The following is a 72,089-nucleotide window of genomic DNA, read 5'->3' as shown; positions in this document are numbered from 1 at the left end:
AATGTCCAGTATATGTGCCCATATCTGTTGCCTGCCCCCCTGTCCCCCTGGTAAGTCTGTGGGATGATCCCAGATGTGTAGCCAGCAAACAGGGAATACAAGGGATTGTCAACTATCATGAGAACACACCTATCACTGTAGCAACCCCTGAAACTGTTAGGAGAGTAATATTTCAAGTATGGCCTAGCTACACTCTCATGTTGTCAAGCTGTGACCAGGCTGTGTACAGTAACAGAGTGAGATGTATGTGCATAATACTAATGTGCAATCTGGAACTTTGTGTGGCAACAGTCAGGAAGTGCTAACAAACATTGCTCCCACAGGTACGTTGGATACAAACACTGTGCTATGAAATACAGACCGATATAACCTGTACTGGTACTGTCCACCCTGGTATTGTAGGGGATTGTGAGTGTTGCAGTTTCTCTGAATAATAAAGTATCACTGGTCACTGTCACCCACACTGTGCTACATAATATAACTGTGTAGGAAAGCATGTATATGTGTGTGTCAGGTCACTAAAGGTGGAAGAGGGCAATATTCTAGATATGTCCAGGCACACCAGCATGTGGTCAACACATGGCCAGAGTCTGTGCAGAAAGAGTTGGATAGCACAGGGCAAAAAACAACCTGGAATCCAGGCGTATATGTACAAATAGTTAGTGTTAACAAACATTCCCTCCACAGGTATACCAGGTAAGAGGTGTATACTGCAGGTAAAACCAGTTCATGTGTAATGATGACAACAGCCATATCACTGACCAAAATAAGGTCATAGGGTAGTGTAGTAAGACTTGTAAGGTACAGATAACAGCACTGACTAGGAAAGTAATGTGGAATACAGGAATAAACTACTTGTTAATTGACATCTTTCTCCCCCCACCACCTTATCTCCAAAAATAATCAACATACCCACCCCAACTGGTATGTACTGATTCTGATAATGTCCACTTGTTTGATAAATATTTGAATGGTTCCCATGCATGTGCCATATTGAATTATTCCAACATTGTTGGCATGGCACCATCAATGTACCTGCATGCTGTTCTTATTACCACTGTGGTCCCATATATGCATGTGTTTTGTTTGCTATGCAACTGTTCTGTATCTGGTGTCTGGGTTAATGGGAATATCTATGCATGTTGTTATACCTAACTCTGGAATGTGTTGACTATTACTAACCCATATATGATGATGAAATCTAAACACTATAGCATGCTTGGGAAGGCCGGTCCCAGCGGACCCACCTGTCCCACCTCAGCTGGCCGAGGCACCGGGCACCAGCATGTCTGTGGCCCAACCCTGGACCTCCCTGCCCGCTGGTCCTGCACCACATTTGAGTGGAACCACCTCAGGGGATGGGGGTCACACCCCCCTGGGAGTGGGCACAGAAAGGCACTTGTCACCCATCGCCAGGTCAGGGTCGAGGTGCATAGAGCGATCAACGAGCAGTTTGGTGATCTTCTATGCCAGCTCGAGGGCCACGTGTCATGATTAGAGAGTCAGCCTGGCTCTGCAGCTCAGCCCCCAGCACAGCCACCTTCATGGCTGTGAAGATGCAGTGGTGACTGCCCATGGGTGGGGACCTCAGTCCCATTGTTACCACTAGGGAGCTTTTGGGCTTTCGATATCCCAACACCCCTCCCCATCAAGGTGTTTACCTCCTACATGTGTCATATACCGCCCCTGTATGCATCTTGTGTGTCTTGTCTGTTAACCTACCCAACCTACCTCCCCACATATACCTACTACCCCTCCCCAACATCCCACTCTCACCTGAAAAAAAAGGGCAATCTGCTCCCACAAAATGATCTTGCCCCATACATAGCTGTCCATTTCACACACATGTCCACTGGACAAATGTAATCCAGTCTAATTGGCATTACAACTTATTATTGTTGTCCTCACCCCTCTCCCAGGGGTTTCAGTGTCCAAACTACCTCCCAAATTCAGTATATATGCACAGCTGTTGCTGTAGAAGCAATGGGCAGCTATGGACCTTCCCTACACCATTCCTGCACATCCCTAGCCATTTTCCCTACTGTCTTTCCCTCTTTGTGCCACTTTTTCTCCACTTTCCTATCAACCCTTTTTTCTTTTCTTTTAAAGAAATTAGCATGGGATAAGCGGGAGTAAGCACTTTTAAGCATCAATAAGTGGGTCTAAGCATGTTTGCACTGGAGTAAGCACTGCCTACACAGATTAAACAATTTAGAAGCTGAGTATAAGAAACTGTAACTGGAAGCTAGCAGTGCTTATCTCCGCGCAAACACACAAACCTGCTTACAGCTGCGTTAAAGTGCCTTAATCACTCTGTATCCAATGGCCAGTGTTCTGCCCAGCAACAAAAAAACAGCCTCTGCAAGGCTTGAACTCAGGACCCTGCACACCATAGACAAAGTGAATTACCACTAAGCTATGCCAGATATATCTAAACATGACGTTTTCAGAAACATATCATCCAGCCCAGTCATGCAACAGTACAGAGAATGTATACCAACATCTAAATATATGTGTGTGTGTGTAAATATATTAATATCTACACAGATACAACATATCTATATATGTAGATATATATATATATATATATATATATATATATATATATATATATATATACACATATATATATATATATATATATATATATATATATATATATATATATATATATATGTATATATATTTAGAAATATATACATATATATAAATATATATGAACATATATACATGCAAATGCCTACATCGACACATATATATGTCTACACCTATATGTCTACATATACACAGCAAGCTACATTATGTAAGCAGATATATATCTATGTAGGTATATACGGACATAGTTATATATATGTAAGCATATATATATATCCATATAGGTATATATGGACATACATGTGTAGATATCAATGGGAGATTAACTAAATCATAAATGTCCACATGCACCATTAATGTGTTGAGAGGCCCCAAACAATATCTGTCTTGTACGAATAGGTATACCCACCCCCCCACAGCCAAACACGTTCACCCTTCAATACACTATCAAGTGTTGCAGATCCCATAACCAGCTCCTGACATGACATGGGCACAAGATGTTAACAGTACTACATCCAATCTGCATGATGTCAGGATGGTAGTGGGAACATATCATGCAGTACCGTCTGGCTCCCATAGGAAATGTAAAATGTGGAAGCGATCAACATCCCCGGGATACATATACACAGACACATATATGCAGCTACAGATATATATATATATATATATATATATATATATATATATATATATATATATATATAGATATAGATATACATGTGACTACACATACACACGCAGAGATATGTATAGTAAGATACTCATGTAGTAGGTACACACAATATGGAACAGCCACTATGCCTACAGTTAACACCCTAACAACTGGACACTGGATGAGCCACCCATACAAATGACATATGTTGCCTGCAACATATAGCCGCAGAGAGGTCATAGGATAAAACACCACACGCAGGTTTGCAGAAATGGAATATCTTTATTTGTGTACTATTACAGATGTATATGCCATGTCATATAGCTGTTCAGACACTGACATCCATATAAACAGAGTAATGTAACTGTAAAACAGTTATACTAATACAGTAGTCTGGAAAGGTCCACAACTGTTGCTGTCCAGGCCAAGCCCTTCAAATTATACAATAGTAATGACAGACTGGGCCACAGGATACCACACAATCAGCAGTAAGTGATGCAGGTGTATAGTCCAGCAGTCCCTATCTACACTCTGTACACAATCACTAGGTGGTATACACTTCAGTTGGCCAAATGGGATGTAACTGATACAGAACAAGGCATAACTGACACCATCACAGGCACACTGGCAAACAGAACAGTCTGTATGGCAGGAGGCAGTAGGCCTGCAGTAACCCACTTTATGTAAGTAATGTCAAGATAGGTGAAATGTATGGTACTGTACATCCAGATACCTTACTTAACTAGCTCCAGCTCACAAGCTCCCATCTCTCTGTCCCTTCCTGTCCTTCCTGTCCTCCGCTCCACCTGCAAATCAGGGCTTTATTAGTTTAAAACACAAAAACCTATTAACAAATATACAACCAACTTCGGTCCACCTAGCAAAAACCTTACTACCCTTTCCCCTAGCTCGCCTCACTACTCCACCCCTCCCACCATCGCAAGACCTCTCTCTCTCTCCATGTTAAAAAAAAAAATCCTTCATATGTATCTAAGGTCCCAGTGGGAATGCTCTTGCCCACCCCTCAAAAAAGGCCAAGGGAATGCTCCTCTCCCACCTCCCAAATAAAATATGATATTCATCTTCCTTCACTCATGTTTACCTGATTGATTGTATAAGCTTGTTCCTTACAAATCAAACCACTCTGATTGTGTAAAGCAACATTACTTCTCTCTAAATAGTATTGTTCGAACTGCTAAAGTTCAAGTTTATATTTTTTAAATATTTTGAGTATTGTTGTTGTTTTCTAAAGACTCAACTCATATATGTTTATATCTTGTACTTACTGTATTTATCATGACATGTTTTATGCGTTTGTTTTGTTTTTGGGCTTTTTTTTTTCCTCTCCCCAGGAAAAAATTGGTTCTCTCTCCAATGGACTAATGGACTAAACCAACTGCAAATAAATAAATTATGGCAGCTCACCCCTGATACTCCCACATTTTGTAACAGCCTATTTTATGTATAGTGCATCCCCCCTCCCTGACTCAATAATACAGGGACATATACACTGTTACATACACTGGCCTCTGGAGTGCATATGGGCACACATGTATTGTGCAGGTGAAGCCCTCACATATAAGGCCCCAGCCCCACCAGATGTGTGCGGGATATAACAGCAGTGAACTGCAGGCAGGAATAGCAGCGTGGTATACGTATATGTGCGTATGTATCACTATCTGTATATGTGTAGACATATAGTGCTTTGTATATGTATATATCTGGGTGTGTATATGCATATCTATGTACACATACACACCCATCTATATATGCCGATATGTACATGTGTAATTATCTATATAGATATCTGGATAATCATATGTACATATATATTCACCATATGTCCTGAACATGGGGTGTAGCCCTACCTCAGTCCCTACAGTCCCAACTCCGTAGTACAAGGGGATGTTGGTATGTATAGCAGGTATATTAGTAGACTACTGCTACTGTAATAGGGATTGTCTTCACAGACATGGTGTGTGTGGGATGTCACATCTGCTTTTCACATGTGCGCCATTGGCTACTGACAGACACCCTAAGGACATCATAATACAGTACCGCTGCAAACACGTAATGCTCCTGTGGAATACATCAGAGATATTGGCCAATAGATGTGGACATTCTGACATGCCTTGTACAGTCAGAGGTATACACAGAACCCCTTAGTGCAGAACATGTGGACCAAGCCTGACAATATGGGTGTTAACAGCCATGTAGATGGGTATAACACACAATGACTGGTATGCGTTCACCCCCATAGGTTATGCATTCACACACCTCTGTCTGTCCCGACACATAATAACTGCTGGTACAGAGGTGCCATGGCCACATACTACCCACTAGATATTGACATACATCTGTACAGCATCTCACCACTCTGTCTGACATACATGACTGATAAGGGAGGCCCGGCAGCAGTACATCTGCAAGTATCTGCACATGACATCTCACTGGGTAAGTACACTAAGCTGCTAGGCATGTAACAAAGCACTGTGCAGGCTACAGGCAGACTGGCTCAACACTGGCCTACATCTCCTATGGGGGAATGCACGTGTACCTGCATATATAGCAGGCTCTACAGGCATGTCACAGCACAGGGTAAGATACACCTGTGTGGAAGTGCATAAACACAACCAATGTGAGCATAGCCATAGCCACATATGGTAAGCTAGCATAATATTACAATATATGGACTATCTGTTCAACACCATCCTCATATGTGCCACTCAGACACTAACCCTACATATACTGTGCCACTACACAGTGTGGTCTGATGCCTGTTTGTGGTATGGTACATGTGTGTGTATGGCCCTACAAGCATGTAAGCCAATACGGTAACATACAGTGGAGCAGCATGTAACATCAGATAGGACGGGACCAAGAACGATGGCATCTACCACAGTCTGTACACAGGCCAAGGTACGTATTGACAATACACACACTGTCGACATCCACCATAAGTACACAGACATCAGTACTGTACAAACTACCACAGAATGTCCAGGTTATGTCATCAAATATAACCCCTACTGCACATAACATGTGTAGCAGTCTGATATCTCACTGGCTTATCAGATATGATGACACTAATTATGGTGTACAGCACATATGCACCTCTTAATGCATGACATATGTACAAAGGTTGACAGAGTTGTGGCTGGAAGCACATACACAGGGCCAATATTGACATGTTGCTGTGATAACATCTTACTTTTACTGTTGTAACAGGGTTTGTTGCAAAATATGTCCTATGAGGGATATGAAGTCAGTAACTGTCCCGAATTTCAAAATTTACAGACTGCAATCCTCACACTACCTTCTGCAGTTCATAGATACATGCACTGTGGGTAACACATGAAACCAAAGACACCACACACTGCCCAGTCTGCAGATGACCCTACAGATGGGGAGTCCTCATAAACATAGAACTGACATGACATGTATTAATACATGTAGGACAGCCATATCCGCACACACCCTTTTAAACCAACATTACTCCAAATGCAGTATAGCAGCAGGTCAGGCACATCCCCCTCCTGTGTGTTGGCCTGTTTCCACAGTGTATGTTGTCAGAGGTAAATCCCCAATCCATCTAAGATGCTGTTTGTCAAACAACAGATCGAGTTCTTGCTCACAGTGAATGGAAAGGCCCAACACCAACATGATGTTCCTAGATATTGGAGTGTGTTTCCATGCAGTTGGCTATGGGAATGTTACCATAGCTATTCCACATGCAATCAGCTAGGGGAGGGCTACAATTCGTGCAGAGGACATCAGCTGATCATGAGCATCACTTAATATGCACATTCTGCTGCCTAAGCAAAGTAGGTGTAGGTCTCCACATCCACCAGTGAGGGAGTGAGAGAGGCAGGCAGTGGCAATGACAAGTCAGGGAGGGGTGAGAGAGTAAAACTTAAGCATGTTTGTGTCACACACCTACCAGCACAGGGTATCAAACCCCTGATGACTATGTAGTGCTATCACAGTCCTATGCAGTTATTGGATGCACCACATAGGTTACCTGTTGTGGAGTCCTCAGAACATATATGTGATGGTGAGTGACATCTGCAACAGGGATATGGTAGCTATATGGTAGGTGAAGTACAAGTGCCTGTCCACATGAACAGGTGCCAGCGTCAACACAGCCACACTCTCACAGGGACGCACACACATTGACACACTTGGCAGGGCCAGGGATACAGCTCATCACTAGTGAGATTGCCACAACACATTACTGTGCAGGTATCACATGTACCACATGGGTCATATGGAGGTTATATGGGCAAAGGGTATGGGGAGGTGTCTGACATCAGACAGCCTACTTCGGAATGCCACTGGGGGTTGTAGTGAGTGTGGATGTGATCATATGCATCATACAACACACACAAACACACAGGGTTCCAGTACTGACATGCATGGGTGCATTTCTGCATGGGTATGTGGTGGTCGACTGTGCCAGATGGCTATACATGGCTAGGTGATGGGTATACCTTGGCATCATGCCACATGACAATGGTCTGCATTGTGGCTCAGGGCTGTAGTTTCTGCATTTTCCCACACAGGTGGATACTGTATCCACCATCCTGTCACCTGGGTGACTACTGCATGTAGCCAAAGCTGTGCATCACTTGCCATGTATCTGTTCCTTAGTCCATGACATGATGGTGTCTGGGATGTGCACACCTCCCACATGCATGTACAGTGACATGTGGAACCATACCTGGGGTGTTGGGCCCATGTTGTGTACACAGATTATCAACAGATGTGCCAGTCTTGGCCATCTGTGGCAGGAACTGGTAATGGAGAGCAGATTAACCCTGCACCTACATAGATAGCATGTTAATGGCATTCCCTGGTGTCAGTGGCATCTGTACATTGCAGGGCATGTTTTCAGGCTTGGTATGTCCTTTGTGGGTCACATGTGATGGCACCACAGGTGTTGAAGGTGTCTAGTGGGGTCATGGGGAAGGTGCACTGTCTGCATGTATGTGCCTACTGGACAGATGGACAGGGTGCCATGCCCGCTGTAGGCCACTGAAATCACTCCATAGTTACTATCAGTGGCCAATATGCAGTGTACTACACACATATTGGCTGTTGCCTCGGCATGTGTGTGTGTGTGTGTGTGTGTGTGTGTGTGTGTGTGTGTGTGTGTGTGTGTGTGTGTGTGTGTGTGTGTATGAGACATGGGTTGAGATTGTGCTCTGGGTAATACTGGGGTTGCTAACTGTGATTGCCTGGCCTTGATGTCACATGTATGGGTATGGATTTGCACCCTAGCCTCATGGCTATTCCACATCCATTATCCCTGTGCAGTGGACTTTGTGATATATACTAGGGCCACCATATAAGAAATTTGCAAAACCCACTCCACATTGGGCCCAGGTGTCACACACTCACACCCACCTCCACACAGGATAAAAGTTACACACACAACACACATGTCATATCTGGGAGTAGAATCCCTACCTAACTAGTTTATTACAGTACAGCACTATGCAGTTATAAGACACACCACAGAGATTACTGGAGTACTCCTTCCTCAAAGTTGTATATCACATTGGATGACATCTGCAGGTTTGCCAAAGTAGGACATTTGAATTGTAGTGAGTGTGGCTAGGCTAAAATGCATTGCTCTATACACAGACAGTGACACACACACACACACACACACACACACACACACACACACACACACACACACACACACACACACACACACACACACAAGTCATCCACAACTGACATGTGTGGGTATAGAACCCGTAACAGAGGTCTACATCATACTACAGCATGGAGCTGTTATAGGACACACCATGGGGATTACTGAAGAGTTTCTTCCCCAAAGGTGTATTTCACAATGAATGACATCAGCAGGATTGCCAAAGTAGGGCATTTGACATGTACTGAGTGTGACTAGCCTAAAATGCATTGCTCCCTACACAGACATTGAAACACACACACAACATCCACAACTGACATGTGCATGTATAGAACCCCTAACAAAGGTCTATATCACACTACAGCAGTACATAGTTATGGCATGCACTACAGAGATTACTGGGATACAACCTTCCCAGAGATGTATTTCTAAATGGATGACATCAGCAGCCTTGCCAACGTAGAGCATTTAAATTGTAGGGGGGTGTGACTTTCCTAAAAATCATTGCTTTCTACACAGACAGAGTCAAACAGACACACACACTGTTGCCAAGGCTGGGGTTAGAACTCCTACCTAGCTAGTTTTTCACACTACAGGAGTACACAGTTATGGGACACGCTATGGAGATTACTGGGACACAGCCTTCCCAGAGATGTATTTCTAGGTGGATGACATCAGCAGCCTTACCAAAGAAGAGCATTTAAATTGTTGGGGTGTGACTACCCTAAAATGCATTGCTTTTTACACAGACACACACAGTTGCCAAGGATGGGATTAGAACTTCTACCTAACTACTTTATCACACTACAGCAGTACACAGTTATGGGGCACACCACAGAGATTACTGGGGCAAAACCTTCCCAGAGGTGTATTTCTAGGTGGAAGACATCAGCAGCCTTACCAAAATAGAGCATTTGAATTGTAGGGGGTGTGACTACCCTAAAAAAGCATTGCTTTCTACACAGACAGACACACACACAAACACACACATAGTTGCCAAAGTTGGGGTTAGAACTCCTACCTAACTAGTTTATCACACTACAGCAGTATGCAGTTAAGGGACATACAATGGAGAACACTGGGCTAAATCTCTCCCAAAGGTGTATTTCACAGTGGATGACCTCAACATGCTTGTCATAGTGGGGCAATTGAGAGGGCAGTGTGTGCATGGGCCATAACCCATTCATATAGGGGTTGACATGCTACATGCGGGCACAACCTGGGTCATATTTCACAGGTACATGTATACAACTGCTAGATGACTACTTCCTTGAACAGTCATGTTGCATAGCTGGCATGTGCACCACATACTCTGTAATGCTGACAGATACTGGTGGCTAGTATCTGCAGTGACTGACATCTGACCCTCATGTGGTTGTGGCCCTTTGGCTGTGTGCTGGGTGGGACAGGCCTGGATGGCTCCTTGTCACAGTCACCCTTTTCCACACATCCATGTACATCTACCTTTGGCTTATTATAGTGTGTTGTCATTCCATATATGCCTGTATCCCTATCCACTGTGTATGCAAAGCATGAATGCCACTGTGTGTGCAAAGCATGAATGATGCATACTGAGGAGTGTTTACACTAACATCTGCGGCTGCCAGATATGACTGGTCCACTGGTGCTTGCAGACATGACCTTCATGTGTTTAAGTGTGTGTGGGCATGCCCAGTATGACTTTTCAGTATGTTGTTGACTGACATTGCTTTCATTCTCTAAGTGTGTGGGGAAGCCCAGTATGACCGTCTGTATTGAATGTGTGCATCAAGTCCAGGTAGTTTGTACTGCAGTGCTGACCTTCATGTTGTACACCTACAGGTAGCGTGCTGTCTCTGCAGGGTACCTGTTGATCATTTGGTATTGACTGTTACTACATTTCTGCATAGGATGGGGGGGCACATCTGACTATTTCTACATTTCTACACAGGACTGGGTGGGGCACACCTGACTTATTATATTTCTACATAGGATGGGGGGGCACACCTGACTATTTCTACATTTCCAAACAGGATTGTGGGGGGCACCTAACTGTGACTACATTTCTACGTAGGATGGGGGGGCACACCTGACACTTGTACACATTTGCTAGGACTGTACTGGTATGTCAGGTACTCCATTTCAGTCTGTAGTCTTACTTATCGTGCTGACTAGAGGCATACCTGTGTACTACAGATCTTAGCTTTTAATTACCTACATATTTGTTTCGGACTTCCTTTCCTTCAGAACTGACATCCCACTGTCTGACCTGCTGTAGTCTGTCTGTGTAGGCCTGGGGGGGAGTTACCCATAGGCCTCATTCAGAGGCCATAGCATAACCTTCATTTGTGTTTGTCTACACCTGTCCTGCTGGCTGTGACTGTTGTTGGGTATGTAAACCCTCCTGACTGGCATGTGTGAGTCACTTACCTTGTGGGTGTCCTAGTATTGAGGGTGGTGCTGCAGGGCTGCCTATGATGGATGCACTTAGTAAACTCCCTACACATGGTTAAGCACAGGTAGCATAATGTTTGGCATCCCTTTTACTGTATGTGAGAGTCAGAGAGAGGTGTTATTCCCTGGGTCCCTCCTGTGCCAGTGTATGTGCTCTGCGTTGCCTCTTTGCCAAGGCCAGGGCATACTAGGCATGCCTCCTTCTGCCTACTGGGGCAGGCTCAGGTTGTTCCTCCTCTGAGTCACTCTGTGCCTGTGCAGGCCTTGGCAATGATGGTGGGCTGTGTGGCCCTGCCCCATGCTGTTCCTGCTGCAGCTGTTTCTGCAGGATCATATTGTGTAGCATGAGTACTGCAGGGCTCCACCGGATGTGCCCAGGCACCGGAACCATGACTTGAGCATCCCAAAGACTAGCTCTACTATAATTCTGGTCTGTGCGTGTGCCTCATTATGGCATTCTTGTTCAGGTGTGTGTGCATTTCTGATGGGTGTTATCAGCCACAGCTCCAGTGCGTATCCAGCATCCCCCACTAGGTGACCATCAGGGATGTCCCCATTGGCAAATTTCTGGTACAGCTGCATCAGATGCCAGATGTGGGAATTGTGATAGCTTCCAGGGCAGCCAGCACACACATTCATTATTATGCCCTGGGCATAACTCACAACCTCTTAGAGTAAGAAATCTGGACAAAGCCATAAATAAAAGTTGGACAAAGGCCAAAAAATAGGGACAGTTTTTAAATATTGCTCTTACAAACTTAGAAAGTTGATAGGATAACAGGTTTTGCATTAGCATAAATTTTCTGAAGGGTATGAAGTCTGAAACTCAAACGTCTGTCATTATTTTATAACTTCAGTCTTGAAAGATTTGCCAATAATTTGCCAGAAAATCACAATTTTATGAAAAACAGACCAAAAATATGAGGCAAAAATTTGGACATTCTGCGAAAATCTATACAGTTGAGAGGTATGGCCCTGGGCATTGCACACAACCTGGCAGTTGATGGAGGGGAAGCCCTTGTGGTTAAAGTAGACCCTACCCTGCTTACCGGGTGTTGCTTTGATGTGTATGTGCGTGCAGTCTATAGCACCCACTCCCTTAGGGTATTCTGCTATTTGGTGGAACAGTTGCATATTGCTGGCCAACGTCTCACCGACGTGCTGATATGGCATGCAGGAACTGGTGGAGTACCCTGGATGCTGATGCCTGTGAAATCCCCATCATATCCCCAGTTGGTCTTTGGAATGTACCTGTAGCTAGTATTCATAGGTCTACACATACCTTGGTATCCACTGGGATGGGTTCTCCTCTGTTAGTTCTGTGTGTCAGGTTTGGCTGGCACAGGTCAAAAATTTGCTGTAGGAGGTCCCTGTCCACCCTGTAGCCCTCCACTATCTCCAGCTCATGTAGCCCCTGGTAGGTTACCCTAGGTCTGTACACTCTTCTCTTCTCCTCACTGTGGGTTGGTCAACAGCATTCACATCCTCACCACCCTCAGCCTCTTCCACAAATTGTTGTATGATAGCTATTGCAGCCCCTATCATTTTGCTGTTGTGAGTGTTAAAAGTTCCCCGCTTGTTTACACCGGTAGTGTAGAGTGTGGGAAAAAACAGAGGGGAAGGTGTTTGCATAGTTTATAGTAGTGTTCTGGGCTGGGCTGGTATGCTGCCTGTGTAATTGGCTGATTCTGATACATTTCACCTGCCAGCTAAGCTAGTTCTCCTTGATTACCTTCCTACTGCTGTTTTCCCTTCCCATTGCCTTCCTGTTTAAGCCCGGGTACGTGCCACGCAAACAGAGTGGTAACATGTGCACACTGCTGCTATTTCCTGGTTTAACTTCTTTTTTTTCCTGTAAAACCCAGTGTGCGGTGCGCACACCCGCTTAGGCTTTGTAAAGAGTGCTAGGCAGGTTTAGACACACACCCTAGCTGTGCTAAGCTAGGAGCAAACCTGAGCCACAGAGCTCCAATCCGCTTACAGTATGCCTGACACCCCCCCATGATGTCACCTAACAACTAGACTTGCACCAAGCTATTCCTACTCTTACACTGTTGGGACTTGACTCACATGCTGGGGAAAACTGAGATTCACTATCATTCCCCTCATTTGCATAGGATTGCCTGATAATGCATAGTTACATGTCTCACACTGTGCCTCCCCCCTTAGCAACCACTACTCACTGGCCATGTTGTCTTCTGCCTGCCATTGACTTGCCTGGCAGAATACTGATTTTAGTTAGATTGCTTAATTTAGGTTCATTTTGTTATTTTCCCCCCGATCCCATTTGAGCGCCGCTGCCCTACGCTTAAACAGCCGAGATCAGCTAAAAAAAATAAATAAAAGTTGATTTTTGTATTTTTTTTACTGTTTGCAATGTCAATGGCCTTATACTTGGCCATTGGCATGCTTACTACATGATATGCAGCCTTTATTTGGAGCTGTCACAGCACTTGGTACATTTCTGCAGATAGCACTAGTCCTGCACGGACGGTTGCAAGCTTCCTGGATGGCAAAATCACCTCATTTGCAGATATTTCTCCTGCATATGGGGTGATTCGCATACAAGGGCTTAGTCTGTGCAGGATTAGTGCAGGGGCACACATGCACACCCCTGCAGGCTGTTCCTGGATCGCACAGCAGACATACTGCCTGCTTGAGCTCCTGCACCGATCTTTAACGCTGTGCAAGCTATGGAGAATCCGGGGGAATGTATTATTTCATGGATGATTAAGTTAGCTTCGTTAAATGTTATTAGTGTACATATACATATATATATATAATCCAATAAAAGGGGACAGATGTTAAATTGTTTAAGTATATTAATGGAGAAATGTCAAGCCTACAAGAATACACTTAACTCACAATAAATTAAATGTGTTTGATAAAAAAGTGGTGAAAGCCATTATTAATTCATCAGATAATAAGGCAAGAGGTGTTGTGGCAGTATTACAGATTTCAAGTAGAAAGTCAATTTCTTGATATTACTATCAGAATTTTTTGGATAAAACTTCAGGCAGATAATTCTGATTTTGTTGTATTTATATATGCACCTTTCAGCTCCTACTGATTTTGCAGAATATTTCATATGGGTTAATGCATTTAGAAGCAAAAAAGGATTATTTTAGCTAACAGTTTTAATTTTGGTATGGTTAGAGCCTTTAGAGGTGTCCATGTCAGGCTGCTGAAATATTTTCTGTTCATTCTCTTATAGATTATTGACATTATAAAAAATTACACAACTCAGTGGTTCTACTCTTTTTAGTCAAAAGTTTAGACATTCTTCAAGACTGTATTTTTTATGTCAGAAAATGTATTTCCTTGTTTAAATCTTGTAGAATTTCTTCCAATATGTCTGTCAGATCTTTTCAATATTACAGCTGTTATTAACCAGTTAAGAAGAAAAGTTAGAAGAATATTTTAAATTGACAAAGAAATATTTAGATTTTATTATAAAGACATTTCAGTAACAGTTGTATCTTACTGGCTCAATAATTATTTAGAAAAGTTTATATTTGCTTATAGACTGGCATCTTTTAAAGCTTATATAGCAGGACTGTTCTACAGTTCATTTCTTGGCTGTGATGCCTTCTGTGCAGATTCTACATGTCTTCCCTGTGTTCATGTGGGTTTCCTCTGTGCGTTCCAAAGACATGTAGTAGCTAGATTGGGCACTCTAAATTGTCCATAGGTGTGAGTGTACATGTCAGTGCATGATATGGAAGAGCAGCCACAGCCGTACTAGTCACCTGGTGGCATGAACCTTGGATCTAGTTGATTGTCACCGTGACAACCCATCCCCATGTGTAGAAATGGGAAAAGGGGTTGTGGATGGATGAATGGATGGATGGATGAATGGATGGATGGATGGATGGATGGATGGATGGATGGATGGATGGATGGATGGATGAATGAGCAATCTGAAAAGATCACTCTTTTTTGACGTTTTTATGATTTAGGGAAAAGTTTTAGATAAGGTTAAATTTTCAGGAGAATATAAATAAACCATGAAGGATTTTATACATAAAATATGAATGAGATTATATATTTTATATCTGAACACCCTTCTAATAAATTTGTTAAGCAAGTTATTTATTCTTTTGAAGATAACAAAGCACTGGGTCCAGAATCACAGCCTGTTAAAATATATAAAAGCTTTGCTTATAATTTAGCTCCTTATCCAAATAGACTTTTAGTTTCTTATTCAAGCTTTACTTTTGTACGACTAAATATTACTTAACTATATATGATCTTGAAAGAGATATTCATTTTCAAATTTCACCTGCCAGGCAAGGGTGTCATCTTATTCCTACATTAATTTTTAGCACTTAATCCCATTATTAACATGATTTCTCTTGATTCTAAAAAATACCTTTTAATACAAAAAATTACATTTAAACTTTTTACTTATTAAGGTTATTTAATTTTGATAGTACACCTCTTTAAGTTACTAAAACTAAATCAGCATTTTATGTTATTTTATATTAATGAGAATACATCTAAGGTTATGTTTATTAATGCAATTTTTAAAAATTTTGGGGGATTTTGCTATTTTGACAGGATTAGATTTGTAAGGTAGCTTTTTTCTGCTTAATACAGCTACGTTGCTTTGGCCCGGTTGATGGAGACATATAAATTAATGGAAACTGCATTACATTCTTTGTTTAATGGTATGTAAAATGTACCAAAAATATGATGCAAAACTCTACACATTCCATTACAATCTGTACAGTTGATAGGTATGGGTCACATATTACGTTCAGCAAATAGCTGGGGAATGCCTTGTACAAAATATCAGGGAGGTGCTGGACTGTGGAAACAGGTCCAGCAGCGAACTGGCTGCAGCACACAAAATCCTGGACTGGAGTACAGATAGGTCTGGCCTGGAGTCACCTTGTAAGTACTGACAGTCACACTGGGCATGCTCCTACACTTAGCTAATTTGAGCCCATGTCTGTTGCCTCATCTACCCAAAGACCTGCTATGTGGGCATATGTCTGTACAGACAGAGAGCAACGTATACATATCTGTCTCTCCCTATCCCGCTCACACTTGATTAGTGTCTCTATTAGTATGTTGCATACATATATATATATATATATATATATATATATATATATATATATTATATGAAATAACAAGATGTATATGACTCCACACATGCATCTTCTTCTTCTTCTTTTGGCTTTTCCCAGTTAGGGGTCGCCACAGCAGATCACCTGTCTGCTCATGATTGGCAGTGGAGTTTTATGGTGTGGAGTTGCCAGCCCAGTGCCCAACCTTCCACAGAAGGCACACACACAAACACACACACACACACACACACACACACACACACACACACACACACACACACACACATGCACTCACACCTAGGGCTAATTTAGAGTGTCCAATCCACCTACAGCATGTCTTTGAGATGTAGGAGGAAACTGGAGCACCCGAAGGAAACCCACGAGACCACAGGGAGGACATGCAGACTCCACACAGAAGGCACAGACGCCACACATGCATCTACAGAGCACATTTACATTACTGACACACACAACTACATTTAAGGAGACAACCCTGTTATAAAGATTGAGTTAGATATGGGTGGTGATGTAAGAATGTTCCCGCATACCCCTGACTGCTAGGGTTATCTGCACATACACATCACAACAACCATCCAATGGTACCTGACCAGGGCTGCAACAATACATAATCCACTCATCCACAGACCCCTGAGCCTGCAGGTTTTCACCCTGCAGACAGACACAGGTACACAGGTGGTGTAATGTAGAATGTGTTCAATGCACTCCTTGGACAGGCCATAATGTCCCTGCCCAGATGTCTGCCTATCAAATCCCAAACAGCCACATATGGTCAGACTGGTAGGTGTAGACACATAACAGGGATATGACCAGGTATCCCAACCCTAGGACACTAGATACATTAACAGTACCAAGCAGTATCACTCTGCAGGCCACACATGCTGTCTAACACATGGCCACTTAGTGTACTCCAGAGTACTGAGGATGCATCAACCTATACAATAAATATAACCTGTGACATGTGTGATATGTTCTGTGATCTCTAGTGTGTAATACTAGTTAGGTAGGAGTTCTAATCTCACATTCTGCAACTCTGTGTGTGTGTGTGTGTGTGTGTGTGTGTGTGTGTGTGTGTGTGTGTGTGTGTGTATCAATATATTCCCTCACAGCACATGGACATGCTCATATGAGCTGTCTCCATGCAATGGTATGCATTTTTGGCCCTGTGATTGGCTGCTGGCCTCTAAATGCCTTCCTCTACAAGGCCTGCTGATGTCATCCATCTTCACAGCACTGGCTGACAGTGTAGTAGCAGATACATGGCTTGGTGCATGCAAGAAGTATTTTGAGCTAAAGTGTGTAATACTAAATAGGCAGGAGTTCTAAACTCACAGCATCCAACTGTGTGTGTGTGTGTGTGTGTGTGTGTGTGTGTGTGTGTGTGTGTGTGAGTGTGTGTGCGTGTGTATGTGTGTGTGTGTCTTGTTTGTGCCTGTGTGTGTGTGTGTTTGTGTGTGTGTGTGTGTGCACGCATGTGTGCTTGTATATGAATATATCCTCTTGCAGCACTTGAGACAAGCCCCTATGGGCTATCTCTGTGCAATGGTTATGCATTTTACGCCCACTGACTGGCTGCTGACCTCAACAGTGGCCTCTGTTACAAGGCCTGCTGATGTCATCCACCTTAAGTGCACTGGTTGAGAGTGTAGTAGCAGGTAAACAGTGTGGCACATGTGATAAGTACTGTGAGCTACAGTGTGAAAAAGTAGACAGGTAGGGGTTCTACTTTCACAGCATCAAACTTGTGTGTGTGTGTGTGTGTGTGTGTGTGTGTGTGTGTGTGTGTGTGTGTGTGTGTGTGTGTGTGTGTGTGTGTGTGTAAATATGTCCCCTGACAGCACTAGAGACATGCCCATGTGGCCTACCTCTGTGTATTGGTTATGCATTTAATGGCCCTGTCTCTAGATGCTGGCCCTAAATTGCCCTCCTCTACATAAGCATAATTGATGTCTGCCACCATCTACAGTTATAGGTACAGACTACTCAGGTGACATGTACCAAGGGTAGTAGAGTGTGACAAAGGGTATGAAAGCATCTTGATGCTGACTGTCCCCATGGTCCCTGACACAATGTTCTACACATATGCACCTAGGGAGCCATGCACATATATTGATATGCCTTGTTGAAGTCATATATCTGCTGTGCTGCCTTGCCATCCTGTGCCACTGTATTTCCACCATGTGTTCATAGTTGCACCACTTCTGGGACAAAAACATACACAGCTACATGACACACCTTTCATTCTATAACACTACCACCAGTGTTCTATCAGGTAACAAAGATACACAATGTTTGATGTGTACTCCTGACACATGCCGTGGCCCACAACAGCTACCATGACATAAAACTATTATACCACACAAACACATGTACAGTTATTTGGTCACCTGTGCATCAGACACATATATGCAGATTCCCGTATCTATGGCATGGATGGCAGGGATGTGGCACAGGTATCACCACATGCACAGGGAGTGATGTGATGGTGCTGGAGGCCTAGGCTTTGCCAAACAGTTGACAGCATGTGTGTGAGTCAGGAAGGGGTGCTGTTGATATAAGTCATGGAGTGGTGCTGTGTGTGTCTGTAAGTGACCTGCATGTGACAGTGGTGTTGGAGTGTGTTTCTGTACATAGTCAAACTTGGTGCTAGCCCTACACATGTGTATGATGGACAGCTGTGGACCATGCATGGTAGAGTGGGCAGTTCACCATCTCAGGTCACGAACACAGGAACTGGCTCCTCCATAAGTAGCACGGGCAGTACCATGCCCAAGGTCAGATGCAGTGCTATCTTACTGATATTATAGTAGATATTAAGATGTTTACTAGGAACTTGGGGTTGAAACTGCTTTATGGACAAGATGTTAACAATGCAAATAATAATAACTTGATGGCATTCAAGAAACCTTCTACTTTTATACCTCAACAACATCCGTTACTTGAGGCTTTTGAACAAGCATGTGAGACTGAGTTGTTTGAGCTTTATAACAACAAGCAAGTCAAACCGTCCTTTTATAATACCACCTTTGAAGAAAGAACTGCTATCACTAGTTTAAGAAACAACAATGACATAGTTATCAGGCCAGCTGATAAAGGTGGCACGGTGGTAATTATGGACAAGTCCACTTACAACAACAAAATGGAACTTATGTTATCAGATTGTGAGACTTACTTTCCTATACACAATTATAATTTAAATAATTTAATTAAGGATGTGCACAGTTGTTTATATGATTTGTTGTTGACGAATGTTATTGATAAAGACCTGTATTCATATTTTTTAATTGATAATCCATTGGTTCCCTCATTCAGAGGTCTTCCTAAAATTCATAAAGGGTTGGAAACCCCCCCCCACAAGACCGATTGTATCTAGCAGAGGATGGCTCACTGAGCCTATCTCCATTTATTTGGACAAGATGTTTAAACTGGTTGTTTCAGAGGTGAAACATATATTAAGGGACACAACTCATTTTTTAGAGAATCTAGCTTTATTTAGTCAATCTACCTCTTTCAATCCTGAGGATATACTTGTTACCCTTGATGTGAAATCTTTATTCACATCGATACCCAACGATATTGGTATGGAGTTTATTAGAGCCCTTTTAGTGAAAAACAGGTCTCCAAGCAATATGATTATGAGATGGATGTCCCTCTTAGAGCTAGTTCTCCAGTATAATGTCCTTTACTATGACAACAGATACTACCTTCAAACCAAAGGGGTAGCGATGGGTACCCCATGTGCCAATGCCTATGCCAACTTGGTATTGGCACATTGGGAGGATACCTTTGTTTTTAATAACAACACTGTGTTTTTGAGACACCTCAAATATTACAACAGGTTCGTAGATGATGTCTTTATTTTGTGGGGAGGCACTGTTGAACTGCTTCTTGAGTTTGTATCCTATTTAAATAGCACCACGGATTTCCTCTGCTTTGACTGTTGTTATTCTGTCACTGAGCTTGATTTTCTTGATGTTAAGATCATTAAGACACTCTCTGGTTTTGAGACAGAACTTTTTAGGAAAGATTGTTGGAAAAACAACTTGTTACATCGGAACAGCATGCATCCTAGGCATGTTCATGACAACATAGTAACCAACCAGATCCTGAGGGTATCTAGGTTGACCACTCAGGACACTACCTATAATAGTCAGAAGATGCAACTAGCTAGCAATTTCATTGACAGAGGATATAATAAGAAGAAGGTACACAAAGACATCTTATTAGGAGACAGACTCAGATACGATCGAGGGGCCCCTCTCATTTAGAGAACCAACGCACAACCTCAGTCTGGTTCTGAGAGGAACACACGTTCCACTAACAGGATCATTATTCCCTTTACTAATAAGAACAGTCATGTTTTACAAGTTCTTAATAACAATTGGAAGTTGTTAATGATTGATGAAGAAATAAGGAACTTGGTAGATGCTAGGCCTCATATAGCATACAAGAATTTACAGTCACTAAATAGGTTGTTTTGTTATGATAGGGAGCAAGAGCATGTCAGGGCACTGAGCAAGATTGGTACATATCCATGTCACTCATGCAATCAATGTAGATATATAGCTGCTTCCGATTGCTTTATACACCCTTTTACTGGACGTAGATATGTCTCAAGATTTTATGCTGATTGTAGATCTGTCAGTTTGGTTTATGTTGCAGAGTGCCAGTTTTGTAGGTTGTTTTATGTCGTTATGACGACCAGGACCTTACGTGAGTGCATGAGGGAACACGTTTATGCCATTGAGAAAGTTAACACCAAAAATGCCCTGGCAAAGCATATTTTAGACAACGGATCCTCTCATAACTTTAAATTCAGGGTACTGGAGTTGGTTAATACAGGAGGTAGATTGGGTAATATTAGGAATCGTACCGAAGAAAGGGAAGGGAAATGGATATTAAAATTACAAGCCCACAGGTTTGGGCTGAATGATAGACTGACATTAAAACCTTTCCTAATTAATAGACCATTAAGGCATTAATTTTATGTATTTTTTACTTCATTACAGGTCTTTGTTGTTCTTAATTAATATTTAATTGTTTTTAGCATTTGATTTGACCATTTGAACAAGACAATGATGTCACTTGATGTATATAAGAGCTGTTAGTTACTGCATTTGATGTCTGATGAAGCGTTGATTACAACGTGAAAGCGCTTACCACTGCAGTCTACTTGTTCGTTTGTCTGGCTTTTTTATATTAAAACTTGGGATTTTATTCGGTTTGTGAGTTTCATTAACTTTGATAGCATTCTGTCGTTTCACTCCATGGTGCACACCTCTGATTTTTTCAATATTCGTGGTTTCCTGTTTAGAGGGTGCTTTACCTGGCAAACATTGTGTTTTTTGTGTTTCTGTACATAGTCAAACTTGGTGCTAGCCCTACACATGTGTATGATGGACAGCTGTGGACCATGCATGGTAGAGTGGGTAGTTCACCATCTCAGGTCACGAACACAGGAACTGGCTCCTCCATAAGTAGCACGGGCAGTACCATGCCCAAGGTCAGATGCAGTGCTAGTACCTGACGGTGACTGCTGTCTGCTGGGTCTGTGTCCCCTACGGGACTGCCCAAGACCACATACACATGGCCTGCCATGTCATGGTGTGGACAGCACACCTCTTTCTATAGCACTGGAGGTGCTGCCACTACGGGAACATGAGTGTGCATGGCCACGTGGACTACCAGCAGATTGTGTTGCTGGCTTACATCCACATGTCCGATGCCCAAGCCCAACCACATGTTCCAGCACAGACAATGTGGACTGAAGGACAGACACTGTCTGAGCCCACTGCCTGTCCACTACATCAGTTAAATGTTCCATGGTGTCACCAATGAGGTGGAGGCAGTCATTGATGTCAGACTGTGCATCCATAACTCTAAGCATCTGTCTGGATCTGCGTTCAGCTCATGCCTGTGCCTCCATGACAGCCCAAAATATGTGGTAAGTGACCTGAGATGTGACACCTGCAACACGAAGTGGATGGGCAACAGTCCTCCTTTGAGTGCCCCTGTCAACCTGCCTGTGTGGGACCACACCTGCTGTCTGGCTATGGCCAGTGTCTACACTCACTGATGCTATAGTTCTCACACTGTCCTGTACTATGTCACCACTCTCTGACTGTCCAATATCTGTGGCTTGTGGTGACTGGGTATGTGTGGGCATACTGACCGTGTGTGGGAACAATGGGGGCAGAATAGGGATGTCAACCTCTGGGACAGTTTCAGCCACCAATAACCCCACCTGTGCCTCACTATGGCTGCCATCATCATCAGAGTTTGATGAGACACTGACATGAGGTTGTGATGGGGGACAGACTTCAACCCCCCCATTCACCTGTGAAAAGCAAGGCAAAAGCAGTACATTACCACCTGCACTATTATGTATGGTAAGCCACACAGACTCACATAGATGAGGATCCACAACTGCATTACATGTCCCACATCTTTTCATCTCTGATTCTATGCACAACACACACACCCACAACAACATACACAGACAACCCATGCCCTGTATAACATGCACATCAACTACATCTGGGTAATATTGCCAGTTCAATACACCTGTGAGGTATGCAATATGACAGTGTATGTGACAGAAATACATATTGAACCCAGTACAACTATCTTGGCAATGATATGCTAGTTGTAGTACCACTGCTTCAGGTATGTACCTTTCCACTAATGTGTCTGAATGGGCATCTTGGAGTAATTGTCTCATGTATAGCAGGCTGCATAGTTGCTCATAACTATAAGTGCAAACATGTCAATGTTTGTACCAATACACACCTGTCATTCCCTAGGCTATGCACTGTTAGGTAACTGCACCAAAGTGGAACATACAATTATTCTACTCTAGCTAAACAGAACACTTGTGCACAAGGCAAAATGACAGCCCTTAACATTCATACAGTATATTTGATCAGACAAAACAACAGTATGACACTTACAAGCTACAGGATCATGAAGGCTGGCCACACCTGACGTACCTGTGAAAAGGTGAGGGAGAGGTATTGTCAGCAATACCAAATGTTGCAGTGTTACAGGGTAATATGTGTGTATAGCCACATGTACAGTAGCTAATGTAATACTGGCTATATTGCTGCCATTCTGATCATGTGTGCACAACTGCGGTGAAAAGCCAACCCCACCTCCAATGCAGATAGACCTGACATCCATGTACTGGCCTGTAGAGCCTGCCACAATGACTGAAATGTATTATACTGTTGAATAGAGTTGGCGTACCTGGATGCTCCTCTGATGTGGATGCTGTGGCACCCACCAACAGGATGTATGGCATGATGGTTGGCTGGGAGCTGTGGGTTGATCCTTGGTTCACCAGGAATTCCTCTGTGGCTGAGAGTGCTTGTTGTGTTGCATGCCCTCCACCAGTGGCAGCACGATCCCTGCAACAGCAGCTGCCCTTTGACGTGCGGCATTGACCATGTCTATGGCCCAGTATCGAACCTACTTGTAGGTCCTGTCCTGTTGGCCAATATCATTAACAGCCCTCACAAGGTCGGCCCACAATGCTTCCCACTGTTCTTCATTGTGGTAACCCCTTGACAGCAGGATGTGATGTTTGAGTCTGAGGGCATCCACAATAGTATAAATTTCTGCAGATGAAAATGGAGGATGTCTCTGTCGATACACTGTACCTGCAGGACAATAACAGGAAAACACATTACAGGACCAGATACATGGATGGCCATGATATACAGACCCTGCACAACCAAAATGGGCTGCACTATCCACCACTCCCTCACCCTTCATACCCTGCAGTCTATCAACACACTATATGTGTGGCTATCACCAAATAGTAGCAATGCTGATTATGTCCCTGTGTGCTGTGACAGAGTCTGCTGTGTGTCTCTACACCCATCACTGCAGTCTACTGTGGTGTACCCCCTAGGGCAAAGTCCCACTACTATGTCATACAGCCACTGCCAGACAAATAGCTGTGTGCTATTACAACTATATGGGGACAGTCCAGCAACACCACTGTGGCACAGTGACAGACAGCAATGCAAACCTGCTGTAGTATATCTTCCCTGTAGGCATCATACCTCTCCACTACACAGATGTTTCTGGAATGTGAATGTGTGCCTCATAGATGTGGTCCTTTAGGCATACACGTGGATGTCTGACAAATGGTTGGCTAATCATTGATGGTTGTTGTCAGAATATAGACAATCTGGCTGTCACATGCCAGACTCCCTCAGGAAACACTTATGCTACAGTGATATCTGTTAGTCTATTCATGCTCTTACTTTGTATGGCCAATATGTATACTCTGTTGCTGAGTTTGGGCCTGTCCCCCCCATTAATTATGAATCTGAACTGAATTCCTGCTGTAAGGGGTTGACAGGTATGAGCCCATCGCTCTCATGCAATGAGGTACGAATGTCAACAAAACACTGACCTAGCCAGAGTACATCAGAGACAGTTAGGGATACCTTTACAATGTCAGAACTATGTGTGACATTGACAGACTGAGAGGAGATGAATTACAGTACATCATTTGATATTATAGCTGTGTACACCCTTCCTTACTGTCAATATGTTTAACTCATAATCCACTAACTGTCCTACAACAGCCGACTGCTGTAGGAGGGAGTAACAGGGGCAGAGCTGTGATTTGATTCAAAGCAGGGACAGTTGAGAGGCCTGCTTGTAGTTGTTGGACAGCAGAGTATCATCAACATGTCAATATCATAGATGTACTACAGGCCTACTGTTGTAATCCCTATTCAACATACCTCCATCCTCCCATCTGCATCCCATTATATGGGGACATGTATTACATACCTGGTAGAGTGAAGTAATCCTATTTTGACCAGAACCTCTGCAAACATCTTGCAAAACCATTGTCTGTCTGAGTAAAGCAACATAAAGACCTGTTCCCCATAAGCAGTTTATTGCCTTTTGTAGGTAATGCTCATTAACAGGTGATTGCCTGTGCACCAATCTGTGGCACAGACTTGCTAATTGCATTCAAAACAGCTGGGTTGCACTTCCATTAGCCAATGACAAGGCATCACAGTGCAATATTTAAGGTCTTCATGTAGGCCTTGGCCCATTTCTTAATCTTTGAGATGGACATTAGTGAGGTGTGGAGACTACAGCATCACAGAGGGTAGGTACAAATAATGTCCACTGTTGAGATTTATGAGGTATGTCCTCAGTTTTGTATGATATGTTTGGCAATTTTCCCATGACATTGTGATTATCTGGCAGTTCAGTGGTAAATATTGTGGGCTGTGGTCAGTAAGGAAAGAGAGAGAGAGAGAGACACGTGAGTGTAAGACGTCATACCCATCAGAATAGGCATGCTGATGCAGTAGCTGCAATTCTATCAGCTCACTATCTTTGTAGGGGCAAACTGTGAAACATGCCCCTGTCAATGGACCTTTGCTTCCCCAACCTTTATATATGGTTTTGTCTGGATCCTGTGTTCTAGAGGGTTGTGAGGTATGGTAGGTCTGTAGCAGCTAGCTTAACATACAGATGCATATGTTCCAGGCTGCAGCTGCTGCTGCAGCCTAGGACACATGGGAGGAGTGTGATCACTTTGGAAGCCAGAAAGCTGTATGTGTAACTGAGGCAGCAGTGTCAGCTCTGTTGTTACAGCAGAGCCAGGGTAAGGGTACCCTTTATAGTCCACTCGAGGCATGTGCGTAAGGTACATCTGTTATGTAACAGTGCCAATCACAGAGTAGTAGGCAACATATAGTTAGGCTATATGAATATGTGCAGTATGTCCCTACCCACAGGCCTTTGATTTGCAAGTATGGGTAGCAGTTAATTCAGTAGCAGCAACCTGTGTGGGTTAAAATTGCATGACTCAGTCATTACTTGCTGTGTTCACAACAATGCAATTGAAGTGCAACATACTAGATTCAAACCCAGGACTGTGGTTGGCAAAATGTACCTCGTGCAAAGCATTTAACAGACTGAGCTAATATGTCAATGCTGCAGTAGGTGTATTTGCAAGATATATGTGGATACATACAGTCTGCGACACACATTGTCTGCGTACATCATTATATGCATGCCTTTCAAAGGCAGTTGTTCTGCAGCTGGGTCCCAGTTGTACACATGTACTTTGACACTGCTGCCTTAGCAGGTGTGTTTAAAGATTTTGCTGATAAAAGGGTACATGTACCTGATATACCAGGCCTCATGTACATCCATTATTATTTATTTGCCTGTGTACTGGTGTACTTTTTGCATCAAGTCCCAGGGACACTTATTTTTCCCAGTAGATGTACTTGCAGTTGTCAGTGGCAATCAGTATATTTTGCTGGAAACACCTGCATTAATTAAGAGGGGAGTGGCCTAGTGGGATAATGCAGTGTACTGTAATTGATAAGGGCCTGGGTTTGAGATTTAGCAGGGGTAATTGTTTTCTACATGTGCCTAACACTGTGAGAAACATATAAGATCATTAGAGCACATTAAAGTGCTTTTAAGCGGGTTTGAGTGGGTTTGCGTCCATGCAAACCCGAGCTAAAAATTTAAAAAGAAAACGGGGGTGATAGGACAGTGGTGAAATGGGGGAAAGCAGGGGGAAAACATACTGAAAGGCAAGGGGTAGGGATGTGCAGGAGGGTCTAGGACTATTCACTGAAAGCACATTTCACTGAAACACATTTGACTGTGCACAATTTAAAGAAAGCTCAATTCACTGAAAACACAATTCACTGAAACACATTTCACTGAAAGTTATATATGGCCTTTTCCCCACTGTAGTGCGACCCTGGAGTTAGAATATATAGTAAGGGAGGTTGTGGGGGGCACATATTTTGAACTATACACATGGATACTTGCAATTTCAATAAATTACTCTTTTATTTATTTATTTATTTTTATTTATTTTACATGTGTTAACTGGGAAAGTCCAAATGTACAAAAACAAGTATAAATACAGTGAAATTATTACAGTGAATTATCACAAAACTGAGATTTGTTACAGGTACGTGTTTTTCTCACATGCACACAGCAAAGGTTGGAAGCTAGTAGCTGAGAAAGCTGAGAAAGAAATAGTTAAAAATTTCATCTGAAAAAGGAAAACAAATATATTAAGGTGGTTATCATACATGGCGTAGTGTTAACTTTAAATCTTTTCAGTACGTGAGTGATACACAGAATTCTAAACAGTTAAAGAATCATTTTAAACAGAGAGTCAGAGATTTATTCTTGTAATGAGGTTCTCATTTATGAATTATGTTTGAGTGGGGGTTAGTCAGAGTTTGTACAGGGACAAAGCCACTGCATTTTTAGGTATTTCTTAAAGGATTTTTTTGAACTGGGATAAGGAGGGGTCAGTGGTGAGTTCAGCAGGAAGTAGGTTCCAGTTTTTACTGGCAAAGTTGGAGAATAGTGATTCTCCAGCTGAATTGTTGGTTTTAACAGTTTGCACTAGCAATTTTTTGGAAGAGCGAAGGGATTTTAGGTTACTGTAGTGGGTAATAATATTTTTCAGTATGGATGTACTGTTTGGTTGGTAGAGGATTTTGTGAACAACTATTAGTTGGTTATATTGCAGTTGATAGGGTAGTTCAAGCCAGTCTAATGATTGAAGGTTAAGGCAGTGAAGGGTTCTATAATCTGATCCTGTGGCAAATCTGGCAATGTTATTGCAGCACCTAGTAAATTTATTGAGGTTTGATTTGCTTAGGTTTATGAAGATGGGTGAGGCATAAAGAAGGGTTGATAGCAGATGTGTACAGGCAATAACAGTTCTAGCAGATGGGGTTCGGAATGGTTTAATCCTGTATAAAGAGCCTAATTTTTTTATTAACTATTTTTTATTAACTATTTTAATAGTTTTGTCTATGTGAGCATCAAACTTGAGGTTGTTGTCGATGATCACTCCCAGTAGTTTAGTACTAGGTACTAGGGAAATTATGGTACCATTGTTAGATATTATGGTGAGAGGTAGTGGGCGGACCTTGCAAGTGAGGGAGAAGAGTAATATTTTGGTTTTATTTGGGTTTAATAGTAGTTGGCAACTAGTGAGCCAGTTCTCTACTTTGTTGAAAGTGATTTGGGACAAGGAATGTAAATATGTGGGGGAGGTGGCAGAGCAGATTAGGGTTGAGTCATCTGCATACTGAATACAAGTTGCATCAGGGATGACTTTGTACAGGTCATTAATGAATATGGAGAATAGGAGGGGACCTAATATAGATCCCTGTGGGACTCCAAGGGTGACTGGTAAAAGGGATGATAGGTTATTCTTCCATAGTACAGCTTGTTGTCTGTCACTTAGGTAAGGATGAAAACAGGTAAATGCTAGGTTATCTATGGAGAGTGATTTTAATGTGTTTAAGAGTAGCTGGTGATTTACCATATCAAATGCCTTGGATACATACCTCTCAACCTGAAAACATCAAAAAGCTGGACAAGGCCCATGAAAAATAGGTACAAATCTGTATGCTGATTAACATAAAATTTGCATACATAATTATGTAACCCCACCCACTCCGGTGGAATTGTGGGATACCAACTTTCAAACGCAAACTGAAGAACAGACCACCAAAATAGGATACCAGAGTCCCTCTACAGCCATTCCAATGTTCCATCACCTGGCTATTTCACCCCATTTACCATAAACACTAATGTGTGCATACTGCTTTACTTCTACAATGATTTGTATTTTATTTTGTACATTTTATAGCACAATTCACAAACATTAATAGACATATACTAATTAAACAAAGTAATACTGTCTCACAATGAAAATGAAAACAGACTTGGCATTAAAACTTATCTGCCCTTGAAACTCACATTCATTGAAACAGCATTGAAACCCACACCACATCCAAAGAAAATGCATCTGGCCAGTGGTGGATAAAGATTACCTTTGGGCTGTTTTCAAATCATTGGCGCCTTGCACACAAAACATACACGTGTTCTTTGATACAACTTCTCAACTTTATTAAATTATATTCCTTGTACAATACAGCACACTTATTAGAGCACATTTTAAATGTATTGTTTGAACATTTTTCCAGTAGGCAATGAAACAAAATGCATGAACCAATAATGACAAAACTACCAAAGTCAAAATATTTCCATCATAAAAGTGTACTTCCACACCCACACAATATATAAATAAATGACAATGGTGTAAGCCATAGGCATCTTGCACAGCTTCTTGCACTTATTTTCAATTTCAGTTTTTTTTTGGGGGGGGGGGGCAAAAGGCCAAAAACCAGGAACACATTTTAAACATTGCTTGCATAATTTTGGAAGGTTGCTAGTATAAAATGTGTTACTACCATAAACAATTGCTAGAATAAGAGGTTTTGTGTTACCATTTATTTTCTGAATAAGAAGTCTGAAATTCAAATGCCTGTCATTAATTTAGTGAATTCAACCCTTCAGTGATTTCTTTGCATTAAAAATCCTGAAAAACAGATTTTATAAGGAACAGATAAAAAATATGAGGCATAAATTCACAAGTGGTGGCTATGGACTTTAGGCTCTTTTTACCTTGTACTCAAGGTACATGGTTTGAGCCTGAGTATCTCTAGCCACCAGGTGTATTACAATTGGAGCATTTATACATAGTTTATGCAAGCTCTGTTTCTGTTCGATATCAATATAATGTCAGCAGTCAGAAAAGCAGTTTATGCAAGCTCTGTTTCTGTTCAATATAATGTCACCAGACAGACACACAGCTCTGTTTCTGTTCAATACACACAACCCTCTGAAAAAACGGACACACAGCTCTGTTTCTGTCCTCTGAAAAAACAGATACAGCTCTTTCTTTTCAATATAAATGTCACCAGCCAGAAAAGCAGTTTAACGGACACACAGCTCTGTTCAATACACACAACCCTCTGAAAAAACGGACACACAGCTCTGTTTCTGTTCTCTGAAAAAATGGACACAGCTCTTTCTTTTCAAATATAATGTCACCAGCCAGAAAAGCAGTTAGTTTAACGGACACACAGCTCTGTTCAATACACACAATCCTCTGAAAAAACATTTACACAGCTCTGTTTCTGTTCTCTGAAAAAATGGACACAGCTCTATCTTTTCAATATAAATGTCACCAGCCAGAAAAGCAGTTTAACAGACACACAGCTCTGTTCAATACACACAACCCTCTGAAAAAAATGGACACACAGCTCTGTTTGTTCTCTGAAAAAACGGACACAGCTCTTTCTTTTCAATATAATGTCACCAGCCAGAAAAGCAGTTAGTTTAACGGACACACAGCTCTGTTCAATACACACAACCTCTGAAAAAATGGACACACAACTCTGTTTCTGTTCGCTGAAAAAAAAATGGACACACAGCTGTTTCTGTTCAATATAACCAGCCAGAAAAAGCAGTTTTAATGGACACGGAGACACACACAACCTTCTGAAAAAAATAAGAACCTACCCTTCCGAATGTAGTCTGGTATGGTATGTAATGCAAGCTCTGTTTCTGTTCAATCAGCAGACAGCAGTTAGTCCAATACCGATATGCAAGAGCTCTGTTTCTGTTCAATCATCAGCAGTTTAACGGCTCGCACAAAAAGGTGTCACCAGCCAGAAAATTCAGCGGTTTAATGGCTCGCACCAAAAGATAATGTCTCTGTCAGCCAGATATGTTCACACAGCAACTTAAATGCAGCCAAAAGATAATGTTTTCTGCTCTCTATTTGAACAGCCAGAAAGCAAGCTCGATTCCGACAGACTGATAGCCCTGATGGCGCTGACGTCATCACGCATGTGATGACATCAGCTCAAAAACCGGAAAAAAATTAAAATAAAAAAAAGCTGAGAAAAACTCGGAAATGAAGGGGTGCAACTCAGGAATTGTGGCACCCCATTATTTGGACCCCAAAACTTGGTAAAAACCAAGTAATTTGGGACAGTTGGGAGGTATGCTTGGATAGGTCAAGGAAGAGGGCTGAGGAGAGCTTGTTGTCATTATGGTTTTGATTTACTGTGTGGGAGAAGGAGAGAAGGGGTGAGGTTGTACTATGGCAAGGTCTAAATCCATGCTGGGAGGGGGCTAGGAGAGTGTTTTGATTCAGATAAGCAAGAAATTGCTTGTGGATCCAGTTTTTCATTATTTTAGCCAAGGGAGACAGAATGGCTATAGGCCTATAATTTGAAAGTTCAGTGGAATCTCCCCCTTTATGAAGAGGAACAATGTGGGATATTTTCCAGATGTGGGGGATATAGACTTCGTGGATAGTTCTATTGATTAAAATTGATATGGGGTATGCTATTTCATTAGCAGCTTTTTGAAGATATTCTGCAGGTAGTAGGTCTGCTGAAAGGGTGGTGGGTTTCAGTTTTTTAAGTAGGGACTTAATAAAAGATGTTGGTACTGGATCAAGCTTAAAGGGGATCTTATTATCAGGTGTGGGGTTGGTGGTACTTGGGGTATAGGGAGATAGCTTACTGGCTAGGGATTGCACGGTTTCTGTAAAGAAAGTATTAAAGTTGTTAGCAACAATTTTAAGAGGTTATTGGATGGTAGTTAAGGGGGTAGTAGTAGTTGATTGGCCTGGGTGGAGAAGTTTGTTTATGCCTGACCAGAATTTTTGTGGTTGATTTAGGTGCTTTTATTACAGATTACAGTAGTAATTCTTTTTGTCTAGCATAATAGACTTCTTTGTATCATTTCTCAGCTGTTTATATATACGGTGGTCTTTTGGGGAATTAGTAGTTCTCCAGGAGGTCCACGCTTTGTTTCTGCTAATAATTTTTTGTCTTGTATCATTGGACAGCCATGGTGCTACTTTGTTATTGGTTCTGATAGTGCATGGGGGAACATGGTTATCCAGGATAGCAAGAAATGTAGAGTTAGAGTATGAGACCGTTTCATCTAGTGGAAGTAGCCATAGGTTGGACCAGTCACATGTGTTAAGTTCATTCTGAAATTTAGTCTGAATAAAGTTCTTACAACTTCTAATGGTTTTAAAGGAAGATTGTTGAGGGATGTCATTTCTTTTTCTGATTATATAGGTCAGGAAGTGATCACTAAAGTTCTCAGGTAGGGTGCCTGTTTTATATATCTGGGGTAGGTTGTTTATTAATATCCAGTCTAGGATACTTTCCTTTTTGTTAGGCTTATTGATTCTGGTTGGGGAAGATATCATCTGGGAGAAGCCATGCAAATTTATTTGGGTGGAAGGGAAGTCTGAAGAGCAAGTATTCCAGTCGATATTAACATCCCCAAGAATAATAGTTTCCTGGGGGCAGTTAGTGGAGAGCCATTGAAGGATACCCTCCAAGGTATTTGTGTTGTCACCTGGGGGAATATAGATACATGCAATATTTATAGATTTACGTTTGTTGAGTTGGACCTTTGTGATGAGTATTTCTGCATTTTTAGTAAACAAGGCATTTGGGATACTAGTTTTGGATACATTTGGATTTATACAAGATGGCTACCACCCCTCCTTTCTTAGAGATGTGATCAAGTCTTAATATATTGTACCCTGGGGCTATAATCTCATTACTAATGGTAGTAGGCTTGAGCCAGGTCTCGGTAAGGCATAGTATATCAGGGGAGTGGACATCCAGGAAGGCATGTAAGTAGTGAATTTTCTTGTTTATATTCTAATGTTTAGGTGACACACTAGGAGTGAGTTGGGGGCATTATTTGACATTCATAGGCTAGTATGGGTGTTATTTGTGGGGCTGATAGTAACAGGTGGGGATGGGCCTGGGTTAGTGTTGATGTCACCATCCACTATGAGGTTAGGTAGTAATCTAATAGCAAGTTGCTGGAGTTTTAATAAGAGTTTGTGGTAGTATTTAGTTCTAGGATTAATATATGAAGCACAAATGGGATGTTGAGTTTTTGCATTAGAAGAGTTTGATGAGAGGTGGGGTAGTGGTTGGTTAGAATTATGTGGCTGATTAGTAGTACTTGGTTTGGTTCTTGGGTAGTGGGTGCCAGGGAGGTGTTGGTATTCATAGGCTGTGAGAAGATAGAAAATTATAAGTGGGGGTATTAGGCAGTAAATAGGATTAGAGTTTGAAGATTTGTTAAAAGTATGTGGAGGCATTATAGGGGTATTTGAGTAGTGCTTGTTTAAAATAGAGTTGCTGTGTTTATAATTAGCATATGGTGAGAGACTGGAGAGAGTTTGAATAATAGGGCTGGGTCCTGTGAATGACTGGTTAATGCTGACTGATTCTGATGAGTGGGAGTGGCAAGGTGATAATAAGTGTAGGACAACTGGGGGTGGGTGGGAATTGGGGGCAGGGTAGGGGAGCGGAGTGAGCCCGCAGGGCGAATGGAGCAGGTAGAGCCAAAAGAAGAAGAAGAAGGTCGAGGAGAACAATAAGAGGAGTGCTGAAGTCTGAAGATAAGTGTGGTGAGATATATAAGAAGGTAAGAGGCTTAAAAAAAAGATATAAGTGGCATTATAGCTGAGTGATATAAGGAAATATTTGTATAGTTATACTGGGACCACAATGTGAGAGAGAACAATAACAGAGAGATGAATAAGAACTGTCTTAGGGGGATTCAATGAAGAGTAGGTAAAGGGATTTAGAGGCCCTAAAGCTAATAGTATGGAGCCACCTAGTGGGCAGGTGGGACACTTGGATGCACTAATAGTATGGAGCCACCAAGAGGGCAGTGGGCTACTTACATGTGAGCACACCACTGGGGATTCCTATGAAGCAAGGCAGAAAAGCTAAGTCAAAAGATGGTGCCTTTCTACATCAGGCCTTTTGATACCTCTGTAATTAAGGATGAGTGGGAAGTGAGGTGTGCAGGTTCAAGGTGGGGGAGGGGGTAGTCACAAAGTAATGCAAGGTTGCGAGTCAGAAAAACTGGACTAAGCCAGCTGCTAAAAAGGAAACAGGAAAACCAAGCTAAGTTAATTCCAGGTCAGTGTGGTGCAGTATTTTCCTAATAACTACAAATGTTACGCTACTAATCTAGTCCAAAGTGGTGAAAAAGACCACCACTTCTGCAGGGAAAAACAAAAGATGTATGGGCTGCAGGTACATTGGTAAACTTTTTCCAAGAGAAAGTAGTTTTAAGTAATTGACCTAGGAGTACTATAGGAAGAGAGAAATGGGAGGGCGGACCAGTAGTGTGCATGCATACAGTGAAAGGGGAAACAGTCTTCAGTTTGGAGGACAGATTAAATACAGCTGTAACATACACTAGTGTAGCTGAAAGTACTTTAGTGTTCCATTGACGCAGGGTCTCACAGTGCAGGGCAACGAGACAGCCTTGGGTTGACTGGAGGTTGGCCAAAACACAGGGTGTAACTTTTGCTGAGGGGACTGGAAGTAAAATGGAAAAGGAGGTAAATATTAGGTCTGAAGTTTTAAAACACTCTGATTACCAAGTAACTCAGATAGAGAATACAGGGGAGGAGCAGCATACCTAGTAAGAAACATCACAATTCTATGAACAGCACAAAATGCAAGGATAGCAGAGAAAAAAAAACCAAAAAGGTAACTGCAGTTGATACCAAGCTATTATAACATACACTACACTATTATGTATTGTTATGAAGACAAAAATAGTAGCTACTAAGCTGCTACACACTATTTAGCATTCTCCACTTTTCTAAACTTAATATATATCCAAACTTTGTGGGGGGCTACACATCCCACACCCCCCAATGTGAGAGGCGGTGCCCCCCACACCCTCCCTTACTATATATTCTAACTCCAGGGTCACACTACAGTGGGGAAAAGACCATATATAATTTTCAGTGAAATGTGTTTCAGTGAATTGAGTTTTCAGTGAATTGTGCTTTCAGTGATTTGTGCAGTCATTGGAGTTTCAGTGAAATGTGCTTTCAGTGAATAGTCCTAGACCCATGCAGGATGGGTGCAAGAAAGAACCATAGCTTTCCTTTTCTTGTACAGCAACAGCTGTCCAGTTTGACAGCATTTTTGGATGAATTTGGACACTCAAACCCCAGAGAGAGTGGTGAGGACAACAGAAATGTGTTGTCAAGCCAATTGGATCAAATTAGTTGTGTCCAGTGGACACATGTGAAATGGGGAGCTATGCATGGGACAACACTTTTTTGTTGGACAGGTACCCTTTTTTTTAAGAAGAGAGTGGAATGCTGTGGAAGGGATATAGGTACATGTGGGGAGGTAAGTTGGATAGGAGGGGATGCAATTGCAGACAGACAAGACAGGCAAGACAACAGACAGGGGTGGTGTGTGACACATGAGGGAGTAACACCCTGGATGAGGAGAGTGTCATGGAATCTAAGAAGCATGTACCTCCAGACAGCAGTAGCATGACAGAGCTCCCCACACACGGGCAGTTAACACTGCTTCTTCACTACCCCGAAGGTGGCTGCACTGGAAGCTGGGCACCAGGACCAGCAGGCCCCACCAGGTTGTTGAGTCTGCCCTCAATCCAGCACAGGCATCCTTCATAGCTCCTATGAACTATCCTGTAAACCATGGCTGGCAGTTGATCTTGGATGACTGGCGCCCTTCCTCCACCACCCCTGGGGGGATGGGCCCTGTTCCCTGAGAGGGTTTCACCTGAAGGTGGTACAGGGCCAGTGGAGGGGGCACCACCGGCCTGCATCCCAAATGTGCTGCTATCCAGTGCCAAGGCTGGCTGAGGTAGGGTAGGTGGGTCTACAGGAATCAGCCTATCCTGATGTGCTGTGGTCATGGAGGTTAAGCAATACATTTAGGTTAGTTATGAACAAAACCATTGTTAGTAATAACAGCATGCCAGAATATTGGAAATAACCCAATCACATTTCAATTCATGTTATATGGAACACAGCAATAAATAACATAGCAGTCAGTATACTGACAGCATGCCAGTAACAGTAATGGCATAAGGTCAATAACATAGGTATTTAACAAGATATGTTAATATGCAACCATTATAATACATAATAATAGTAAAACACATGCCCCAAAATAAAGTTTAATGTGACAACAGATGTTACTAGTAAACCATAACAAATAGATAACAATAACAAATAAATAAAGATAAGGGGTGGGGAGAGAGAGAAATAAACAATCCATTAATACTATTATAGTCTATTTCATGGAGAACAGTACTGCTATCTAATCTACAGGTCTATTCTTTCTTTATGTTTACAATTGGACTATAGCTGCTGTAGAAAGTACATATCTCTCAAACTATCCACATGGGGCAGTATGGGCCAAGCCGTAACAACTGCGGGTAGTAAATTATGCAGAACACTTGAACATCAGGTGGACCTATATAACTACCAAGGTGTACTGTTGGCTGATGTAGTGACACATTCCTGGTTAGATACTCATGTCAATGGTAAACATGTGACAGAGGGATTATGCAGTACTAATTACATTCCATGACAGCATGACACTTGAGAGATGTGTATGTGTACAGTACAAAAACTATACTACTATCATGCCTTGCTTGACAGGCATGGGGATAGAACCCAATAGCAGTGACTGCAGAGGACATCTGCATCAACTGTATTAATTGACTGCAGCAATCTTTAACAGACACTCCAGGTATACAGCCATACAAATGATTACACATTTTATTCCTTTTATTGTATTTTATTAGTATTATATTTATTTCCTTTATTTTATGCTGTATATTCACATACATGGTAATGATTTTAACAGTCTGTGACATCTAAGCACACAATTATTTAGCCAGACTATGGCCCAACTCACCCATTTTCCTGTACTTCCTTTGGAGAGAAACTCTGTAATCATTTTGTGACTGCTACTGTAATATATAGTGCTACAATGCACTGGATTTGAACCTTGGTCTGTGTGTGGCAAAATGTACTTCAGACAGAGCATTTAGCAAACTGAGCTACTGAGTCAGTGCTGCTTGCTTACTGACTGATATTTGCCTAGCGCTCCCCTGGAACCAATATATGACCTGGTATTAGTAGTACAGTTTTATAGTAGACTGCAATGAAAGTTGAACACACAGACATGACATTCAAGCATGACAGATATACTAGGTAATCTATACATTACAACACAGAATGCAAGTGTACACAATATATTGTTAGTGGATTGAAATATCTGTGAAGTCTGCAAACCGTATCAGATTACTGGGTTGGCTAGCTCATCCATATACATTTGCAGACAGTATATTTGCAGTCTACACATATTACACTGTTATACTTGCCTGCAGCACCATACTTTAGACCCTGAATGCATATAGCTGAAATGCAATGGTTAAAACAAAATAATCCTGATATACACAGTATACCTTGGGTGTTATTGCTAATGTTTCATGTGTTATTGTAGGATAGGTGTCATAATTCATTTCTTGTAAAACAGCTCTGAATCTACACTTATTGCACAACACACTTTAATAGATATACCTCGAGTCAGACACTGGTATTGTTTTGTGTTTTTATTGCAGAACAGTTGTCATAATCAATTTTATGCAAAACAGCACTAATTCCACACATATTGCACAACACAGCTTTATTAGCGGTACATTCATGCATTTACTGGTATAGTTTCACGTTTTTATTGCACAGCAGTTGTAATGCAGGTGTTGCAATACAGCTGTAATTCCACAGTTATTTCAGTATTAACTTTATTTCATTTACTTTAGCAAAGTTAATAATTTACTCTTCCTTGCTTATTGCACTACAGTTGGCAGTAGTTACTTATTGAAGTACAGGTGTACGTCCAGATTCATTGCAAGACAATCTTTACTGTATATACCTAATGGCAGGCAATGCTTTACTCTTTCTTGCTTATCTGGCTATAGATTTCAAACTACAACTGTACTCACCACACTCATGGTGCAACCTGGCCAAGTACCCATTATGTGCCTCAACATTGCGAGCCCTCTCCTCTGCAGCTTTTGGGGGAGAAGAACACCATTATGCATACCAGTTTAGCAGACATTCAAGATTAGACATAGGTGAAACACAGGTAATGGTACTTACATACATGTGGGACATTCCCAGCCCAGAATTCTTGGACCCAAGTGCCCAAGACAGCCCCTTTCTTTCTTTTCAGGTCATCATGGTGGTGAATACACTGCTCACCTGTGCAGGGAATACCAGTTGTACTGGTGAGGTCCTTTGCCAGCCAGTTCCAGGCCTCCACCTTGCACTCTGAGCCCTGGTAACCTCCCTGCATCAGCCGGCCTTCATGTTTTTTTAAAAGGAGACCAGCAATGACCCTGGACTGCTGAATGCCCCAATGCTGCCCCCCAAAAGCCCAAACCTTCTCCAGCGCCTGCCATAGTGTATCTCTCAGTGAAAGCACTCCAACAGATTGATCTGTATTCCTACCTGTTGAGCTTAATATAGCCTGTTTTCCCACCCTTATGTGCCATTGGGCAATTTTTAAAAATGTGGTGCATCACTTGGCACCATTCAAACCACCACAGCTGAGCTGAGCAGTGCTTAAACTGGCAATTGTTAGCAGTGCTTAGCAGTGCACAAACCAGCTAAGCACAGCCAAGTAATGCCAAGCACTGCTAAACAGTGCATAAACAGAGATTGTTTAAGCATTGCTTAGAAGGTCTTAGATGAACGCAGCAGGTCAGGGTTGATAAATAATCACAATAATTTGTCTTTGGAAAATAAATGCTTAAATTACCTTCTGTGTATTCAAACCCTGCACCTATGGCCATAATTCTAACTATTTAGATATGTGGAAAGCTGCTATACTTTTACATATATCTCTGAGCTAACTTTAAGCACTGCTAAGCACCATGCAGCACCATACAAACCTGCTAGGCTAAGCTTAAACTTGCCCTTTGCATTACAAAGTAAATGCATCCGGTTTCTATTTTTAGATGTCTGGCACATGTCAATTGCCGCACTCTGCACAGCTCAAACTAAAAAAAGATTAAATACATTGATATAATGCACTTGGACAGTGCAGGGGTGTGTGTTACTCATCTGCAGACACAGTTAGTCACACACTCCCTACACTGATTCAATAATTGTGTTCCATGGCTCATCCTCAGCAATGCACCATCATTAATATGCATGGTGTGCTACTGAGGTGGAACTTCATATACGGACATGGTAACTTCTATGTATGCTCTACACTATGCCTACACAGATTTTAGTAAATCTGGGGGATAGTTTTTAATTGTTTTCCAATTAAAGGAGGTACAAACATAATAAAAGCAACACAAAATAATTAGCCACATAAAAGCAGTGCCATTATACAGGATGTGAAAATATACAGATTTTTTAACATAATGATTAATTGCCATAGGAAGTTATCTATAACTTAATTTTTTGGACAGATTTTATTCTGAGATAATAGTTCCCTCTTAATATAACATTAAGGCTCAGATATTCAAAAAAAAAAAAAACCCTGCAGTCACCTAAAGGTTAGAAGGAAATAAAATATCTATATTAAATTAAAAGTCAAACTGCTTGGAGGTTCATCTAACTCATTTATATCATTCTTACTATTTTTTATGGTGTACATTTTTATTCTTACTATTTTTCATGGTGTTCATTTTATATGGAATGAAACAGAAATTGTTTTGCTAAATGGATTAGGGCTTTTCTTGCCAAACATATGGACAACTGGAACAACGTTTTATTAAAATCTGACTTGCGTGTATGCTGGGATACTAATCCATCAATCAGTCTCATTTACATAAAAAAACTAAACATGATGTATATATATTCAGATACATTTTAACATGATAATCTTCATGACATTGCTATTATTTTAAACTATTTCTGTGCACAAACAGTCAGAGTGAAAAAATAAATGATTTGTGTCTAAATAATCAATCTCATGTAAGGCAGTGGACATGGAACTGTAATTGTTTAAACATAACCTTCCCTTTTGACATAACCTTCTGATTATGGGGGAATTATCTATCTAAAATGCACAAGCTACCCTGAGAAAAGCTCATAAGCATTAGCAAGATAGCTGCATAATACCAGACTTGGAATACTTTACTATTTTATCATATACTTTCCAGCACATGGAGAGAGACACGTACTGCATACACAGCATTAATAAATGGTTCCAAGAAACCAAGAAAGCAACACTTCCTCGGAGTTCATAATATGTTTTGCTGCTAAAATGTGCAGCATGAGAATATTTTAGCTTTATACCTATGCAACAATTTTTGTTGTTTAACTAATATGCCTTCTGGCTTAATTGAATCCCAAATGTGAGTGCATGCCATGACCTGCTTCTTTGTTCCTGTACTCGTCTTGGTATTTTTTTCGTTTGCTCCCCTTGGAATTCATTTTTACTGTACTGTCCCCCAGTACCATTGTCCATACTAGATCTACCAGCTACTCTCCAACCCTCCCTAACTTAATCCATTTCTTTTTTTTTTTTTTTTGCTGGGGCCAGTCATGGATCCTGAGAGTATCCTAGGGGCTTGATTTATCTGTGCTTCCTTCTAGGGAGATTTGTTTATGGCCTTCCCACACCCTTTCCCTGCCTCTCACTCTCGTTGATGATATATGAGATTAATTCCCCTCTGGGACCATGCATCCCCTTAGGGAGAGTATTAATGAGCACTATCTGACCTTGGATGGGCATGTCCATCCTTTCCCTAATCAAACCTGGGTGGACTGGGCTGTAGACAGGGTTTTATCCCTCTAGACCACTGAAGCAGCCAATGTTCCTGGCAATTTTAGCAAACTTCAGTACAAAGGCAAAGCCCATTTCTCTCCTGGGATTAATATTTACTTGTTTTACATTACAAGATTTTTTAAAACAGTTCAGGCATGTGAGAACTACTTGTTTCTGTTTTTTTCCTGTTTTGTCATGAGTTAATTTGAAAATTCCAAGGAGGTAAATACAGTCTATAAAGCTGCAGAATGTATAGATCTCATCCCTGGGAGGAGGAACTCTTCAAAATAATTTAAGGCAGAAGGAAGTGGGAGGTCTTAGAAATAAAGAGTAGATAGTTCACTCCCAATTATACATTTGCACCGGGAGTGGGAGGGGGGATCTATGGAAACCACTGTCCACATAAAGGATTGCTATCATCATGTGAGCTGGCAAGAATATTCAAGCAGTAGACTTTACAGTGGTGCATGCATTTGTTGGGCAATATATACTTTCACTTTTAAACTGTATGACATTTTTGCAGTGGGAAATGCAATGATATACCATTTTACAAATTTTCTTTCAGGTATATTTTACTGAGAAGGCAAGTATAAAATTTATTTTACTCTCATCTTTTACACAATTGTTTATATACATTTTAATTTGCTGTTAGCTGTGATACAGCTAGTTTACATTTCAAGCATTTTTCTTAAAACAAACAAACAAAAAAAAACAGTAACATTTTCTTATTTAGTTTACCTTAAAGTCTCTATGTTTACCTGCACACTATCTGTATTTGCATATTTAACTGTAAACATTTTTAATATGTACTTTTTATCTTCTGCTACCTTTTGGGGGGGCAGGGCTGATTACCTGATAGTCTGATGCATCTAACTTATGGCATGCCATGCCCAGTCACTTCTTCGTACTTTTGCATTGAAAAATAACCAAGATTTTTTTTTAGTTTTTGATGCAATTCCTTATTCCCAAGTCATTGATAATCCAGCAGTCATAATATATGGTCTGCCTTCCTAGGTTTATTTGCATATTTATTTATGTAATAATTAATTAATTCATTGCATTTTGTTTACTGAGTTGTCCTTATTGGAAACTATCTCATTTTCACATGTGGCTTGGGGAGGTGGTGGTGGAAGTCCCCATCTGGCTTTACAGATGGATATGTTCTAACAAAGGTTAACATATAGTACAGTACATGCATGCAGTATAATGGTGCTGTCATACAACTTTTGGCATATAGTACTGTACAGTACCTTTAAACAGAACAAAACATTGCCATACAGTGAAGAAATGTTATACTGCAGTATACAAGAGAGATGCTGGCAGCATTCTGAAACATAAATAAATAGTAAGTTACATGAAATTGTGTGATGAGTGGTCCCACTCAGGAAGGGGATGATTCAGAGGGATATGTTGCCTGACGGTGCTATCGGGGAATTAGCACAGTCCCTTCCTCTCAAAAATGCCCTTCTCCCCTACCTGTCTTCCATTGTTGTTTCCCTTTGGTGCATTTTCTTAATGTAGCATTATTGACTGACTGTAATCATCAATGATTTACCAGAAAATCAACCATTTATGAGGACATGGCAAAGTTACCCATTACTGATGAATTTACTACACATCAACAAGTCAAACTGCATCAGGTGTAGGGATCTAAACCTCTTCTGCAACATCAGCAGAACAGTTTGGAGGGACTGGAATATCTTGCAGAGGATACCACTGCTGTGTTACAGACTCCCCATGCACCTAAAACAAAGTTCATCCTTGACCATTTTTCAAGCACAACTTAGATCTATAGATGAGAAACAAGAAATTTACCCTAAGACTGCCCCCATACTACTAATGGACAGATGCAGCTCCTAAATGCTTTATTCCATGTATGGGACCCTCAAATTATTGATGCTGTGATCCCAGTTATTCTCATTAGGGGTAATATATAATTATTGACCATGAGATGGGTAAGGCCAATCTATAACCAAATGGGATAAGTTATTTCAAGCACAAAAAGGAAAATTGATTAGGCTTAAAATGGCCCACAATGTTCATAGGTTCATAGATTAGTACTAACAGCTTTTAAAAGCTGTTTCATCATATATCACTGTTCTTTGATAGTCAAACTATCCACTGTTAGTTCTTAGCATAAGGCCCAATTTTAATAGTGCTTAAGTTATCCTTAACAAGGCTTTGTTAAGCACCCCTAAGCACTGTTAAGATTGGGTCTAATAATATGTAAGCACTTAGCAAGCTTACTTTTTTTCCTTATTGTGGAAAGTAATTGTGTATATAAATATATATATATATATATATATATATATATATATATATATATATATATTTATGTGTGTGTGTGGGTGTGTGTATATATATATATATATATATATATATATATATATATATATATATATATAAATACATATATGTATATTATCAAAATTGCAGCACGGAAGACTACCGCTAAAGTGCAGTGTGTTGTAGGAGAAAAACTATAGTGAGTAAAACCAACACCACCAACACAGCCAGATTAATTGTATATATAAATATATATGTGTGTGTGTGTGTGTGTCTCTGTATATGTATATATATATATATATATATATATATATATATATATATATATATATGTGTGTGTGTGTGTGTGTGTATTCTATATATATATATATATATATATATATATATATATATATATATATATATATATATATATATATTTTTTTTTTTGCAAAAAATAAATAAAGTCGAAGCCAGGCACAACTGGAATATCAGACAAAGTCAAACTCAGTACCTAGATTAAATTGTTTTTTAGTGAATCAAGCACAGGAATTTATCAGATAAGCAGAAGTGATTTAAAATTCACACTTAGTAAAACAAATATCTTGTGTCACAAGATACTGTGTCACATGACACAAAACTTCCTATAATAAAATGTATCATTAAATAGCAAAATTTATGCATGACATCACAACTTAAGTCTCACTTTCTAGCCCTCAATGTAGGTTCCAGACTAACAAATCTATGTGTAATGTGGTTATAAGCTGATAGTGTTTATCATTCAGTTGAAATCATGTCTGTCTGACAATAACGCCCTAACACTGCCTCTTGGTTCAGCACAGAAACTTTTATTTTAAAACTTTCTGTATACTACTAAATGCCTATGCAAGACATTAGATTCCTCTTTTCTTTTAAGTGAATTAAAATGATCCATAATTTTCTGAGTAGACATCCTGCCGGTATTTCCTACATAAAACAAAAGGCATGTATCACACATAGCCACATGCACTAAATACCCAATTTTAATTTTGTTTTTTATGCTAATATATATATATATATATATATATATATATATATATATATATATATATATATATATATATATATATATATATATAAAATATTAGGTACACACACAAAGATACACACACACACACACACACACACACACACACATATATATATATATATATATATATATATATATATATATATATTGTGACGATTGGGGAGAGATGGGCGAGGGCTGCCAGCCTAGTCAAATAGAATTTGATATATAATTCTGGCATTTGTAAATAAATGTAAAATACAGGCATGTTTTCTTGAATGTAAGAGAATGTTGTGAAATGTGGAACTGCAGGATATGTGACAACATTGTACTCTGCTGGCCCAGTGAAGCTTGTTGTACACTTTCATGTTAGAATTCAGCTCTAGGGTGGCTGGATGAAGATTTCATGCCATTGTTTTAAGGCTAAAGTTTATGACCAGAATTTAGATGTGGAATGTGTTTTATTGCTTTGGTTTCTACTAGAATGTGCATGTGAAATGCCTTGTGTTGTTGTGGGTTTCTGAGGGGGGTGTTGGATTGCTAAATAATGCAGTTTGTGGCCTGAGAACTCAGACCAGGTGTTAAGATGATGCAGTATAAATACTGGGAAAACCTAAGTGTTAAAGGTGATGTAATTTTGGGAGGGCCTTAGAGACATGTTTGTGAGTAATGTTTAAATACTGTTTCTCACAAGAGACTGGAAGCATTTTGACTTTGGACATCTAACTTACCAGCACTCTGCCTATGCCCACATGTAAGTTTTTAGCACTGTGATTTCTTGTAGGAATAGTTAAAGCTAGTAAAGATTAATTAGGTATTTTTCTTTGAAATCAGACCTGTCTTACTGTATTATTTTGTTTCTGTGTGATCTCTGAACTCTTAGATATCTCTGTGGTGTAGTAGTTTTGTCTTTTTTTTTAATTATTTATTATTAATTTTTTTTTTAACATTCTACCTGTGGCTGATTTTTGTAGAGATAAGCTCTAGAGTACATTGCATATTTATAGAGGTTATTGTAATAGGCCACTCTAAAGTAAGCCTTGACTGTTAGTCATACTACCATTGGATATTAATATTGCACAGTAATAATTGGACACCCTTATAAGGGCCTTTTAGTAGCTGATATTATTAACTGGGTGGTGGCAGTAATTACTACCTTATAGTCTGGGTAAAGGGGCACAGTTGGAGAATCTGTGCCAGCCTTTCCTAGGAGTGTCTATGAAGTTGTATAAATACTTATCTCAAAGTGTGTGTGTGTGTTGTGTCAGCTAAATGGCAGGGACATGAAGCACTGGTTGGACAGAGAGGGTGCTGGAGGTTTTAATTTGCCCAGTTAGGCTGAGACCTGGACCCTATAGCTGTGCCAGTGGGAAGTCTTATTGGGGACCTGGTGAGCAAGGGAGCAACTAGCCCCAGACTGACTGTGTTCTCTGTGTGCACTTAAGGGAAATTGTACTTTGCTATGTGTATTAGTTATCCTTTCCTCTTCTAGGAGATGACCTCCCTGGTGTTAGTGGTGAGGATTGAGGCTCCTTGATTGCTGGGCCAGGGCACGGTCATCACACACACACACACACACACACACACACATATATATATATATATATATATATATATATATATATATATATATATATATATATATATCATGTATGTGCATGTGGGTGTGTGGGTGTGCATATTGATGTATATATGGGTGTAAGACATGCGTTCCAGTGTTCAGTTGTTCACTTGTTCCAATTAAGACTGATAAAAGTTACTGAATATAAAAATATAAACTGACTGCCTTTACGTGTGTGCGATTGCATTATGGTCAGGATTAAGAATTTGTGCTTTCCCTATGGCAGTGCAGTCTTTGAGTGAGTGGTGCAGGATGTGGCTTCTCACTGCAGAAAACATGTTTAGAAGTTGCTTTATTTCTTTTCTTTTTTTTTTTTTTATCAAACTGAGGATTTTCAATTTTTTGAATACTTTTCTTTTGAAGATGTTGTATTTTTGATCCAATATCATGAACTCATTATCTATATCTATCTATCTATCTATCTATCTATCTATCTATCTATCTATCTATCTATCTATCATCTATCTATCTATCTATGTATCTATCTATCTATCTACCTATCTATCTATCTATCTATCTATCTATCTATCTATCTATCTATCTATCTATCTATCTATCTATCTTTAAAGAAAAAGTAGTTACAGGTCAGTTCATCGGGTACCATCCTGTCAAATATATGACCCATTAACTTTGTCCCCCTTCTTCACAAGTGGTGTGACACCAAAGGATGTTTACATTAGTCAGGTGAAAGTAGAGGTGAATCCCCCTCTGAAACTATGGGTTGGTGTCCATGCAAAGGTTTAAAATATGCCATTTTGCCAAGTCAATCATTGGATCCCATATGGTATCTATATACTCGAGTACATTCACTACATATAAACACACTCAGAGACAGACAGACAGACAGACACACACACACACACACACACACACACACACACACACACACACACACACACACACACACACACACACACACACACACACAAACACACACATTCCTACATGACTACATGTAATATGTACATATCCTTTTCATGATTAAGATAGTTCCAGAATTGTTCATTATGCTATTTTATGACTACATTTAATTGATGTAAACATAAACTACTGTGTTCACTCACCTTTGCCAGCTCTTTGGCTGGTCATTATTTTTCCACTAAAGCGTTTCAGTGCTAGCTGTCTATAGTTTTGCATGCCTGTGCATGACAAACTGTATCTCTGCGTTATGTTCTGTATACTCACAGTCAGTCTTGATGTAATTTTACCTAAATTTTATTCTGTATGTTAAATATTTTTCTTCTTGGGGCTCCACTGGAAAAAGAACCTGGACGTTCACTGTTAACAAATGTAATAACAAATAAATAAATAGTCTACCTATATGTCTGTCTGTCTAGCTATCTATCTTAACTTCCAGTGAAAATTCATTCTATTTGTTTTATTTATTTTTTTATCTCAGTTAAGTTAATTTTAGGTACATGTGCCTCTTTCAGTTGTGACTTGGCGCTTCTGTCTGATAAAGCAACCTCGTCAAAGTTACACAACTTTCAGGTAGACAATATTGGAATCCAAACCATGACTACAGGGTGGCATTAATTAGTAATATATAGCTTTCTCTCTCTCTAATTGAGAGTGACAAACAAGACACTGTTATTAGTCAGCTATCCATGCTATAGACCGAATGTAATAGAAGCATAGCTCTGATTTATGAGCAATGTCATATGTTTTGTTATAATGAGGATTACAGCATGCAGCAGAACCGCAGCATGAGAAATGGGAAGAGGAGCGACACTACTCTGAACAGCAGATGCGTTTGTGTTATGTGCATGCCATATTCATTCACTCACTGGCAGAAACTCAATGTTCTATAGCGGCAGCTGAAGCTGAATAAACAGATGGCACTTTGTATGCTAAAGCCCTGAAGTGATATGTGATCAGACAAGCACAGGAGTCCCACTATAAAAGCAGTTTGTTACCATGTAAACAAGAGTGATTTGGAGGGAAGACTGTTTATTTGCTCAGTAGGTCAAATGAAGAGCACCAGTCATTGACATTTCTTTGTCCAGCTAACATTGATTCCTATCATATTCCTGAGGCATCATCTTATTGTACAGGAACAAAACAGGCCAAAAAAAAAAATAACAAAGTGACAAGCCCTGTCATTATTTTCCAGATAAAAAATCTGCTTCAGCTGACTTTTTTTATTTAATGAACTCAAAAGCTGTCAAACAGCCGAGAGCTTACATATTGATGCATTTTCAAGGCTTGCTTGTTTCTCTTCACTCAGCTGCTTAATGCATTATGCTTTTAGCAGATGCTTTGGCATTTCTAACTTTTATACTTTTGACCCAAGTATCTCAATGAAACTAATTAGCATTATTCCCTTTTCCCAGCCTTCTCATTTTCAGCCCAGGATCTGGTTTGTCCAAAAACTATACCTAATCATTGACAAATGATAAAGATACATAGCTCTGTTTGGTAGTATATGAATGTAAAATTGAAAGAAGAAAAGTAAAATTCACTATCCAGAACCACTTTTGAATTACTTATGCTCTTCAGCATTATTTCCTGGTAAAATTCAAAGACAAGTATCCTACATCTAAACAAACAAGGCTGTAGGCTATGCTTATTTGAATACATTTTTTGCTTTATTGATTACTGGTTACACACATTGCAATTTTTATAGTATTTCCAAAACTACTAAATCATAGTAGGCCACGCATAAATATACACCTATTAGAAGTGACTTTATGTATTTATACCTGAAAACAGTGCAGGCAGGAAGTTTGGTTCAGCATGTACAAATGTGTATACCAAGTAACTGAATGCAAATATAATGTGTTCCATCTAGGTATACTTATATTGTGCAAACATGTATGAGCCAAAGTGTAGATTATTACACTAGTGGGTGCTGAAAAACATATGACACACACAGGTGACATAAGCATCAATTGTCCTATTACCCCCCCCCCCCAATAATGACACTGTAAGTTAGTGTCATATGGCCAGTTTATTAACAATTCAGTGGCAGGTTATATACTTTATTACACTGCTTTTATTGTTCGTTTATTACCAAGTACAGTCAGACTGAACTTTTAGTTTGTTTCTTTTACTGATTGTATTCAACATTTATATTCATCATTCTTGATTTTGTTCCCTCTTACATCACCTTTTACATTTTTTTTCCTTTTAACTGGGATTCTAAGTGACAATTTTAAATGCTTGATCACTTTATGTTATAAAAATATTCAATGATGTGCACACTTGTAGGAATAACAGTATAAAATCTGAATTTGAAAACGGGAATAAAAGCAATACACAATATTAACATGCCTGATATAGAAAGCGCAAGATAAACAAAAACTAGAAGGAAAGACGACATGTCCACAGCCCAGACAAAAAGCTACCTGATCTTGTGGCCTTCTTAGCAGAACCATGTCTCATTATTATGGCATTAACAGAAGTACAGGATACAGAAAAGAATGACTAGGAAGTAACATGACAAGATAGATAGTGCAAAGGAGGTATATGGATGACATGGGGTTTAGCCATCCATATAAAGGAGGAGTTTTACCAATAGCTGCTCTCCATGTAAAGGAACATCTCTGCAAACAGAACAAATTAATAGGCAAGGAGGATAGCAAATGCTGTGCGTCACACTGTAGACTAAGAACACCAATGCAAGCCACACAAATAGCCATATATGCAACACAGGGGTGCATCACATCTGTAGGACAACACATAACAGATATATTACCAATAAAGGAATATGTCTGATATTAAACTAAAATATTTTAGTAGCTATATCAAAGAGAAAGTGTATTCTTGATGCCATATAAGGGGCAGACTTTGGGCAGTTATTCCTAGAACTTACTCAAGAAAGAAGTGTTCTTGACTTCACGTTCTCAAATGAAGATGGACAAAGGATCTTGAACTGGAAATGGTCAGCCATTTGACAGCAAGTGCTTTCCAAGCAGTATGGTTAACTATAGGTACCAAACTAAAGTGCAAATGCTACCAATCAGGAGATCATCATTGAGAAAATGGTAAAATACCATAGGAAGCAATAGCACATACTGGCGTATGCAGTGGGGATGAACAGAGCGGGTGGAAAAATTGCAATTGCATTTGCAACAAACCTATTTGTAAGACACATCTGCAAATCAGACACAAGGGCAAATGCTGCAGTCCTTAATAAGATTATATCAAAGGTTTGAAAAAATATGCATCATTTAAGAAATATAAAAAGAAAGAGAAGAAAAAGACAGAATAGAGTAGAAGGCTTAAAGTGACATAATGAATTACATTTTTTCATAGAAAGGATAGTGGATGACTGGAATAACCTTCTTAAAGGGGCAGTCATGTCAAAATCACTGATGACATTCAAGAATGCATGGGGCCGTTACACATTTAGTGTGACTTTGGAGAGCTCAATTCACTGATCACTTCCAATGAAAATGATTTGGCATGTTGGGAACCAGCATTTTCATCCAGGTTGTCCCCTAATTTCTATAAGGCTTGGTTACCTTGAAGATAGTTATATTAAGACTGGGTTGCAGTAGGTCAGTCCCCTGAATGGGGGTTTAAACACTTGTTTGTGTGACTGAATGCTGTTTTATATTTACAGATTCATGCAAAATGACATGTGACATTGTATATTATAAGATGAAAAAATAAATAGAAACATTGTAATCAAAACAATAAAACGCAAACGTACTGAAACACGACCAGGATATAACTAAAAGCAACTTTATTAAGCAGTATACAACTTCATAAAATGGTTAGGGGGGGGTGGGTTTGCTTTTCTTCAGTTTATGTTTTTGTTTAAGATGGCCAAGCAGTTACTTATCTGGAGTGATAAGTCTGTGCTCCAGAATGTGAGTGTGATGGTGCTGTAGGCCTTCACGTCTCGGTGTTATGATTGTCGGGTAAGTGAAATTTCGTTCTTGAAAAGTATATATATATATATATATATATATATATATATATATATACACACACACACACACTCACACACACACACACACACACACACACACACACACACACACACACACACACACACACACACACATGTGTGTGTGTGTGTGTGTGTGTGTGTGTGTGTGTGTGTGTGTGTGTATATATATATATATATATATATATATATACACACACACACACACACACACACACACACACACACACACACACACATACATATATATATATATATATATATATATATATATACTTCACGTTGTCAAAAGCCGACAATATCGAAGCTGATATTGTCGGCACCAGATTAGCGAAAGCAAAAAACACTGAACGCTTAAACGGAAATCTCCATAAGGGGAGATTTCCGTTTAGTTCAATGTAGTGTGTTCTCGGAGTTGGTATATTTAAGTGGGGGGGGTGTGGGGGTCACAGCCCCCCCACATGGGGGTACAGGGGGACTTGCCCCCCTTCTTGTGAAGGTACGTTTTTATTTATTTTTGTTTTTAGGCATTTTTTTCATCTTTCGATGTTTCAGAATTCAATGATATGGTGTCAATCATATCAGGTTTGATATTCTGAAACTTCGATAAATAATATAGACGCTATATATATATATATATATATATATATAGAGATATATATAATTAGCAGGGTTGTGGAAGGCACAACCTCTAACATGGGAGGTGCAGGGGGCTTTGCCACTGCAAAAATACATTTTTTTTATTCTTTGTGGTTGATGTGTAGTTGCTTTGACCATTTAGGGTCAGTAATGTCCATGTTGATATTTCTACAGGTTGACTTGTTATATATGAGGCTTCAGCAGTTGTGCTGTGGAAGTGGGGGGAGAGGATGGGAGCTACTTGTCTCTTATGGAGTTTTTTTTTTTTAAATAGTTCTTATGACAAGTTTTGTTTTTTGATGGGGAATATTTCCAACAGTCTCCTGGAGTACCTTTGGGGGCAGGTTGTGCCACCATTTATGTTAACTCTGTGTTATGGTGGTGGGAACAACAATTTGTTTAAAAAACAATTATTCATTGTAGGGCATATTATCACTATTTAGATTATGCATTTATTATTTGGACATGGAATAATATTCAATTTTTAAAGTTTTGCTATTTTTTAAAAACTTATGCAAGTTTCTTAAGCTTTACTCACGCAATGGATTTTGACTGTGTCAGCTATTTAGACATTGCTTTTGCTAGAGTTTTTTTGATAGGATTGTCTTCAAGTATTTTTGGAAAACTAATCCACAATAATTCATTTTTGTTTAACGTGTGTTGTCACCTGTTTCATCAAAGAGAGGACTGATTAGGGGTTGGTGTATCAAATTATCTAGATTTAATTATGTGGATGAAGTCTTTTATTCAGTAACCATTTGAAATGTCGGGATCTGCTAGACTGAGTCCTGAAATATGGAGACTGAATGGCCGTAAGACTGGACTTACATATACTAAGTCAGAGATGCCATTTCCTGAAATATTCCCTTTTCTCTAAGGTATGGCAACCTTAGAGTCAATATATATACGTTTGGGGGGGGAGTCTCCCCCTGCAAAAGAAGTTTAAGGAAAAGAGTGATTTTCAAGATTCATGCTTCTCCTGTGTTTTTGGTCTTTTGTTTTTCAGCTTGTTGGCATTCAGCATTTCGAATGCTGACATTTCAGTAGGGAACCATTTTATACACTGAATTAGTTATTTTAAAAAATATGTTTTTTTTTTTTTTATAGGGGTTATCCAAAAGAACTTGTAGATAACATTTCTAACAGAGATTATTAATGAGAGAACCAACAAGTACAAACCTATTTTAAAATTTGGTTGGGACAAATTGAGAAGTTAGGGATCACCATGAATAAAGTTCCATTAATGATCCATTTCTCAACAGATAGTGTTACCATAAGAGACACCATATGGAAATACTGAGGAGTATTAAACAATTCTGCTCTCCCATTTGAGGTTATAAGTACTAAACCTGCCACTGTTTATTAAAAAGAAGTGTAATGTTAAAAATATTTTGGAAAGAAATATTGGTAGGGGGACTGAAAATTCATCATTGCTGGGAGATTTTTTGACTAAAAATGCAGACATTGTAAGCAGTGTCTTTACATTAATTCATATGAAAAGGAGAAAACTTTTTCAGCTTTAAGAGAAAGAGATACATTTTCATGTTGTACTGCAAGAGTTGTTTACATCACAATTTGCCAAACCTGTGAGGTGTTTTACATAGGTAAAATGGAATTGACCTTGGGGAAGCAGATTTACCAAAGAATTACTGTATTAAAAAGAAGGATGACCTGAACACTTTGGCTAATCATTCTTTGAGATGTGAGGGATTTAAATGTTTTACATTTAGTATTTTGTAGAAGATAGATGCCCCTTTAATTGGTGGGGACTGGATGTCTGGATTAGAAAATTGCAAATTTCTTTGGCAGTTGGGATTGGCATCATTAAGACTTCTAGGTTTACATGAGACCTTGAACTTTACCAGTGAACTTAAGAGTGGAAAAATATAGGGAGTCCTGATGTTTTTTTAGAAGGGATATATGTTTTTTATAATATTTATTAAGTATTTGTTAATTAAAATATAGTGTTTTTATGCACTAAGGTTTTAAATTTTAATGATTTGTGCATTTCAGTGGGATCATTAAATTGATTGGTTGATGGCATATCGCATGATGATGAAGGATGGCATTTTTAAATGATGAATTAGTTTTGCAATTCACTTCTGATGCCCTTGTTTACCTTCAAAGGTGTGGCTGCATGGCAAGTTTCTTGTGTACTGCATGTAGAAATGCATGCCATGTTCTCTGATTTTGCTGCATATTACTCTCTTCAGCCCTACAGACCTCAAACTGCCATTATGTGAATGATGAATCTCATTTGGCACTATCAAAGTCCACTCCTTTGGAGGCATGTCTTCCTTTCAAAGGAGTGGCAACTTATCCCTGATGAGTACATTTGTAAAAGAAGTACCTAATATTGCTTCAGAAGAACCTTCAGTATGCCAAGAGGAACTGGAGCAGAAAGTTTAAAAAAGATACATGATGGGTAACTGAAAGGAGATTAATAGAAGTCAAGAAAAATGTTGAATGGAATTCCTTAAGTTAGCTGGAGATATGACAAGAAGACTCATCAGGACTTAACTCACGACCAGTCTCTAAGGGCAACAACAGGAAATGCATATCCTAGGAAGAGAAATGGAAGAGATATAATTGGCAGACAGTTAAGAAACATAAGATATTGAAGCAGTGAACTAATATTAAAGGAAAGGGGTAGATTGATGCAGTTATTGTGGGGAAATGTAAATGAAACAGAACAGAGCAAGGAGAGTAAATGTCCAATTAAGAGTATCAGCAGACAACAGAATAGGGGATACACTAAGAAACTTATTAAAGGAGAAGCAAGAAGACTGTTTAAAGAACCAGGGTACATGAACATAAAAGATGACAGGATCTAGAATTTAACTTATTAAAAGGGAAACATGGTAACAGTGTTGTATTTTCTATTGAATCCACTCCTACACATACAGCCATGGATAGACCAAATTACCACCATAACAACTACAAACAAATGCAATCTGAGGGTCATGCTGCTCAATGCTAGAAATCTAAATCTGAAAATGCACTCACTCAAAGCACTCCTCAAAATGGAGAACATAGACATTTGTGCTGTAACAGAGACTTGGTTTAAGGCAACAGAAAGCACCCCTGCACTACCAGGCTATAACTCATTCCACACCTTTCAGCCCCAGAACTTGGACCGAAGCTCCAAAGGTGGTGTTTTTTCCATATTCATAAAGGATGCGCACACCTTCAGACTGGTAGCCCAACATAATGCATCAGAGATACTTCAGGTGCAGCTAACATTGAGTAAGACAGAGATTCAGGTCATAGCCTGCTATAGGTCCCCAACAATGTCCCAAGACTCACACTCCAGGCTCCTAAGCACATTGGAGAATATTAGGGTACAACCTAGCACCCTCATACTGGGTGACTTCAATTACCCCTCCATTAACTGGGAAAACTACTCATGTACCAATACACTTGCTCGTTTCCTGGAATTCATTAATTCAAATGCCCTGGACCAGCTTGTTCTTATCCCCACTAGAGGTAGCAACATCCTTGACCTGGTCATTACTAACATGGGCCTCCATTACTCCACACCAATAGTAGTTAACTCCTCGCTGGTTAGATCCGACCACAAATTAAACACCCTGGAAATCCCCCCCCCTGCAAAAAGCTAACTTTGGGCTACTGAAAACAGAGGTGGCTAACTTCATGGCACCCATGCAAATGGAGAATAGTTGCATCACTGCTGAATCATACACCAATGCACTGTACAAACACGTACACAAATGCATGGATCTCACCATCCCCAATAGAAACAAGGCGGTCTCCTCCAAAAAAAGGAAGCCAATCTAGTGGTCCCCTGCCATAAACAAACTCTACAACAGAAGGAGGAGGAAACTGATGCAGAATAAGGTGAAGTCCCAACACTGAAAAAACTTCCTTATCAGCCTCAACAAAAAGTTGAGATCCCACATCAAATCCTCTAAAGCTAGCTATGAAAAAAGAATTGCAGCAGATAGTAAAGACAACAACAAGGCCTTCTTTAGTTATGTAAAGAATCTCCATGGCAATACCCAGATTTGCTCTGAGCTACTGCACAATGGTACCTCCTATAGTGAGCCAACAGATATTGCCAATATACTGGCCAACAGATTCAGTACCAACTTTACCCCTTTCTCCCCCCCCAAAGGACCAATCACAATACCAGTAGATTGCCAGGCAGCCAGTATTACTGCTGCACACGTTAAAAAATCACTATCCAAGGCTAAGAATACAGCTTCTATGGGACCTGACAATATCCCTGGCTGTGTTCTACATGAACTACAGATTGAACTGGCACCTCACCTGTGTGCCCTGTTCAATCACAGCCTCGTCTCAGGCTTTGTCCCTACCGAATGAGGCACTGCTACAGTCATCCCTCTCCACAAAGGAGGAGTGACTACAGACCCTGGGAACTATCTCCCCATTATCCTGATGAGTCTGATATGCAACGCTATGGAATGCATCATCATGGACCTAACAAACAAGGATATAGGGAATCTCCAAACTCTGGATCCCACAAAGTTTAGTTTTGTGAAGGGTAGATCATGCCTGCTCAACTTAGTTGACTTCTCTGAGTCAGTCACTAGAGCTGTGGATGAAGGCAAGGTGGTTTATACAGCCTACCTTGATCTGGCCAAGGCATTTGATACCATTCCCTATTCAGGAATCATAGAAAAACTCATTAAGTTAGGCATCAATCCCTATATCACTAGGTGGGTTGCAAACTGGCTCACAGATAGTACCCACAGTGTGAAAGTAGTGGACTCCAAGTCAGACTGCCGACCAGTCACTAGTGGAGTCCCACAGGGTTCGGTCCTGGGTCTTCTCCTGTTTGGTATCTACTTCTGTGAAGTCCAGGCCAACACAAAGGGTCTCTGTCTGACAAAGTTTGCAGATGATTGCAAGTTGGGAGCTATTATTAACTCTCCAAGTGATGTTGACATCCTAGGGAAAGGCCTCACTGAGACCAACGACTGGTGTCAGAACCATGGCCTTAAGCTCAATGCCAAAAAATGTGTCATCATCCCCTTTGGGGAAAAACCCAGTTCCCATGATTTACCAAATAGTTGGTAGTCCACTGAACACAGAAAGTGTTATAAGAGATCTGGGAACTCAGGTTGACAGCAGCGTCTCTTTTGACCACCACATTGCCACTGTGGTCAGAAAGTCCTTCTATGTGGCACATCTCATTACTAAGGCTTTTGATTCCAGGAAGAAAGAGGTCATTGTCTCCCTCTAATTTTCCCTCATTAGGCCAATCATCAAGTACATTTAGCATGTACCTCACTAGACACCTGCAGCAACTGGAGAGGCCACAAAAGTACCTCACAAAGAGGATCCTAGGCCTTAAACACTTGTCCTATATGGACAGACTCAAAATACTCCAATTATTCTCTGTCTCATATTGCCTACTTAGAGGCGATCTCTGCTTGACATACAAAGCCATGTCTGATCCAGCTCTGTTAGAAATGCTACATCTAAAGAAATCCCAATCCCTCCACATCACACACTCCAGTGACCTCAACCTCATTACCACAATCAACAGAACATGATGGAGGGACAGGTTCATAACTCAGAGACTGCCCTTGCTATGGAATAGACTTTGCATACATGTCAAACAGAGCACCTCACTGGCCCTCTTCAACAGAAACCTTGATGAGTGGATGGGAAATAGAAAACTCACCCCAGGGATCATTCCAGTGGCTCTACTCGACAGAGGTACTGGGAACTAAGGTCAGGTGACACAATGTCAGGGTAATCCTATGGGCTAGGTTTGTAAAGGCTCCAGGGCCATTAACCTAGTAAACACCTATGAACCCATATAAGGACTAAAAGAACAAAAAACACTGTACTCTTCCAGCAAGCCACCATAGCAATAGATGGATAAATAAGCAGTATTGGCAATAATTCAACAATTCCAACAACACCAAGTGTAAGAAGAATTCACACTTTAATAGATCTAAGCACTTTCATCTTTGGTAAAAAAGACTTCATAAGACCAATTGTCTCAGGTATTAAATCCAAAATGGAACCTTTAGCTATGTCTGTGGATTTTTATTGTAAAACCTAAGTTGAGAGTGAAACACACATTATTCATGACTCATGACATTTATTACAACTCTTAAACACTATGCCTTTCAATGAAAATATATTATTCATTACAACTGATGTAATTAACTTGATTTCTGTTATTCTGCATGCTATTGGTTTGCAGCATTTTCAAAGCATTTTGCTAAAGGACAAATCCAAAACTTCCACTGAATTAATTATTTTGGAATTTTTGGAAATGGTTCTGATGATCAATTATGTGTATTTTGATGGCGAGTACTACCATCAGCTGACTGGGGTGGCCATTGAAGATAGATGTGTGCCTACATATGCCAATTTAGTCTTCACTGATTGGGAACACAACTGTGTTTTTACTTCACCACACTTCAGTAAGGTTTATTGTTAGTTTAGATTTCTTGATGATATACCTATGTTATGGACAGATGAGCTTTCCACCTCTAATTTGTTTCTAACTGAATTAAATGATTCTACAAGTTTTTTTTTAAAGTTCACCTTTAATAGTACTAAGGATTTAATTAACTACCTGGACTTTACTTTTTTGAAAGACTATGTTAACAGAAGATATATTTCTAATATTTAAAGAAAGGAGACCTATTCAAATTCTTTGTTACATTATGATAGTAGTCATCCTTTCTATCAAAAGAAAAATATCATTAAAGGCCAGATGGTTCATCTTCCTAGATTGATCTCTGTGGATGAAACTTTTAGCGTCAACATAGAAAAAAGTAAGTAAAATGATTGTTGAGAAAAGATACCCTAGAGCTTTAGTGATATCAATTCAAGAAAAGATCCTTAAAGATAGGGAAGATAAAATTGCCCCTATTTTAAGTGAAAAAATTCCACTCAGAAATAGACATCACCAAAATTGTTAAAGGGGATAGAAATTTTGAAAAGTTGGGGGCTACAGTTTTCTATCAAGTACCTAAACTTAGAGGTATTGTTTATAGTATCTGGGATATGGTGTTTTCAGCTGAGTACAAGCAAATATTGGGCTCACACCCTAAGACTACATATAAAAGACCAGAAATTTGAAAAATATTTTTGAAAGAAACAGTTTTAAGCATGAGTCTAAGATGACTGCTGTCTTATAGACACTGCTGTTTCTATGCTCTACCAAAGCTAATATTAATTTCTAACTTCTAAGGTAGAGAATTTGTTTTTTTCTGCTCAAAATACCCAACTTCATAACTGACTCTACACACACAAACTATTCAACTACCTGAGATTGGAAGTGGTACTTTGGAAATAAGCAGATTACCTTGGATCCAGTGGGCTCTTCAGTACATGTGCTCTGCTTGATCCTGCTTTGTGCTTCCCACTGTTACAATCATCAGCCTAAAACAACACAAAGAAGACATAGATTCTGATTGACTCTGACACTATGGATACTCAAACTTCTAAAGCTAAATTCTTACTGATTGCTTCTCCAGAAAAGAACACTTTATCCAAAAGACCCAGAATGGTTAAGCAACAAGAATCTAGTAAGATGTCCACTAAAACAAAGCTGAACTCACAAACCTAGACAAACTTAAACTGGCACTACAGCCTCTACAAACAGCTATCCAAAACTTTTCAGACCAGTTAAAAACCTTTGGTGAATCTGTCAAATAAATCTTAACCAGGGGTGAGAAAACAGAAGCTAAGATACCTGATAATGAAATCAAAATTAAAACACTGAAAAAAGAATCTTCAAATTCAAAATACATTCAAGAGCTACAGCAGAAAATACTGGACCTAAAAGCAAGATCCAGAAGTAACAATATTATCTTAAGAGGTTTTCCGGAAAGTGTGGACCAATCTAACTTATTAAATACAATTCTCAACATTTTTGCCATCTTGCTGGATAACACTGCTGAAGCTCAACAAATAGTTATTGAAAGAGCCTTCAGAGTTCTTCACCCCTCTTTAGACTCTACCAGACCATGTCTAGTGTATGTCAAACTTCTTAATTACCAAGATGTCAGCAAATTACTCACACTGGCCAGAAAAAAGAAATCAGTTACCTGGAATGGAGCTAAAATGTTTTTTTAACCAAGATCTGCCACTACAAATTAAACAAGAAAGGCCGAAACGATCTCCCTTCTGTGCCTACCAGATACAGAATCAAATCAAGTTTCTGATGAATACCCCCCCACACACACTCTTTTCAACACCAAGGCTCCAAATATGCAATTTCCCACATAAAGGAAGCTAAAGCAACCTTTTTCATGTTTTCAAAACTGTTCCTGAAACTTGTGCATCAAAATGATGAGATTAATAACTTTTCAATTCTCTACATGCTTCAGCAGCCTGAATTGCTGTATTCTGATCTCATATTCAGTGATTTTATTTATTTTATTTATTTTTTATTTTTATTTTATTTGCAGTTGGTTTACCAGGATAGTCCATTGGGCCAAAAGAACCCATTTTCAATGGAGTCCTGGGGAGAAAAGCTCCAAAACAAACATTACAAAAAGATTACATTAGTTTACAATTTCAATCATTTGTAGATTAGAGACAAATCTTTAAACAATGGTAACAAAAGGATTACAGCAGTTTAAAATTTAAATCATTTGTGGGTTACAGAGAAAAACAAAACAAAGGTTAAGCAGTTACAGTGATAAGTTATGGGTTTTATTTTGTCGGAAAATTAAGATATAAGTAGATGAAATAAAGATCCTTGAGTTAAGTTCTGGATAGGAGCAAGCATTGCTGTTGTGTAAATATATAGTTCCATGAGTGGAATTGTAGGGATTGTTAAATGATAAGATGTTGTTACAGTTGGCTAAATTGGTTTTTCGTAATATATGATATGGTTGTTTGTAAGAGGTGAGGAATAGGCTATGAGGGGTGGGTGCAGGAGCATTCCCATGAGGATGTTAAATATGAGTGCAGTGATTTTTAAAGGCAGGGAGGTTGGTGGTGGTACGGATAGAGGGAGGAAGTGAGTTCCATATGCGTGCCAGGGCATAGGATAGGAGGTTTTGTCCTGGAGAGTGAAGGGGTTTGTACAGTTCTATTAGGTTTTGGTTATTAGATCTTAGGAGTCTTTGTGGCATGTGCATTTTAAAGGTAGAGTTGAGAGAGGGACAGAGTGAGGGTTGAAAAATTAGTTTGTGAGCAAAAGTGAGCTGAGTATATGAGAGATAGTGAGGAAGCTCTAGCCAATTGAGTTTGTGCAGAGATGTACAGTGATGGGTAGATGATTTGTGGCTGGTGGCAAATTTGGCAATCTTATTATAACAGGAGGACAGTTTACTTTTGAGAGATGATTGTAGGTTTGTTAGGAGAGGGGCACCATACAGGAGAGAGGGGATGAGAAATGTAGTAGCAAGAGTGATCTTTGTAGATGTAGTGAGGAATTTATTGTTACGGTACAGCATGCCGAGTTTCTGGTGGGTTTTTTTTATGTTTAGTAATAGGTGGCTTTTGAATCTAAGCTGGTCATCAATCTGGACTCCTAGTAGTTTGGTTTCAGATACTAGTTCGAGAGGTGTATTATTTTGGCTAGTGATGGAGAATAGTGTACTATCAAAGGTTGTGGTTTTTGAGGGGGTAAATACCATAAGTTTGTTTTTTGATGCATTGAGTGCTAGATGATTGTCCTTCATCCACTGTTCTGTGGTAGAGAAGGCATCTTGAGTTAGATGTAAAAGAGTGGGGATGGATCTGGCTGCACAGATAATTGTAGAATCATCTGCATATTGAATAAGTTTAGCCTGGGGAATTGAATGGAAAAAATCGTTTATGAATATATTGAAAAGGAGAGGGCCCAAGATGGATCCTTGGGGGACACCAGTGGGTGTGTTAAGGAAAGTGGAGATGGCTTTTTTCCATTTGACAGCTTGTTGTCTGTTAGAGAGATAGCTGGTGAACCAATTGAGAGAGGAAGGGGATAGGTTTAAGTTAGATAGTTTAGTAAGGAGAAGGTTGTGAGAGATAGTATCAAAGGCCTTAGACAGGTCAAGAAAGAGGGTAGATACAGTGGATCCAGAATCTCTGTCTTTATTTACAGTTTCCAGGAAGGAAAGGAGGGCAGTCATGGTACTGTGACCTGGTCTGAATCCATGTTGTGTGGAAGTTAGTAAGCTGTTATCTAAGAGATAGGGAAGGAGTTGAAGATGGATACATTTCTCTAGGAGTTTTGATATAGGAGAGAGGATGGCGATGGGATGAAAGTTAGTAATATTGTTATTATTGCCTCCTTTGTGCAGGGGAATGATGAAAGCCCTTTTCCAGAGTTTGGGTACAAGACCTTCTTGGATAGAGCGATTGATTAGGATGCTGATGGGGAAGGCAATGGCTTCGGCAGCTATGTTGAGGAAGGATGATGGAATGTTATCGGGGGCATTGGAGCATGGTTTTAGCTTTTGGAGGAGTTTTCTTATGGTAGAAGTAGGAATGGGTTTTAGGGAGAATGATGGGAGTTGGGAGGCTGGAGATGAAGAGGGTGATGATAGGGAAGATGCAGCAGTAGGGGGTGAGGTGTTATTAGAGAAGGATGAGGTTAGCTTGGAAATAGAGTCTATGAAAAATGAATTGAATTGGGTAGCCAGATCTATATCTTGTGCATTTGGGTCTGGGCTTGGGTTTTCTGTTGAGCCAGGTTTTAGGAGGGTAGTGATGCCTTTCCAGAATTTTTGTGGATTGGTTTTGTGGTTGTTTTGTAGTAAGGAGAAATAATTCTGTTTATCAATTGTGATAAGCTTTTTAATTTATCATTTAAGCTTCAGATAAGCTTTTTAATTTATCATTTATCATTTAAATATTCTTTCTAGCACTTACCTTGGCCAAATAGTGGCTTTTCAGATCCCTGAAGTGCTTCTCTCCATGTGGAAACTGTTAATTCACTCCATACCACAATCTCCATGATTCCACAGCCTTGGGTAGGCCCAAAAACACTTCATCTCAACTCTGACCTTCCTACCCAGACTGCAACACTTTCTTAAAGGTACTCAGTCTCAAAAACATGTTTTTACAGCAGCAAACTCAAAATTACTGTTTTTCTTCAGTTTCCTCCTCACTTTTAAGTTTACAGCATCATCAAATGAGATTTTTTATGAGAAAATCTTTGTAAGAACAATTAGTTCTGCTTTTTTTGGCACACCTGGAATTCCTCTGCTGTTCAACTTGGATTAGACTCATTATTGCTATTCATTTATTTACAAGACGTCACACTAGCTCAGTCTGCAACTCCACAGCTGAGTGTACATATTGCTTTTGTTGTTACCTTTGTGTGACCTTTACAGGCTGCATTTAGGTTGTTAAACTATACTGCCTTAATACAATCAACTTAGCTTAACCCTTTCAGTTGATAAATATATCCATGTGCTGCTGCTACTACTGACACCATTTTTTCTGAACTAAGTTAGCTCTTTAGGGGCTTATAAGTGGTTCCCAAACTTTTTAAACAATGGAAACCTCAACATGTTCATGGCTCGACCAGAGCTCCTAGACATATCCATATCATAATGTCTTAAATACTGAAAGATGATGCTAAACTCAGATATAAAATACCTCTTCTATTATGCTGTTAAGTTTTCTTCCAGCTATCCAGATATGCTTAATAAATGTGTTGCAGATTAATCGTTTACTCTATAAAAATGAAGGCTCACTCACATAGACTGAAAGAACACTGACCTATTGCAGTTCCTTTTTGTATGAACTGGGTCGCTGTCAAAAGTTTACCGGAGGATGTTTTCTATTATTTGTTTCCTACTGTATGCTATTAACTTGGTTTCTCTATTACATTTTGTATTGAATGAAAATCTGGGCTTGATCGATGGTAAATGTGTATATATGTGAAATGTTCTCAATATTGTCTTTTGTATGATATGTCAGTTATTGTCAGCACGAAATGTTAACAACTGTACCTGTTTCTTAGTTTAATCTCATGTTAAACATTTATAGTTATATTATACTGTTTATTATGTTTACCCATGGAGGAGTGAATCCATGTAATGGAATAGAAGATTATACTTAAGCCAATCTCATGCAGCTCACTAAGAGTCATGACACTTTTCATACCATACTTAATTTCTTTAATCCATCTTAAATGTGACCCACCAATCTTATGCCTAGTTCCTATTCTCTACCTTAATCTCCTAACCCACAAAGAGGGGTCTATATTAAAATCACGAAACCTCACTTACTGGAATACGGAAACATCGACATATATATAGCGAATGGAGAAAACACCAAATGTCCTGAAGCACGAAATTCTAAATATCAAATAGTCATAGTTGGCCCTTATCCGGTATAGCTCCCTAACGTAAGTATACAATAGTTACGGACCTTAGGGTTAGGGTGCAGGTTAAGGTAAGTGCATACGTAGTAATACATGCAACCTTTACTTTAGGGTTAGAAGTAGGGTTATGTTAAGTATATGTATATTAATATAGTTGTGTATCTGAATGTATACGTAATTTATACTTTTTCTGTAGTTGGGTGTTGTTTGTTTATAGCAGATACATTTGTGTGCAGTGAATGTTTGATTAGGATATGGAATATATAAGTGAAGTGTAGATATGGGGAAGTGTGGATTATTTATTTTGTTTGGGTAGGTAGTATGTAGCGAGCAGTGGGTTTGGCCAACTATGATGATTCGACATTTTGAATTTCGCGCTTCAGGATGTTCAGTGTTTTCGCGGTTCACTATATATGTGTCGATGTGTCCGTATTCGCATAAGTGAAGTTTCGCGATTTTAATATAGACCCACAAAGAGCTAGAGAATTTTGCAGTTGATATATTAGGAAGTTATGCTATCTATGCTCTGTAAGTATTATTTTTTTAACTTTGGGAATACATGTTATTGGAAATACAACATTAAGAGTGCTCATACTCACTAACCATTTCAGTGTCTATAACTTCAGATCTCTATCACCTACATTCTCTTTCTCTTCCGGGCTATGTAGGACTGTGATTAAGCACAAGGTAACTGCAGGAAGACACTTACGCCTATGTCCCTACAAATCAAGATGCCGCCTATCATACTTCTCCCTTTTCTCCCTGTCAATTTAGCTAGAAATACTACAATTCTATGTGGACTATTGATTCATTGAATATTAAGGGGATTCAGATAGAAAAAAAAAAAAGAAAATAATTTTTCCACTTGGTCTTTAAATCTAAAGCCAACATAACTCTGGTATAGGACACACATTTACTACCAGAGCAATGGAATTCTGCTCTCAAGAAAAAATGGATTAAGTCCATCATTGCCTCTGGCAAAAATATGAATAGCTCAGGGGTAGCTATAATAGTGAAATAAGGCTTTTCCCAGGAAATCAAAAGCTATGACTCAGATACCGAGGGCATAACATTTGGCTGTCCACACCTGGATAAGCCTATTCTATTACTAAACCTAACAACAAACAACATGAATTTATCATAACGATTTACAAAATCCTCTCTTCCTTTCCTAACTATTACTATATTCTAGGTGGAGACTGAAACTCTATTCAAGATTTGCTAACTGACAGAACAAACTCTAAAACCAAACGTAGCAATCATACTACTTTAGCCATAATGAACTTAGAACTTAGAAATGACTTTTACTTATTTGATCCCTCTATCTCCCAGTCCGATAATACCGCAATAATAAATTTACTTTTTATTCTCACTGTCACAAGACATGGTCCAGGTTGGATTTTTTCCTTGTCTCTAATGTTTTTCTCAATTTTAACTTTCTATTTCATTCTGAATTCAGATTCTTCTCAGATCACTCTAAGATTGCTCTAACCATTGACTGATCCAAAGACGCAACCACTAAAAATAGAGGACATGCCTGGGCATTTAACTCTAATTTATTAAACAACAAAGAAATTCTACAAGAAGTTGATTGTATGCTCGACCAAGCCTTAACCTCTATTGAACATAACCAACTACCCTTTGACATCTATTGGGCCTCCATCAAATCTATGATCAGAGGCACTCTCATCAATAAAACATCTTACTACAAAAAAGTACTACTCCAAGAATCCTCTATTAAAAATAAAATTAATAAGCTTGAGACCCATCTCCAATCAACTTACAATCCTGTTTATGAAAAACAACTAATCCATCTACAGAAAAAAATTTCTGGGCTTCAACGATAAAAACTTATCATTTCATGAAATAAGAACTCTAACAAACCACTCTGAGTGGTCCCACCTACCCTCAAAATTCCTTGCTAGATTAATTAACCAAAACAAACTCTCCCCAAGTATAACAGAAATATTCTACTAAGATAAAAGCTATCATAAAAATAAGATCAAAACAAATCTACTTTGGTTCATATAACTTCCCTGACCGTTCTTCAAATAAAGCTGATATAGAAACTTTTTTGAACCAATTAACTTTTCTTAAACTTAGTCTTAAACAACAAACAACTCTATCATCCTCCATTACCCAACAAGAAATAGTCACGGCTATCAACAAGCTTAAGCCCAATAAATCTTCAGGTCCTGATTGCTTTACAACAGAATTTTACAAAACCTTTGGTCAAAAAATATCTCTCTTTCTTTTTCATCTATTTACCTACATTACCCACAATGGAATTAAAGATTTACACCTAAATGCCTCTAAAATGATTTTCATCCCTAAACCCAATTCAGATCTTAAAAACTCTTGGAATTACAGGCCAATTGCTCTTATTAACCTTGACATAAAGATCTAAGCATCTATCCTAGCTAACAGAATTAAACCTATTGTCCCTACCATTATCTCTACAGAACAATCAGGGTTCACTCAAAATAGACAAACCTTTGATTATACTTTCCTCCTTGACACATTGTTAACCCTCTCTACCACAACTCACAACCCTATATATACCCTGGCTATTGATGCCTCTAAAGTCTTTGATAGATTGAATATAGAGTTCATTCTATCTACCCTTCCTAGGTTCAACTTCCCCCCAGCCTTTATTCAATCTATTAAAACTCTATACTCTAATGCCCACACTATCTTACAAATTAACAACAATCTTTCTTCTCGAATTGATATTAAAAATGGAGCTAGACAAGGGTGCCCTATGTCTCCATACCTATTCAACTTATATATTGAATCCCTTTTCCTGCTAATCACCCAAAAAACTTTCCACTGTATTCCCACCTTTTTCAGTACTAAAATCCATTCTCAGCTTTTGCTGATGACCTTAACATTTAGTACTCCCTCCCTAATTCTGATCTCCCAAAAATACTAGACTCAGTTGATAAATATTCAAGATTCTCCAACTACAAACTAAATCTAGAGAAATCAACCATCTTCCCCTGACCCCTTTCTGCCGACTACCTACTTGCCCTCCCCATTCAAAATGAATCACTCTCTACAGTACCTAGGCATTTTCTTCCATCAAAACCCCAACCAAATCTCCTTGAACAATATTTCAAAACTACGATCTAACATCCAAGACTTGAACAGATGAGCAAAGTTACACCTCCCATTTCTCGCCAAAGCTGCTATAATCAAAATGAACATCTTGCCCCATTTGCTCTATATTTTCAACACTTTTAAATAATTATTCATAACAAATTTTTCAAATCTCTCCATTCAGCTCTCTCTAAATTCCTATGGTCCCCAAATCAATCAGAAATAGCTAAAGCAGACTAACTCTCCCTAAAGACAAGGGTGGGTTAAGCTTACCTGACTTCAAACTTTATTACGATATTATCAATGGTAACAAGATAGTAAGAATATCTGATTATGCTACCAGTATATCTACCTGGTCCCCTATATGGAATTATTCTATAACTATATTAAAAATTCTGTTTCATTAACAAAGCTCTCCCCTTTATTAATATAGAAAACCTAAAAAACGTCAAACTACACTCAACCATTAAACATAAAATAACTATTCTCCAAAAGATTTTTAAATCACTAAAATTGTTTATTGCCTTTAATACCTTGCAACCACTCCACCTCAACCTCTAACCTCAAACTGAACAACAAAATGATCAATCTTGATAAATACCCCCTTATCTGAGAGTTAACAATAGCAGATATCTTTCCTAGCAAAAAAAACTCACTAACTGATATAAGACTACACTTATCTCTACACAAAAGCTATACAATTATCTTGAGATAAGTCCAAAAGTAGAAGAGGTGGATACGCCACAACAATCGAAGCAAACCAGGTGAAAGAAGTAAAATATATCCTTTTATTCCATAGAAGTAAGCGCTTTCACGTTACAAAGAACGCTTCATCAGACTTTGACATAGTGCAGGAAACACATCACATTTAAATACTCATAAAGCACCAATGGCACACTTCATCAGTATCACATGTAAAATCACATTAAATCACCTCATCCACTTTTAAAGGTGCAGAGAAATACATATATATATATATATATATATATATATATATACATACACAAAGGTATAAACTCACAGTAAATATATATAAATAACTTATAAAACTACTCTAATACGCATTAGGGATGTAAATACAAATATATATATGTATAAAAAATATGTATAAAAAATATATACTTATAATAATACTCATAAGGATATCCATAAAATACTTATAAAAATATATATATTTCTTAAGATATATATATATTTTTAAAAAAATATATGTAAATATACCCATAGGGATACTTATAAAATACTTATAAGATACATATGAGAATACATATAGAAGCACACTTAAAACATATCAAAAACTTGCTAAAAGATTTAATGCACAAATGGTCTATCTACTAAAAATGGTTTCAAAGATAACTTATCATTAAGGCCATGCCCCTTATCTGCAGCTAGCTTAATTATCCACCTAGCTTCTGTTCTCTCTGTCTTTGTATCTTGAGATAAATCCTTGACCTTTGTCGTAATACCCTGGAAGATACCTCTTTAATTCTAAATGATATTAAAGCCTGCAAATCCATATGGAACCACCTTATACTTAAAAAGAACATGATCTCTAACTCATGCAAACTTATCCTTTTTATCCGAACCCAAAATGAACTAATTTTTTCAAACTACTGGAGAGACCAAGACCCCTCCATCTCCCCTAACCTTATTTCCCAAGCTATTCAAATTTCCTCAAAACTTATTCCCCTTAAAAAACGTACCTATACCCAACTTATGATCTTAAACAATGGATACCTTACCCCTTCTATACTCTCTAAAATCTATCCTTCCTCCTCTCCTCTCTGTGCCCACTGTACCAATCATAACGCTGATTTGTTCCACATTTTTGGAGCTGTAAATGCTCTTACAGACTCTGGTGCTCCCTTAGGGTACAACTGGAAAAAAATGGGATATGAGAAAATGACTCTATCATGGAAATTTGCTATATTACATATCCCACCTGCAGGATTATCCAAATTTCAGGCTCTCATCTTAATAACACTCTTCTCCCTTATCAAACTCTACATTACCCTTAATTGGAAGGATAGATCCCTACTCAAGTGGGATGGATTTAAACCACTTGCTATCAAACACTTACTTGCCCACAAATATCTGAAATATACCCAAAGACTTAGTTCACACTTTACTGAATACTGGGACACTCTGTTCGATCTCATTCTAGCTTAATCTCAGTTAACTTATTTTTTGATGTTGGACATAAGGCGCACCTGTAAATAGTTATGTGTTGTATATAGTTTGTGTATTTTCATGTTGATTTGATTGCACATTGCCTATTACAATTTTGTATTGTATTATAAAAATTGTTACTAAAAAGATTTAAAAAAAAAAATGAAACAGTTTTAAGCACAAACATGTTGGTCATTCAAAGATGACAAAATGCGGGTGCTGTAAATATTATAGCTTTATTAATGATGGACCGTATGTGACTATAGATGGTTATGACAAGACTCTTTCATGTCCAGCTATTTGTAGTTGTAAAACTAAAATGATAGTATAAATAGCAATATGCATCTCCTGTCTGGCATTTTGTATAGATAAAATTACTAGGATTTTGAAAGAATGTATTTATGAACATGTATTTGAAATTATATACTTGAATGCCCAGGTTTTAAAAAGTTTCTGTTTTTTGATATTGACATAGTATATACTTCAGAATGTGGAGGAAATAGTGAATTACTACTTGAACAAAAATAATTAAAGTGGCAAATACAACTTAATGCCACCATAAAGCCAGGGCTTAATGGGATGCTTTCCTTAAATAGTATTTTAAAATATAGAGCTTTAATGCTGAGTTAGTATTATTTTCAAGTTATTTTATATGTAATTTTTATATATGTATATCATATTTATATCATAAATTAATTGATTGTTTTTTTGTTTTTGGCCTAGAAGAATTGATTTTCTTTTGTTTTTGGCCTAGAAATATATAAATATATATATTTAAGTGATATTTAAGTGTTTTAGAGATTGGGATACTTTAGATAATTATTAGAGTATTTAATTATTCAACATTTTCCATTGGTGGTTGTTTATTATATAATGAGTTGATGCTTGTATTACCTCCGATTAAGTCTTTTTTATCAAATATGAACATTCTTAGATCTAGAAAAGTATGTATTCTTCTTACACTTGGTATTGTTGGAATTGTTGAAGTATTGCCTATACTGCTTATTTATCTATCTATTGCTGCTGTGGTTCGGTGGAGGACCACGGTAGTTTTTGCTGTTTTGGCCCTTTAACAGATTTAGCAACTCATATAAGGTTACTAGTTTTCTGTATACTCCACAGATTTCTTTCCATGCCGCTGTATATAGTATGTCCTTTATTCTTGCTTTTTTTTCTATGTGCAAGGTTAATATGGTTAATATGGTTAATACTCTAATATCTCTTGGCATGCACAGGGGCTCAAAAGGGTGTCATACCAGCCAGTGCACCTAGTCAACAAACAATAAACAAACAAACAAATAAATATTAGAAAGAACAAGGAGAATGAAGCATGTGCTGGTGTGTGATGTACTAACCGGAGTGATACAGTATTTCACCATCTGTGCTGTACAGAAGGAGGACAGACATGTTCCAGTGAGGAGAAACATTAAGGAGGATGATTATGACATGGATAACCTTCTTGACCATTTTAATGGCATTACTTTGAGGCCAGAAGCAAGAATTTACAACATATTATTCAAACTTTGCAGTGATAGGGATACTGGGTGTAATGTAATGTGCAAAGAAATGAAGATGGTGAAGCAAAGAAAGAATGGAGGTAGAAGAGTGTAAAAGAAGAGGAGCCTCAGCAAAAGCACATTGTGCAAAAATGACAGTAGTATGGAGTCTGAAGGTAAAAAAGGAGAAGCATGGGACCAGCAGCGGGAATGACGGTGATGTGAGTTAGAGAACAGTGATTTCTGAGGGGAAACTAAGTGGGGAGAGCCAGGTGGTGAGATAAATGCAGCCAATCAAGGAAAGGAGGCCCAGCAAAGAGAAGAAGAGAGAGACTTTTCCAGAATAAAAGAGAAAGAGCCTAAAATATAAGGTACAACTGGAAAAAAACAGAGCAGGGCTATAGTGAATCTGAAAAAGCAGAATATGATGTGGTCCAGGAGGAGATGTAAAAAGAAGTTATGTCTTACCATAACGTTCCATCTGTATTGTTGATCCTCGTTCAGTCATTATGCATGGGTATTGGTTCCGAGCTCGGAACCTAGCCGGCCATTTTCCAAGCTCGTGTCAGCTTCAAATTCTCGAGCTAAACTCTTACCCACAATCCCCCTCTCCCTGTTACCTCAGATTGAGTTTGCAAGTTAAAGAAGGCAGAGACTACCTCTGGTCAAATAACCTAAGAGAACTGGATGGTGAGATCCACTAGAAACCATAGGAGGGGGAAGGAGGGAGGGTTGTAATGACTGAACGAGGATCAACAATATAGGTGGAACATTATGGTAAGACATAACATCTTTATCTGATATTGTTAATCCTCATTCATTCCTTGCATATGGGACAGAATCCCCAGCTATCTCTATTCCTGGGAGGCTCTCATGGAAGGACATTCCTGAGCGCCATAGAACCGAAAGATACTCTTCCCCTGGAGGCCAAATCCAATTTGTAATGATTGATGAATGTATGAGGTGTAGCCCTAGTTGCAGCTGCACAAATGTCATGTAAAGAAGCTCTGGCATGGAAGGCAGCAGAAGTTGCCACCAACCTTGTTGAATGAGCTTTCAAGGTAGTAGGCAACGAGATATTACGTTGTGTATAAATAAAGGTCACACAGTCCTTCAACCATCTAGCTAATGTGACCTTAACAACAGCAGATCCTAATCTAGGTCCAGAAAAGGCCAAAAATAACTGGTCAGATTTACGAAAGAGTTTAGTCCTGTTCAAGTAAAAATGGATTTGCCTGTGTATATTTAGGGTATGTAGGCAATAATCTCCTCTGTTTGAATGATTGGGAAAGAAAACTGGCAATTCAGTGACTTGATTAATGGACATTTCAGAGATCACTTTAGGCAGAAATGTAGGATTAGTTCTCAGAGACACTCTATCTCTATGAAAAATCAAGTATGGACTCTTGATACATAAAGCTTGAAGTTCAGAAATACATCTGGCAGAAGTAATGGCAACCAAAAACAAGGTTTTCCATGACAAATACTTGAGGTCGCACGAAGAGGATGATTCGAAAGATGACATTGTCAGAGCTTGTAGAACTAATGATAAATCCCATGGTTGAATAGGTTCTCTAAAAGGTGGCTTCAGATGATTCACACCTTTTATGAAGGTCTTG

Source organism: Protopterus annectens, chromosome 5.part0, assembly GCF_019279795.1.
Source record: "Protopterus annectens isolate FY-2018-M chromosome 5.part0, PAN1.0, whole genome shotgun sequence".
In the NCBI taxonomy this organism is placed as follows: domain Eukaryota; kingdom Metazoa; phylum Chordata; order Ceratodontiformes; family Protopteridae; genus Protopterus; species Protopterus annectens.
The sequence above is the reverse complement of the archived record's forward strand: the minus strand, read 5'-3'. Positions refer to the sequence as shown.